Source organism: Nerophis ophidion, linkage group LG15 (assembly GCF_033978795.1).
Source record: "Nerophis ophidion isolate RoL-2023_Sa linkage group LG15, RoL_Noph_v1.0, whole genome shotgun sequence".
Taxonomy (NCBI): Eukaryota; Metazoa; Chordata; class Actinopteri; order Syngnathiformes; family Syngnathidae; genus Nerophis; species Nerophis ophidion.
Genome location: NC_084625.1, coordinates 32,101,929 through 32,174,017, shown reverse-complemented (window position 1 = coordinate 32,174,017; position 72,089 = coordinate 32,101,929). Strand labels below are relative to the sequence as shown.

The 72,089-nt window shown below is 40.7% G+C and overlaps 2 protein-coding genes across 2 annotated transcripts; one reads left to right on the top strand and one right to left on the bottom strand.

The window, feature by feature from the left end:
- The first annotated feature begins 26,513 nt into the window (after nucleotides 1–26,513).
- hgd (homogentisate 1,2-dioxygenase) lies at nucleotides 26,514–55,511 on the top strand. Its single transcript, XM_061922026.1, has 15 exons — nucleotides 26,514–27,148; nucleotides 31,820–31,848; nucleotides 33,123–33,194; nucleotides 33,272–33,360; nucleotides 33,425–33,530; nucleotides 36,188–36,241; nucleotides 36,318–36,409; nucleotides 36,513–36,547; nucleotides 36,644–36,723; nucleotides 38,496–38,595; nucleotides 44,925–45,049; nucleotides 50,047–50,151; nucleotides 50,216–50,342; nucleotides 51,635–51,816; nucleotides 54,243–55,511. Exons 2-15 carry the CDS (start codon nucleotides 31,834–31,836, stop codon nucleotides 54,384–54,386), a joined length of 1,326 nt encoding a protein of 441 aa, XP_061778010.1. The 5' UTR covers nucleotides 26,514–27,148; nucleotides 31,820–31,833; the 3' UTR covers nucleotides 54,387–55,511.
- Nucleotides 54,782–62,996, bottom strand: ndufb4 (NADH:ubiquinone oxidoreductase subunit B4). Its single transcript, XM_061922027.1, has 3 exons — nucleotides 62,781–62,996; nucleotides 55,205–55,348; nucleotides 54,782–54,943 (listed from the first exon to the last, which is right to left on the bottom strand). Exons 1-3 carry the CDS (start codon nucleotides 62,955–62,957, stop codon nucleotides 54,881–54,883), a joined length of 384 nt encoding a protein of 127 aa, XP_061778011.1. The 5' UTR covers nucleotides 62,958–62,996; the 3' UTR covers nucleotides 54,782–54,880.
- Between the last annotated feature and the right edge of the window lie 9,093 nt (nucleotides 62,997–72,089).

The following is a 72,089-nucleotide window of genomic DNA, read 5'->3' as shown; positions in this document are numbered from 1 at the left end:
GTCAAGCAGCATTCAAATAAAACTCGCGGGCCGCACTAATATTACATTTTCATAATAAGGTGCGGGCCGCGTGTCTGAGACCCCTGGTTAATACATAGCACAAAGCAAAAAAAAACTTTGTACGCTGTGTTATTTCATTTTAAATTTCAAAAGAGTCTTGTGGCTCCCACAGTTTTCTTTATTTTGTGAAACGGGTCAAAATGGCTCTTTGAGTGGTAAAGGTTGCAGACCCCTGCTGTAGATTATGGCACATATGTACAAAATAAACCACATGATGTTTGTACATCAATCGAGGAAAATTATCAAACTACATATATGGCATTCTGTAATTTGATTTTGATATTTTTTTTATCTTGATTGATTGAAAATGAAAACCATTGAGTTGACTGATGAACATTATCACTTCATTCAGAAAATCTAAATAACGCCAAATAAAGATAGAATTCTATTAACCGCAACATGTAAGTGTAAAAAAACAACAACATTATGATTCGTACATTTTCAGAATGTGCTTCTTCTATTTTTAAACACAGAAAAAAATGTGAAGGTGTCTGTATTTTTGAGTTATAGTGCAGGGATTTTACCAGTCCGGCCCACTTGGGAGTAGATTTTTCTCCATGTGGTCCCCCATCTAAAATGAGTTTGACACCCCTGGTCTAACTCATCTGAATGTGAATATTAAAATTGTGCATGATAACTGTATTATCTGCATGAGTCATTAGGTCAGCAATAAACTTGTATAAAACACTGATAATGTCTGAATAAGACCTCATAGTCCATTCATTGCGGGGGGCGCTGGTGCCTATCTCAGCTACAATCGGGCAGAAGGCGGTTTACACCACCTCGTCGCAGCAAACCTCATAGTAAAAACCTTAAAGGCCTACTGAAATGAGATTTTCTTATTTAAACGGGGATAGCAGGTCCATTCTATGTGTCATACTTTATCATTTCGCGATATTGCCATATTTTTGCTGAAAGAACATTGACAATAAAGTTTGCAACTTTTGGTCGCTGATAGAAAAGCCCTGCCTTTACCGGAAGTATGTGCGCGTGACGTCACAAGTTGCAGGGCTCCACACATATTCACATTGTTTTTAATGGGAGCCACCAGCAGTAAGAGTAATTGAGACTGAGAAAGCGACAATTTCCCCATTAATTTGAGCGAGGATGAAAGATTCGGGAATTAGGATATTGATAGTGAAGGAGTAGAAAAAAAAAAAAAAAAGCGACGGCTCTGGGCGGCGGCAGTGTGAGCGTTTCGGATTTAATTTGACACATTTACTAGGATAATTCTGGAAGATCCCTTATCTGCTTATTGTTTAAATAGTGTTTTAGTGAGATTTTAAAGATTGTAAAGACATACCTTGAGGTCGGATGGCTGCGGTGAAAACCCAGTGTCTCAGAGAGAAGCCGAGGAGCCAAGCTCACAGCTGCCTTTTAAACAGTTGCTGCAGGACGATGAATAATCCAATGATTTCTCCGGTAAGATATATATCACAATTTCCCCATCCAAAAACATGCTGGTTGACGTAGAGAAACATGTTCGCTTGACCGCTCTGAAAGAAACACCGGCTTTGTCCCGGTCCTAAAGACAGCTGCAATCCACCGCTTTCCATAGATAATAGTCTCCATTATTAAATGAACAAATTGCAAAAGATTCAGCAACACAGATGTCCAAAATACTGTGTAATTATGCCATTAAAGCAGACGACTTTTAGCCGTAACTGGTGCTGAGCTAATATTTCCTGACAGTCAGTGACGTCATGCGTACACGTCATCATTCCGCGACGTTTTCAACAAGAAACTCGCAGGAAATTTAAAATTGCAATTTAGTAAACTAAAAAGGCCGTATTGGCATGTGTTGCAATGTTAATATTTCATCATTGATATACAAACTATCAGACTGCGTGGTCGGTAGTAGTGGGTTTCAGTAGGCCTTTAAATTAATTACATCTGTTACGTAGGCAAGGGCTAAGGTTAAAGTTTGCATTAGAAATTAGTGCAACTCTTCCAACCCTTTTGAAGGGGACGAGCTACATGTGAACTCATACAGTTAGGAAGAGATGCTTCGTTAAGTGGAAAAAAAAATTTGGTTTTAAACCCCATTGTCTTTAATACCGTCATTATCTGACAATGTTTTTGGAGACAATGATCTGGAATTTTTTTTTATAGATGTTTGACTGTTTGGAAGCATTTTTATTAACGGTTCTCATAGAAGTAATATTATTAAGATTACCTCTACCTCGCATAAATATTTGCAAGCATATCTGGGAATGGATTCAGTGGGTATCTGGAAATTACTTGACAGGTCCTGCAGTTGATTTGTCACCTTGTATTCTGCTACCTAAACAGGAGACATGACAGCCCCTAGCATAGCCTCAAAAGAAAAACTAATTGTGTGTTTTATAATGTATTCTACGGGAAATGCCATGTGTGTAACAGGTTTCTGTATGTATATGATTCCACTGGTTCCAACAAGGGTTCACGTGATTGCTCAATAGCGCCCCCCTCAGACATGGGTTATAAATAGGCTGGGCTGGCATTACAACCGCCAGTTCATTCCTGCAATGATTGAAGTGAGTAGGGGAGGGCTGCTCGATATAAGTGAATAGCTAATTTGCTACGATGCAAACATGATTTACTATTCTTCATAGTGTGTTATAAAAAGCCTCACTGTACTGACCCCACATTCCATTCCACATCAGGAAGTAAATGGTGTCCATAACATTACTCAAGTGTCCTCTCCATCACTATTCAACAAACACAACACAGAGCCCAGGAGGCTTGAAATAGTGACGATTCCAGTGTATTCAGCGGGTGTTACATGTGCTGGAATTGTCCAGCCTGGTACTGGTTAGTTCCAGCCAAACTGACTCCTCATCTAGGCTAACGGGCTTGCTAATCGCCTTTGTACCAAACTGCACTAGTGTATCTGGTTAGGTGAGACTCAAACGTTTATCTATGTTCCTAGAGTCATGGCGCCTTCCCCTTCCTCAACAGGTCAGGTCTTCCCCAGAAAGAGGGGTTAATGATCTACAAAACTCTCGCGCTGTTCACTACAAAAGTTAGCCAGCTACATGTCAAGTAAGACTTATCTGTTTTATTGTTCCTCATTGCCTCTTGCAGGCAGGGGACTAGACACAATTCCTCTATGCCGAGCCATCTTTCAAGTGAGATTACAAATCCTAGCTATAGACTTAGACTTAGACAAACTTTATTGATCCACTAGGGAAATTGTCCCACACAGTAGCTCAGTTACAAAGTATGGAAAGGATACATTTTTCTTTATAATCTCAGATTGTCTCATTGTTGTTAGCGCCAACGTGTGAAACTAGTGTTATGATTAGCCTGTCATAAGTGTCTAAACCTCTTGTGAATCAGCTCACTAAGTTTATTTTCAATGCAAAGAACATGCGCGGTAGCCCCTGATGTGTATTTCTGGTCTTGTCATCCTCATCCGGACAGAAGGGTGACATGGCAGTGCAGCTATATTAAAAGAGACGTCGGAGACACTTTACGAAAAGTCACTTTATTACAAGCGAGCATCATTATACTGGACTGCAGTTCCTGGAGGAGGTCGGTCAGAAAAATGACGCACTCCTTACCTGGAGAAGTCAAACCATCAGCTTTTATATTTGTACTTCCTGTCTGAGTGTGTGTGCTGAGTCGGGACAGCGCATCCTGACCATAAAGGGGATGTTTGTATGTAAGTGCCTGAAAAACAACAGATAATGGTCGTAACTTAGATGTTGGCATTAAGCTAAACATTTAGTGTCTTCTCACGGAGAGGGCCTTTGCATACGGAGGTCCAATGTTATTGCCTTTTCTTCTGCGAGAACTAATCCAATTCACACAAATGTTAATAATAAGGGCCCTATGTTATTATATGCCCAAACTGGTGGTTTGCTTTCTCCAAGATGAATATAAACATTCACCATATGCAAAACACAATGAGTTAATGAATTCACTTCACCCCGTCTAGGTTGTTGAATGTGGCCATGCCGGCAGCTGGATGTTGTTGATGAGCACGCTGTGGAGTAAAGTTTAAGAACTCATCTTTAATTATTAGACAAGACAATCTTTAATTATTAGACAAGACAACACATGGGGTCAGAGGTGGCCTTGAGCAGCTTCAAATGGAATGTTTGCCACGAGAGAGCCACAAAAGGCAAGCGGGAAAAAAAAGGAAGTCTGCGGTCGGGTGAGTGAAAATGTGGAGTTTGCTGGGGTGTTTGCTACGATGTATGGCAACTATGAGCGGCGGTAGAGTGAAACAGAGGACAAGGGTCAAATTGAACAAATAGAAGAAGATCTTGTGCCCGAGTTGGAGGACAACCAACACAAAGAGCTGTGGAGTCCCGGTAACTTACCCCAAAATGCAGTCATGGAAAAGCTAAGTCTACCTAGCCCAGTGCTACTGACTGCCAATCTTACAGATAACTAGAGGTGTTTTAAGCAAAGATTGATTATATATTTAGCAGCAAGCGGAGCAGGAGGTGATAATGAACAGCTGAATGAAGCTAATTTGACTTTGGCACAGATAATGACAAAGTTTGCAGAATACTTTGTCAAAACTTGACCTTTGAGAGGTACAAGTTTTTCACACATGACCAAAAGCAAGGAGTGCCTTTTGATCAGTAGGTAGCAGAGCTTCACACATTAAGCAAAACATGTGAAATTAACACTCTGAAAGACTCATTAGTGAGAGACAGGATTTTTGTTGGTAAAATGGATAATGCACTCAGAGAAAGACTACTTCGAGAAACTGGACTTACATTACAAACCCCGTTTCCATATGATTTGGGAATTTTTTTTAGATGTAAATATAAACGGAATACAATGATTTGAAAATCATTTTCAACCCATATTCAGTTGAATGCTTCACAAAGACAATATATTTGATGTTCAAACTGATCAACATTTTTTTTTTTGCAAATAATAATTAACTCAGAATTTCATGGCTGCAACACGTGCCAAAGTAGTTGGGAAAGGGCATGTTCACCACTGTGTTACATCACGTTTTCTTTTAACAACACTCAATAAACGTTTGGGAATTGAGGAAACTAATTGTTGAAGCTTTGAAAATGGAATTCTTTCTCATTCTTGTTTTATGTAGAGCTTCAGTCGTTCAACAGTACGGGGTCTCCACTGTCGTATTTTACGCTTCATAATACGCCACACATTTCCGATGGAAGACAGATCTGGACTGCAGGCGGGCCAGGAAAGTACCTGCACTCTTTTTTTTACGAAGCCACGCTGTTGTAACACGATGCTTGGCATTGTCCTGCTGAAATAAGCAGGGCCGTCCATGATAACGTTGCTTGGATGACAACATATGTTGCTCCAAAACCTGTATGTACCTTTCAGCATTAATGGTGCCTTCACAGATGTGTAAGTTACCCATACCTTGGGCACTAATACACCCCCACACCATCACAGATGCTGGCTTTTGAACTTTGCGCCTATACAATCCGTATGGTTATTTTCCTCTTTGTTCTGGAGGACAACACGTCCTCTGTTTCCAAATATAATTTGAAATGTGGACTCGTCGGACCACAAAACACCTTTCCACTTTGCATCAGTCCATCTTCGATGAGCTCGGGCCCAGCCAAGCCGGCGGCGTTTCAGGATATTAACAGATGTAGCGACCAACTGTAGTTATTGACAGTGGTTTTATGAAGTGTTCCTGAGCCCATGTGGTGATATCTTTTACACACTGATGTCGGTTTTTGATGCAATACCGGCTGAGGGATCAAAAGTCCGTAATATCATCGCTTATGTGCAGTGGTTTCTCCAGATTCTTTGAACTTTTTGATGATTTTACAGACTGTAAATGGTAAAATCCCTAAATTCCTTGCAATAGCACGTTGAGAAATGTTGTTCTAAAACTGTTCGACAATTTGCTTACAAAGTGGTGACCCTCACCCCATCCTTGTTTGTGAATTACTTAGCATTTGATGGAAGTTTCTTTTATACCCAATCATGGCACCCACCTGTTCCCAATTAGCCTGCACACCTGTGGGATGTTCCATATAAGTGTTTGATGAGCATTCCTCAACTTTATCAGTATTTATTGCCACCATTCCCAAGTTCTTTGTCATGTGTTGCTGGCATCAAATTCTAAAGTTAATGATTATTTGCACAAAAAAAATGATTATCAGTTTGAACATCAAATGTGCTGTCTTTGTAGCATATTCAACTGAATATGGGTTGAAAATGATTTGCAAATCATTGTATTACGTTTATATTTACATCTAACACAATTTCCCGACTCATATGGAAACAGGGTTTGTAGATAAGTGTGTCAATATGTGCAGAGCAGCTGAAACCACCAGAGCACAAGCAAAAGAGCTACGGAGAGGTGAAACAACAGTGCATCCCATACATAAAGAACAATGGAAAAAGAAAATGTGTGCCAAACCCAAAAATAAAAAAGACAATTCTACGGAATTTAAATGTGGTAAATGTGGAGGCAGCCACAAGCCAAAATCTTGTACTGCGTATGGAAAATCATGCAACAACTGTGGAAGTAGCAATCACTATGCTAAATGTTGCAAAGCAGCTTCAAGACAGAAAGTTCACACAGTTGAGGAAGATGATGATAATGAGGAGTTCATTGTGAATGTGGTGCAGGGTTGCATAATTGAAAAAGAAGAATCGATTGTTCCAATTACAGTAGATCAGTAGACAATACCATTCAAGTTAGGTACAGGTGCTCATATAAACCTGCTATCTTTGGAAGACTACAAAACACAGACTGTAAAGAGCAAAATCCATCCTGTAAAAACTGAAGTAAGAGGATACACTGGAGAATGCATTCCTCTCAAAGGCAGATGCATTGCAACTTTTAAACACAAAGGTTGACAGATAAGGGCACAGCTACTGACTGTAGATATGAGTGTACAACCAATCCTGGGACTCAGTGAATGCACAAAGCTCAATCTTGTCAAAAGAGTCTTTGTCGTGACATCTTCAGAAACTGCAAACACTCATGGAAGAGTATAAGGACTGTATCCAAGGACTTGGATGTCTACCTGGACTACATAAAATATGTGTTGACTAAAATGTGCCTCCTGTTGTGCACCCTTGCAGGAGAGTCCCATTTGCGCTGCGGACAAAAAACTGAAAGATGAAGTCATTAAGAAAATAGGTGAGCCAACTGAATTGATCAGCTTGCTAGTTGTTGTGCAAAAGAAAACAGGTGCCCTGAGAACATGCTTGGATCAAAGTGACCTAAATAAAGTGTTTAGAAGAGAGCATTTTTAAGTTACCAAGCAGGGAATCAGTAAGTTAGATGCTTCATCAGGTTTCTGGCAGCTGAGGCATGACAAGAGGACTGTGCACATTTAACAACCTGGAGGGCAGGTACAGATTTCTTCGTCTACCATTCGGCATCCTGTCTATCATAAGACCATTCACATGATTTATGAGCACACACCTGCAGTTGAGACAATGATGGATGATATCATAGTGTGGGGCTCAACTCCAAAAGAACACGATGAAAGACTGAGGCAAGTGCTAGACAAGACAAGGGAGGTGAACCTGAAACTTAACAAAGAAAAATGTGAGTTTGGAGTGAAATGACTTACCTTTATTGGAGATGTTGTGAGTGGAGAGGGGGGGAAGCCAGAACCGAGAAAATCTTCAGCAATCAACAACATGGATAGGCCAACCAACAATGAGGTCAGATGTTTCCTAGGGGAGGTCACCTATCTCACCAAGTTTCTCCTACAACTGTCACCACAGTCAGCACCTCTCAGGAGTCTTCTTGAACAAAAGAATAAACGGATCTGGTTCCACGAGCAAAAACAATGTTTTATGAAACTGAAAGACACTCTTGACACAGGAGCCCTTGTTAAAGTTTTATGACCCCGAGAAGACCACCACAATCTCGGCAGATGCATCACGGTACGGCCTGGAAGCAGTTTTACTGCAGCAACATGAAGAGCAGTGGCTACCAGTCGCCTATGCATCCGGAGCCTTGACAAGCGCTGAGTCCAGCTACCATCAAATTGAGAAAAAACTGTTAGCGAGTTTGTATGTGTGGGAGCATTTACATCAATATGTTTAGAGCCAGATGTTTCAAGTGGAAATTGACTAAACCATTGGTGTCCATCAAGAAAAAATACGTTAACTGCCCTGTACAAATACAAACGCATGCTAATCAGACTGCAAAACTATGACGTGCTTATGATATATCCACAAGGAAAATATATCTATACAGCTGACACATTGTCTAGGGCAATGGATAAGCGAGAACTTGAAGACAGTGAGAAAAGCACAGACAAATATATGAAGAGTTCATATGCAAAAGCAGATAAATCCATTTTGACCGATTCTGTATATTAACGATTTTCTGCCTGCTGGTGTTGTACAAGCGTACAATGGTTTATTTAATATCAACATAAGCAAGTCATGAAAGCCTAAACTTTTAAGAAATGCTGATGTAATGAATGGCTTTCAAGTAAGAGTGTTTGATGTGGTTTTACGTCAAAAGCAGATATATCCAAATTATGATATGTCGCAAAAACAGATATCTCCAAAATCGTTTTCTTTGCGGTCGTTATTTCGCATAATATTCAAGATAAAGATAGAGAGAAAAACGGAACATTAAATTTATCGAAAGCCACATTTCAACGTAACAACTGTTCACATTTCTTTACTTCATTATTTAACAGTTTCGATCCCTTGGTACGTATAAATCTAGCTGTCCCTGCGAACATTTTTTTTCGTACTTGCTAACCGGACATGCTTTTTTGGAACTGTGACCTCACATATTTACCTTGTGCTTTTCAGCACAAAATGAAAAAACAAAAAAAACAGTGTTGCAATGAAGACAATGTTTTATTAATAAAACAACCACAAATGCTCAACCTGGTTTGCCTATCAAAAACACTCCTGTGCAGATAACAGCTCACTCATCATCGCTATCGACATTAGCTCCATGCTCGACAACATCGTTTAACGCCGCGGTGTAAAACTCACGGACACGCGTGCTAGCGCCAACATCAAATAATAACTTCAACACGTCAGTTTTTTTCGCTGGCTTAACAGTGTTCACAGGAGAAGCTTCCAAATGATTCATGCGTGGATAACAACACTGAGTGAGTCCGTGCGCGCCGCCATTTTGTTTGTCACATGATCCCGTACTGCAGCGCTGGTTGGGCAAACGGATATATCGGCTTTTGTGGTAGATGAATCATGGCGCTTATCGGCCGTTGCAATAAATCGCTGAACTAAATGACGTTAAAAGCGGCATTTGTCCGCATTTGCAAACAAATTGATTTTGGTATACCACAATAGAAGTGGCGGACTATATATTACCGAGGCTGTGCTAAACTTTATCAAAATGGCGTTTATCGGTTTTTGCATATGAACTCTTCATATATATATATATATATATATATATATATATATATATATATATATATATATATATATATATATATATATATGTATATATATATATATATATATATATATATATATATATATATATATGTATATCTATATATATATATATGTATATCTATATATACCTCACCGACAGGCCACAGTACGTCAGACTGAAGGACATCACGTCTGACACTGTGATCAGCAGCACCGGAGCACCGCAGGGAACGGTGCTGGCCCCTCTTCTCTTCACCCTGTACACCGCTGACTTCTGCTACAACTCAGAGCTGTGTCACATCCAGAAGTACGCGGATGACACAGCCATCGTCGGGTGCATCAGGGACGGCAGAGAGGAGGAGTTTCGGAACCTGGTGAGGGACTTTGTTGTCTGGTGCCACACGAACGTCTTGCAGCTCAATCCGTCAAAGACCAAGGAGCTGGTCATTGACTTTGGGAGGTCGAGTCCACGGTCACAACCTATTGTGATCGAGGGAGTTGAGGTACAGACCGTGGACTCATTCAAGTACCTCGGGTTTTGGGTGGACAATAAGCTGGACTGGACTGTTAACACGGACCACCAGTACAAGAAAGGACAGAGCAGGCTGTACTTCCTCAGGAGACTGCACTCCTTCAACATTTGTAGAAAACTCCTGTGGATGTACTACCAGTCTGTGGTTGCCAGTGTTCTGTTCTACATGGTAGTGCGCTGGGGGGGCAGTACATCTAAGAAGGACAGCTCCAGACTTGTGAAACTGATCAGGCGGGCCGGTTCTACAATCGGAATGAAACTGGACTCACTGGTGACGGTGGCAGAGAAGAGGACTGTGGACAAACTAGTGGGCATCCTGGATGATGCCAGTCACCCTCTGCATAGCGTTATCAGTAGCCAGAGGAGCCTGTTCAGTGCTAGACTGCTTCATCCCAAGTGCAGGACTAATAGACTCAAGAACTCCTTTGTCCCACACGCCATTAGACTGTACAACTCCTCTCTGGGACGGGGAACGGGGGGTATTAGGATGACAGGGGATGCAAAACATTAACAGTGCAATACGTTTTCATAACATGGTCACTACTGCCTACTTTGTCTTGTTATATTCTTATTTTACTGTTATATTGTTATTCCCATTGTTTTTATTCTTGTTGTAATATTTCTCTATTTTGTTTCCTTTTAAACCCCCATTATTTACTTTTTTTTTTTTTTTTTTAAATTGATCTCAACTCTGTACACTGCTGCTGGAATTTTAATTTTCCTGAAGGAACTCTCCTGAAGGAATCAATAAAGTACTATCTATCTATCTATCTATCTATATATATATATATAGATATACATACATGTACCCTGCCTTCCGCCCGATTGCAGCTGAGATAGGCGCCAGCGCCCCCCGCAACCCCGAAAGGGAATAAGCGGTAGAAAAATGAATGGATGGATGGATATCTATATATATATATATATATATATATATATATATATAGAGTATAGACGAGAGAGTACGACAAGCAGGCATTGTCGTCAGGTCAGGCATAAAGTGGTCAGCTAGCGAAGCACTGAGGGAGGCGGAGGATCGACTGCATCACGCGGACATTGTGGGATCAGTAGCCCAGGGAAGACTTGGTCTGGGTTGCTCTTCCAGAACAAATTGGAACAAAGCTGACCCAAAGGAGCGGCGAGGCTTGGTGCAGAGGGAGGTCCGAAAGGCTGAAGAGGAAAGTCGGCATGTCAAGGCAGTAACCATGAACAAGCAATGCAGCTGGACTAGATGGGAGAGTGTAAAAGACAGATCTCTAACCTGGAAGGACATCTGGAGCATGGAAGGCCACCGGATTAAGTTTCTGCTGTGTTCTACATATGATGTCCTGCCCACCCCATCAAACCTCCATACTTGGGGAATGGTAGAGAGTCCCAGCTGTACACTCTGCGGAAAGATAGCCAACCTGGAGCATGTCCTCTCCTCTTGTCACTCAAGTTTAGCAGATGGCAAGTTCCGGTGGCATCATGACCAGATCCTTGCTCAGCTGGCAGAGGGTGTTGAGCAGGCCAGGAAGAGGACAAGGCAGCTCTCTAATGGGCCTCGCTTCATCCACTTCATCAGGGCAGGTGAAAGCGCAGCAGCAGGAGGGAGAAACAAAGGAATCCTGGCCACGGCAAGCGACTGGGAGATGCGGGTCGACCTGAAGAAGCAGCTGAAATTCCCAGAGGAGATAGCCCACACTACCCTGAGACCTGAAATTCCCAGAGGAGATAGCCCACACTACCCTGAGACCTGATATTGTTCTGTGGTCTAAAGGAACCAAACAGGTGGTGCTTATCGAGCTGACAGTACCCCGGGAAGAGAGGATAGAGGAGGCGTATGAACGCAAACTCAAAAAATACCAAACCCTCATCCTCAAGAGCCAGCTAAATGGATGGAAGGCCTGGAACCTACCGGTGGAGGTGGGCTGTAGAGGCTTTGCGGGGCGGTCGCTCTGGAGAGCCCTCGGACTGCTGGGGATCAAGGGGCTGGCTAGGAAGCGGCTGGTAGCCAACACCACTAAAAGGGCAGAAGAAGCATCACGCTGGATTTGGATACAAAGAAAGGTGCGGTGGCAGAGCCGACCTACTGAAGGACTAGGGACATAGAGTTGGGTGGCATTCAGCAGATCCAGGACGCTGGATCTGCCGTCGAGCCCCTCTGTAGCATTATGGGCTTAATTCGACAAAACGTTAATGACCATTTGAGAACCTTCTGATGCCAACCAACTGATGTCCAGTTAAGGTATGTGGTCAAGCTTAGTCTTGGCTCAGGGAGGAGGACGTCCCTGCCATGCAGAGTCCCGACGGTGCCTTGATAGAAGGAGAGATGAAGAGAGTGAGGCCACAGGCTCACAGATGGTGCAGGGGCGAGTACCTGTAAAGGTGAGCCAGTTGCGATACCCTTATTGTATTTTGCATAAATATATATATATAGAGTATAAGGACTGTATATATAAATGCTCCTTTTTAGCACTATGTCATGTAGCACTGTGACCTCATCTCTACAATTCCAACAGTCTTGTATTGTTGCCCGGCCATCCATTCTGTACTGCACTCTTGAGTTCTTTGTTCTGTTCTGTCGGCAGTCACAGGCAAAGATGTCACGACCATGTCTACATACATACATACATATATATATATATATATATATATATATATATATATATATATATATATATATATATATATACACACGCACATAGATATATATATATATATACACATACATATATATATACATACTGTATATATATGTATATATATATATAAATATATATATATATACACACATAGATATATAAATATATATACACATACATATATATATATACTGTATGTATATATATGTATATATATATACTGTGTATATATATATATATATATATATATATATATATATATATATATATATATATAAATATGGAATGGCCTTAGAGAAGCTACCTCAGTAGAAGTATTTAAGTTCCATCTTAAAACTCATTTGTATACTCTAGCCTTTGAATAGACACACCTTTTAGACTAGTTGATTTGCCGTTTCTTTTCTTTTCCACTCTGCCCCTCTCTCCCTCGTTGGGGTGGGGGGCACAGGTTCGGTGGCCGTGTATGAAGTGCTGGCTGTTCAGAGTCTGGACCCGAGGTTGACCGCTCGCCTGTGCATCGGTTGGGGACATCTCCGCGCTGCTGCCCTGTCTCCGCTCTGGATGGTCCCCTGCTGGCCCCACTATGGCCTGGACTCTCACTATTATGTTAGATCCACTATGGACTGGACTTTCACAATATTATGTTAGATCCACTATGGACTGGACTCTCACTATTATGTTGGATCCACTACGGACTGGACTTTCACAATATTATGCTAGAACCACTCGATCCACATCTGCGGTCCTCGTCAAGGTTTCTCATTGTCGTCCCGCTGGGTTGAGTTTTTCCTTGCCCGGATGTGGGATCTGCACCGAGAATGTTGTTGTGGCTTGCGCAGCCCTTTGAGACACTTGTAATTTTGGGCTTGTGGAGGTTTCTCTCCCGTGGGTCCTCCAGACCACCAAGCATGGACATGTCAGCCCGGATCAAGGTTACAACACGGTTTTATTTTTCAATAAAATGTCTCTGTGCTTTTCAGCAATTGTCTTTTTTGCGGCCGTCTCTCTCTCGCTCTCGCTCCAGCTCCACCACCTCTCTCCTCCCTGGCTGCTGCCTTTTAACAAGGCGACAGGTGATTAAATAACCTGGCCCAGGTGGGCCATGTACGCACCTGTCGCTGATATTGAAGCTGGTCCTGGCACACCCCGCTTTGCTGCAGGTTCGCAGGCCACACCCCCTCCACATACCTCCACCGTGGTATGCACTACTAACCCCCTGTGAGTGAGCAGGAGAGGAAGTCGGCCACGGCCATCTGTCCACCCGGTCTGTGGATTACTCTGAAGTTGTAGGGTTGTAAAGCTAGATACCAACGGGTGATTAGGGCGTTGGCATTTTTCTTGTGGTGGAGCCACTGGAGGGGTTTGTGGTCCAAGCAGAGGCTGAAGGAGCGCCCCAGGAGGTAGTACTGGAGGGCCCCGACCACCCACCGGATGGCGAGGCACTCTCTGTGCTATACCTGGCCTCCCCTTCAGACAGCTTCCTGCTGATGTAAAGGATGGGTCGGTCGACACCCTCCACCTGCTGGGACAAAACAGCTCCCAGTCCTTTGCCTGCAGACAAAACGGGAGAGTAAAAATCAGGCATGTGCAGGACCGGCTCCTCGCAGAGGGCTTTTTTAACCCTCTCAACGCCTGCCGGCACTGCTCCGTCCACTGGACCAGATCTGGAGCAGCCTCTCTGTGAGGTCAGGTCCGCAAACCGCGGGATAAACCTCCGGTAGTAACCTCCGGTAGTAACCTGCCAGACTCAAAAACTGTCTCACCTCTTTTTTAATCTTGGGGGTTGGGCAGGCCGCAATTGCCGCTGTTTTGTCTACCTGCGGGCGCACCTGCCCTCCTGCCAAGTGGTACCCCAAATACTGTACTTCCCTCCGGCCAACTGCTCTCTTCGCCGGGTTGGCGGCGAGCCTCTTCCTTTTTGAGGAGGTAATTTCTTAAGATCTCGCAAGGCGTCACAGAAAGAAGGTTTAAAAACACCATCTTTTGTTGTGAGGCATGTTGGTTCAACTTCAAGTTATACCACTTCGTAAGATCCATTGTATTCACCGATGACGCCAAACCAATATTTCATCCAGGCATCAGACATCTGTCCTCCCTTTCATTACTGTCCCACATACATCCTGTCCCTATTATTAGATTGTGCAGCTGTACCCAATGTTGAGGCGATCCAGTATTGTCAAAAAGCGGAGGTTATTCACATATTGTTCACTCTGTTGTTCAATGTAAAGGAGGGACAACAGAGGGACAATGCACAACATCAATAATTGTTAAATTCTGTGATTAACTTGTGACGATCGTTCTTAGAGTGCTCCAGTAATTGCATTGTGTGTGTGTGTGTGTCCTTTTTTTTTTATTGTAAGAACTCCTCTCTCTCTTTAAGGCACATTTTTATAACCAAGCAATTCCAAAGCAATTTTCTCTGTGGGAGGAGAGTGTAATTTTCTATTCTGTGACACTGTGATGTGTAAGGAACTGGGAGCTGGCGCTAAAAGGCGTCTGAGGCGCGCGTCTCGGTGTGGGTGTGTGAGCCCTTTTAATGGCCAACGCGGAGCGTTGGGAGTCGGGGGGCGGGGGACTGCGAGTAGAGGCCATCGTTTAACGACCTCCAAATGGCGCCCTCTTCATTAGAGCTATCGTCGTGGAAACACCAGGCTTTGAACCGAGAGAGCGCCGCAGTGTTTCACCTTCATATTAAGCCATTTGCATAACATCGGGCCACAGATAGGATTCAGGAGGCGCTCTGAGTGGGCCGCATGACACACACACACACTGCGCATCCTTGCAAATCTAATCAGTGTTAAATGGAGCTGTCAAATTTAGCAGTGGATGTCTGGTGTCAGGGCTCATTGAACATTGGGTGTGTAACCCGACTACAATTACAAGATTCGAGCTGTTGCGCCACAGTTAAGACACCGGATGAGGCCAATACTCTCTCACCGGTGAACATCGACGTGTTTATCAATTAAGGAAATCTCACACTAAGGTAATCATTTGCCATTTGAAACATGCATGTACCATCTGTATAGGTTTTATTTGGACACGTGACTTTTGGTTGGAAGTGAACAAAGTGGTGGGCCACCAAACCAACATGGCTACTGTGCAGCAAACAGAGAGTACAGAAGGGGTCTAGATCTTACCAATAAAAGCAGATGCGAGCAAAAAAGGCTAACTATGTAACAGAACAAATCCCTATACTTTATCAAAAAATATGGGTGGCAGCGGCGGTGGCAGCGGCGGCGGCGGCGGCGATGACCAAGAAGAACGCGGAGTTGGAATATAATTACAACACTTTATGTACATATTTATATAATATTTACATATTTATATAATATGTAACTACAAGCTCCATTCACAGACAGAGTCCCATTGTTTTTATGAGCGGTCGAATGAGTCAAAAGCCGGAAAAAAAAAATAAAATAAAATAAAAAAAAATAAATAAATAAATAAATATATATATATATATATATATATATATATATATATACATATATATATATATATATATATATATATATATATATATATATATATATATATACATATATATATATATATATATATATATATATATATTTAGCAGCTTTTATTTGTGGCGGCCGTAATTCTTTCGTGGCGGGCCGCCACAAATAAATGAATGTGTGGGAAACCCTGGTGTGTGTATATATATATATATATATATATATATATATATATATATATATATATATAGTGAAATTATTTTCCATTCTTGCTTGATGTACAGCTTAAGTTGTTCAACAGTCCGGGGCCTCCGTTGTGGTATTTTACACTTCATATTGAGCCACACATTTTCAATGGGAGACAGGTCTGGACTAGAGCCAGGCCAGTCTAGTACCCGCACTCTTACTACGAAACCACGCTGTTGTAACACGTGCAATATGTGGCTTGGCATTGTCTTACTGAAATAGGCAGGGGCGTCCATGATAGCGTTGCTTGGATGGCAAAATATGTTGCTCTAAATCCTGTATGTACCTTTCAGCATTAATGGTGCCTTCACAGATGTGTAAGTTACCTATGTCTTGGGCACTAATACACCCCCATACCATCACAGATTCTGGCTTTTCAACTTTTCGCCTTTAGCAGTCATGATGGTTATTTTCTTCTATGGTCTGGAGGACACAACATCCACAGTTTCCAAAAGCAATTTGAAATGTTGACTCGTCAGACCACCGAACACTTTTCCACTTTGCATCAGTCCATCTTAGATGAGCTCGGGCCCAGCAAAGATAGCGGTATTCCTGGGTGTTGTTGATAAATGGCTTTCGCTTTGCATAGTGGAGTTTTAACTTGCACTTACATATGTAGCGACAAACTGTAGTTACTTATAGTGGTTCTATGAAGTGTTCCTGACAGCTGTGGTGATATTCTTTACACACTGATGTCGGTTTTGATGTAGTACCGCCTGAAGGATCGAAGGTCACGGCATTGCGCTTACATGCGGTGATTTCTCAAGAGTCTCTGAAACCTTTGATGATATTACGGATCGTAGATGGTGAAATCCCTAAATTCTTTGCAATAGCTCATTGAGAAATGCTGTTCTTAAACTGTTCGACAATTTGCTCATGCATTTGTTCACAAAGTGGTGACCCTCGCCCCATCCTTGTTTGAGAATGACTGAGAATTTTCATGGAAGCTGCTTTTATACCCAACCATGGCACCCACCTGTTCCCAATTAGCCTGTTCACCTGTGGGATGTTCCAAATAAGTGTTTGACGACCAGTCTTTTCTGCCACTTGTGGCAGCTTTTCAGAAATATGTTGCAGGCATCAAATTCCAAATGAGCTAATATTTGCAAAAAATAACAAAGTTTACCAGTTCGAACGTTAAGTATTTTGTATTTGCAGTCCGTTCAATTGAATATAGGTTGAAAAGGATTTGCAAATCATTGTATTCTGTTTTTCTTTACCATTTATACAATGTGCTAATTTCACTGGTTTTGCATATATATTTTTGGTATATATATATATATATATATATATATATATATATATATATATATATATATATATATATATAATCATTTTGTGCTGGTTATTCTCTGTGTGGAATGGCAGGGCCCTGGGGTCTACACGTAGGGCAGCAGCGTACACCAATACAACACCTTGCCAAAATATAAAAGATAAATGCATTGATATTATTCTAAAAAAAATACAGGCCTTTGTGAATAAACACCAAAATATTAAGATTGATTTTGAAAACCCATAGACTTTGAAAAATTAAAAAAGAGTGAAAAGAATTTAAAAAATGGTTGTAACTGAACAAAGACAAAAGAGTTTTGCACAGTTCTATATGTTTGAAAGTGTAGTCAAAGTGAAAGCGTGTGCGTGTGTGCGTGTGATTGCTTGTTTCTGGGTATTGCCAGACAGCGCCAAGGAGGTGTACCATTTACCGTGCATCTAATAACAAAGTGTTTATGGGCCACTTATGCATGCATAGATACATGTCTACTTTCCTCGCCTCCCTTTAAAAAGCACACCGCCGCCATCCGGATTGGACCCAAATACTCTAGAATTCTATCATGAGACTCCAGTGTGAAATTAAAATCGCCCATTTTCTTTCTCCATGCAAGCAGCAGATCAATTTCCAGGAATGGCGACATGATATTTTGCTGCCATTTGGGCTTTCTCGTCTCCGGCGCAGCACCCTGACTGCCTGCCAGCGGGGAGGCCCGAGTCTGACAGCACGCCCCGCCGGAGGAAGGGTTACTTCTGCCACGGCGACTTTATTTGCGCCTCGCTAGGAGAATTGCCTTCATTTACGCTTCCCCGACAACACTTGCAAAAGAAAAGAAATAGACAAGCGAGGCGTGAATGTGGAAAAGGGGAAATTGATTCAGTTTGATCCAAGCGCCCGGGGGTAGCCTCTTGTTTTGACCGCCTATTTGGGAAAATACATGGAAAAGATGACTTTATGTATAACCTTGTGTTGCTCTTGTATGGGTTGCAGGGTTCTTAATCCAACTACATATTTATTGTATTCAACGTGACACAATGTTTAGTTCAGTTCTTGTATTGGGAAGGTGTTCCTAAATTAAATAAACCCAAAAAGTGTTTATTCCCGCATGAAAGTATTTTTTGATATATTTTAAAAAGTGAGTACATTGCCCCTAATATACACCTGGTAATATCTGCAAACTCTACTGAATATGCAAATACTGTATGTTGTTTTGAGCCGAATATAAGACAAACCCTCTGTTAAAATTTTTTTTATACATTACAAAGGGACAAGCGGTAGAAAATGGATGGATGGTCAAGAAAATATGAGAACATTTTTGATACAGACCTTTATTTGTGTTGCTTAATTTGTTACATTGTATGTGAAAAAATCTTAACACATACACACATAATAGTTTTATAAATAAAAGCAAATATAACCATCTGAATTGAAGAAGACCTCTGATTTTCATGTTTTTTTTGGTTTGGTTCCTAGCAGAAAGTTTGAAAAAAAAAAATCTCAAATTTGTACTTCACCTCTGTTAAAGGGGAACTGCAAATTAAAAAAAATTCCTATCTTTCACACTCCTTTTGTGAGACAAGATCACATACAGTTTGTTTTTCTTGTTTTTATGCATTCTAAATCGTAAATAAACGCTAGCAGGAGTCAACTAACGATACAGGTGATGGAGATTCGATATCTTTTGCCTAAAAAGGCCTCTAAAAACATCCATAAACGTCCGTCGACGTTTTATATACAAGTAAGTATATATGTAACGTAGTTACCAGCACATTTATGATAACATGTAATATTATAGTATTTTGGTCATTTTAAGCAAGGCTGGAACTTATTTTTTGAGTGCATTGCTTTCACAGAGGACATCAACGATTGATATTTCTTTCAACAACAACACTACTAATAACGGCGGACTTTGTGAGAGCCAACAACAACTACTTTGGGACAAATGATGACTCAGAACCTTATCTTTTTTAACCTGAATATAAGGAAAATGAGCTACAAGTTATGAAAGCTGTGTGCTAAACCGATTAAGCTACAGTGAAACACTATATCATCATGTAGCAGTAATACTAAGTGCTAAACAAGAAATACAAACTATGAACATACAAACCCCGTTTCCATATGAGTTGGGAAATTGTGTTAGATATAAATATAAACGGAATACAATGATTTGCAAATCATTTTCAACCCATATTCAGTTGAATGCACTACAAAGACAACATATTTGATGTTCAAACTGATCAACATTTTTTTTTTGCAAATAATCATTAACTTTAGAATTTGATGCCAGCAACACTTGACAAAGAAGTTGGGAAAGGTGGCAATAAATACTGATAAAGTTGAGGAATGCTCCTTAAACACTTATTTGGAACATCCCACAGGTGTGCAGGCTAATTGGGAACAGGTGGGTGCCATGATTGGGTATAAAAACAGCTTCCCAAAAAATGCTCAGTCTTGCACAAGAGAGGATGGGGCGAGGTACACCCCTTTGTCCACAACTGCGTGAGAAAATAGTCAAACAGTTTAAGAACAACGTTTCTCAAAGTGCAATTGCAAGAAATTTAGGGATTTCAACATCTACGGTCCATAATATCATCAAAAGGTTCAGAGAATCTGGAGAAATCACTCACGTAAGCAGCATGGCCGGAAATCAACATTGAATGACCGTGACTTTCGATCCCTCAGAGGGCACTGTATCAAAAACAGACATCAATCTCTAAAGGATATCACCACATGGGCTCAGGAACACTTCAGAAAACCACTGTCACTAAATACAGTTTGTCGCTACATCTGTAAATGCAAGTTAAAGCTGTACTATGCAAAGCGAAAGCCATTTATCAACAACATCCAGAAACGCAGCCGGCTTCTCTGGGCCCGAGCTCTGTAAGATGGACTGATGCAAAGCAGAAAAGTGTTCTGTGGTCTGACCAGTCCACATTGCAAATTGTTTTTGGAAATATTTGACATCGTGTCATCCGGACCAAAGGGGAAGCGAACCATCCAGACTGTTATTGACGCAAAGTTCAAAAGCCAGCATCTGTGATGGTATGGGGGTGCATTAGTGCCCAAAGCATGGGTAACTTACACATCTGTGAAGGCACCATTAATGTTGAAAGGTATATACAGGTTTTGGAACAAAATATGCTGCCATCTAAGCGCCGTGTTTTTCATGGACGCCCCTGCTTATTTCAGCAAGACAATGCCAAGCCACATTCAGCACGTGTTCCAACAGCGTGGCTACATAAAAAAAGAGTGTGGGTACTTTCCTGGCCCGCCTGCAGTCCACAACTGTCTCCAATCAAAAATGTGTGGCGCGTTATGAAGCGTAAAATACGACAGCGGAGACCCCGGACTGTTGAAATACTGAAGCTCTACATAACACAAGAATGGGAAAGAATTCCACTTTCAAAGCTTCAACAAATAGTTTCCTCAGTTCCCAAACGTTTATTGAGTGTTGTTAAAAGAAAAGGTGATGTAACACAGTGGTGAACATGCCCTTTCCCAACTACTTTGGCACTTGTTGCAGCCATGAAATTCTAAGATAATTATTATTTGCAAAATAGAAATTAAGTTTATAAGTTTTAACATCAAATATCTTGTTTTTGTAGTGCATTCAATTGAATATGAGTTGAAAAGGATTTGCAAATCATTGTATTCTGTTTATATTTACATCTAACACAATTTCCCAACTCATATGGAAACGGGGTTTGTAAAAAAACAATCACTTACTGTACATTGTCGCTCTCACTGGGATGCCAACTGAATCTTTCCGTGTTTAGTTTATGATTTTATCATAATCTTCACTCCACAGGTAAAAATAAGGTTCGGGCAAACGTCATACAAAAAACACATACATTTTGGTCCAAGTTAAATTTCAAAGTTAACCAACTTCTCGTTTTATGGTCATAACCTTCCACTACACAGGTGAGAGGCATTATTTATGACCCAGCACAAACTTTTACAATCTCAGAGGCAATGCTGCAGCACAATATGTTGATAGCTTCAGTAGCTAGTTACCGCCATGATCAAAATTCTGTGTTATTAAAAGTAGTTCCTCAGCATTAGCTGTCAGATTCAGATTTAGGTTTATTGGTCCCCGTTGGGGAAATTCATTTTCACTGCCGTACATTTAAACATATAGACATTACACATCACAAAACAAAAATAACAAAAATATATCATACATGACCGACACATTTACAGGCTTTATCAGACGCTGTTCAGGGCGGCTATAGCTGCAGGGATAAGGCTTTTCCTGAGGCGGGCCCTCCGGAAGTTGATGGTTCTGTACCTGCGGCCTGATGGTAGTGGGATTATGTATTTGTGTAGTGGGTGACTGATATCCTGGACTATTGTTACAATAACAATATTGCTAACACTTGGTTAACGTGCAGGTCACGGCATGTAAACGGACTATTGTTGGCCGTTTTTGAATGTTTTTTTAGAGGTTTTAGTGGCAAAGTAGGTGAATCCCATTAGCAACAACGCTAGCCACCTCTTGCTACTATTATTTTTACAATTTAGAAAGCATAAAAAAAAGAAAAAGACGTCTCACATAAGAATTGTGAATGATAGGTTGTATTTTAAAAAAGTGCAGTTCCCTTTTAACTGTTCAGACACTTAATTTCAAAGTCACTGATGTCTGCGTGAGTGACAGGAAGACAACCTGTAAGTCATCTAAGAAGAAGTCGTTTGGTGCCACCTGCTGGCATGTATGTATCTAGACCCTGATTATAAGGTGACTTCTTTCTTTTTTTTTTTTCTGGGAAAAAAATGTGCATACTGTGGTACCTCGGTTTTTGAGGCGCAGTCATCCCTCGCCACATCACGCTTTGAAGTTTGCAGCTTCTCACTATGCCTGATTTTTCAAAGCATATTCTCCAACATTTTTAACTAAAGGACTACTGAAACCCACAACTACCAACCACGCAGTCTGATAGTTTTTTATATATATATAACATTGCAACACATGCCAATACGGCCGGTTTAGTTTACTAAATTGCAATTTTAAATCTCCCGCGAAGTGTCCTGTTGAAAACTTCTTGGAATTATGACGCTTATGATGACGCGTGCTTGTGACCTCACCGGTTGTAGCGGACATGTTCTTCCAGCACCGCTCATGGCTAAAAGTCGTCTGCTTTAATCGCATAATTACACAGTATTATGGACATCTGTGTTGCTGAATCTTTTGCAATTTGTTCAATTAATATTGGAGAAGACAAAGAAGAAAGATGTAGGTGGGAAGCAGTGTATTGCAGCTGCCTTTAGCAACACAAACACAGCCGGTGTTTCCTTGTTTGGGGGGGGGGTATGATGGGTGGCAGTGTCGGCGGCGGCGATGACCAAGAAGAAAGTGGAGTTGGAATATAATTACAACACTTTATGTACATATTTATATACATATATATATAATATTTACATATTTAAAAAATATTTCACTACAAGCTCCATTCATAGACAGAGTCCCATTGCTTTTATGAGCGGCCGAGCGAGTCAAAAGCCGAAAAAAAAAAAATGCAAATAATTTTTTTTATTTTTATTTGTGGCGGCCATAATTCTTTCGTGGCGGGCCGCCACAAAAAATGAATGTGTGGAAAACCCTCGTGGTAATAAGTCGGCTCTTACCGTAGACATGAGCGGAGCTTACGTCCTCCTGCAGGTGCGGACTCTCTTACCTCCTCCTACCGGGGACACTGGCGGTCACCACACCCGTGGCCAGACCCCTCCGACTTTCAGGTACCATGTAATCTCACTAAAACACTAGTAACACAATACGCAGATAAGGGATTTTACAGAATTATCCTAGTAAATGTGTCTAATAACATCAGAATCGCTCCCACTGACCTCGCCTTTTTTTTTCTTTTTTTTCTAGTCCTTCACTCTCACTATCCTCATCCACAAATCTTTCATCCTCGCTCAAAATAATGGGGGAGTCGTCGCTTTCTCGGTCCGAATCGCTCTTGCTGCTGGTGGCTATGATTGTAAACAATGTGAGGATGTGAGGAGCCCTACAACCCGTGACGTCATGCGCACATCGTCTGCTACTTCCGGTACAGGCAAGGCTTTTTTATTAGCGACCAACAGTTGCGAACTTTATCGTCGATGTTCTGTACTAAATCCTTTCAGCAAAAATATGGCAATATCGCGAAATGATCAAGTATGGCACATAGAATGGACCTGCTATCCCCGTTTAAATAAGAAAATCTCATTTCAGTATTGCTTTAAAATAAGCACTTTCATGGAAAAAAAATAGCTAAATCAACTAAAAATATCAACACTACAGTAGTATTGGCTGCTAGATGAGACCAAACCAATCAGTATCGTGGCCACCGATTGGCTCAGCCTCAGGAAGCATTACTATATTGGATTAAAAGAGGTGACGAAAGGGTGTTATTTTATCAATAAATCAACCAATCAATGTTTACTTATATAGCCTTAAATAACGAGTGTCTCAAAGGGCTGCACAAACCACAACAACATCCTCTGCTCAGATCCCACATCAGGGTAAGGAAAAACTCAACACAATGGGACAATGAGAAATCTTGGAGGGGACCGCAGATGTGGGGATTCCCCCAGGCCCCCGGGCGACCGGTGGAATGGACGTCCAGTGGATCTAGCACAATATTTTGAGAGTCCAGTCCAAAGTAGATCTAACATAAGAGTGAGAGTCCAGTCCATAGTGGATCTAACATAATAGTGAGAGTCCAGTCCATAGTGGATCTAACGTAAGAGTGAGAGTCCAATCCATAGTGGATCTAACATAATAGTGAGAGTCCAGTCCATAGTGGATCTAACATAATAGTGAGAGTCAAGTCCATAGTGGATCTAACATAATAGTGAGAGTCCAGTCCATAGTGGATCTAACATAAGAGTGAGAGTCCAGTCCATAGTGGATCTAACATAATAGTGAGAGTCCAGTCCATAGGGGGGCCAGAGACATTCCCAACTGATGCACTGATGAGTGGTCCACCCTGGGTCCCGAATTTGGACAGCTACCACGTCATCTGTGGTCACCGAATCTGTGCCCCCTACTCCACAAAAGAGAGGGGGGCAGAGCAGAAAAGAAACAGCAGATCAACTGGTCTAAAAAGGGGTCTATTTAAAGGCCAGAGTATCCATCCATCCATTTTCTACTGCTTATTCCCTTTGGAGTCACGGGGGGCGCTGGTGCCTAACTCAGCTACAATTGGGCGGAAGGCGGAGTACACCCTGGACAAGTCGCCACCTCATCGCAGGGCCAACACAGATAGACAGACAACATTCACACTCACATTCACACACTAGGGCAAATTTAGTGTTGCAAATCAACCTATCCCCAGGTGCATGTCTTTGGATTTGTAGGAAGCCGGAGTACCCTGAGGGAACCCACGCAGTCAGGGGGAGAACAAGCAAACTCCACACAGAAAGATCCCGAGCCTGGGATTGAACCCAGGACTACTCAGGACCTTTGTATTGTGAGGCAGACGCACCAACCCCTCTCCCACCGTGAAGACCAGGCTAGAGTATACAAATGAGTTTTGAGATGGGACTTAAATGCTTCTACTGAGGTAGCATCTTGAACTGTTACCGGGAGGGTATTCCAGAGTACTGGAGCCCCAATATATAACACACTTTAAGCCCACAGACTTTTTTTGGGCTCTGGGAATCACTAATAACCCGGTTGTCTTTGAACGCAGATTTCTTGCTAGGACATATGGTACAATACAGTCGGCAAGATAGGATGGAGCTAGACCGTGGAGTATTTTATACGTAAGTAGTAAAACCTTAAAGTCACATCTTAAGTGCACAGGAAGCCAGTGCAGGTGAGCCAGTACAGGCGTAATGTGATCAAACTTTCTTGTTCTTGTCAAAAGTCTAGCAGCCGCATTTTGTACCAACTGTAATCTTTTAATGCTAGACATGGGGAGACTCGCAAATAATACGTTACAGTAATCGAGACGAGACGTAATGAATGCACGAATAATGATTTCAGCGTCGGTGGTCGACAAAATGGAACGAATTTTAGCGATATTACGGAGATGAAAGAAGGCCGTTTTAGTAACACTCTTGATGTTTGACTCAAATGAGAGTTGGGTCGAAGATAATACCCAGATTCTTTACCGAGTCGCTTTGTGTAATTGTTTGGTTGTCAAATGTTAAGGTGGTATTATTAAATAGAGCTTTGACGGCTCTCTTGCAAGCGTTGGGGGATTATAAGGTCGTTGACGACGCCTTTGAGCCGGTAGGGTATCTGGATGCTTCCCCAATCCCACCGGGTCCCCCAAGCGCACCCTCTGGTATCGATTCAATTGTTACGCCCTCAGCGGCTGATCCCCCTACTAAGGGTTTCTAAAAGGGGGTGTCAAAATAAGTAGAAACCCCCCCCTTTAGAGGACCTATTTACCCGCGTTAGGGGTTAGAAGCAAGGCTGGACCGTAGGGCCCCGTGTATAACTAGTTTATAATGAAGGTCAGGAATGTAATCGCTTATGTAAACCATATCTGTGATAGTACTCACAAAAGGTGATGGTGTATGAATAATCAAATGTGTAAATCAACATGTGAAAGGATAGGTGACATTTGACCAACATTCAGGTATGGCAGAGTGGAAGGCTACTCCAGACAACCATCTGCGTTAGTTAAAACCTTCCCAGCACAAGTGTAATGGTTTCATCAACAGGACACTGAGGAGGAACTTGTTATGACAGGACACTGATGAGGAACATGTTTTTTGAGCCATAAACATCACGCAGTTGTGGATGTTGACACAGGACGTGCTGATGTGAGGGAATAACGGGATGTGGGTAAGAATCCGAAAAACTCCGGATGCAGCCGGTTTTAGGATAGCAACAAGTATACTGAGCCAATTGAGAGTTGGTACAAGGGTCACATGTGTAACAACCAATGTATAGTTGAGAATGATGTCATGTGTTGTATCTCCATAGCAATGCTATAGCAACGGGGTAACCACCCCGAAACCGAAGGTATATAGCAATGTTGAATTCGCTATTATACGGGATTTCGTTCTTCAACGTTGCATCGAATGGACAACAGGAAAGACCTCTGAACTGCTTGGACTGAAAATAACATTCGCAGCTCTCCAAACAGAACTCAATTCGACAAAGAAGAGACTTTTCTGCATTTCCGATCTCCCCCTGCGACGAAGGCAAAAGTGGGACAAGACTTTCGCTCTGTCCAGCCGAGGAGTCAGGGCGTTGGCCGCTCGGGCTTTGGCTCTCGGCCACCACCACTTCTCCCTTTTGGCCTCCCCTACTTCTGCCTCGCAGCCGAAATCTGGATGTGATGTGTTTTAGCTTTTTTCCCTTTTTGGAAAGCTCGCTTCGATTCCTTCCCTTATAGGGACACATTTCGGGTTTTTAACTCTTTTGATTAATTGACACCTCAGTATTCCGATTTGTACTTTTTCCCATTTTGGGGTTTTTGTAGTTTTCGGTTTACCCTCCTTTAATACATGATTTTCCCCCATTTTTGGGATAGTCTCTTTTTAGGCTGCATTTGATACAGCCTCCCAATTTAAGTACTTTTTGTAGTTTTCGGTTTACCGACTTGATTTTGATTTTTCCAATTTATGGGAATCGATGCGAGCTCTCCTCTTTTTGGGAACATTTCCGACATCCCCTGAAGAACCTGGCACAGTAAGACCCATCTCAACTTTTATTATGACTGATTTATTGCAATGATTTTAACCATGATTCTTTGATTATTGATGATTATTGTGAATGATTTATTGTAATGATTTTAACCATGATTCTTTGATTATTGATGATTATTTGGAATGATTTGTTGACGCTGTGCAAGGCTTATGCTATCGAACCTGTACTAAAAAGCATCATATAAAACCAGAATAATTTCATGTCCCTGTTCACCACCTCGTCCTAGACGTAATGTTTTAGGGCTTTCACGTGTCCACCACCTAGCTCTGAAGGGTCACTCTAACACAGTCCACTTACAATATGTCCTGTAAGGGCTTTTACATATCCGAGCCCCCGAATTTAACCTAGTCAGTAACAAGAGCCAAGATTCATTAGAGGTGAGCTACCCATAAACGGCGGGATCCGTGATTTAGACCTGGCCTTAGGAGATAGGCTTCTCTGCCGGGGGGACCACGGAAGGAAGAAGGACAGACGCCGGACCACCGGGACCATCCCAGGGTAGTAGAACTAGGCTCATCACCTCGCCATCCAGCTGAGTAGGACCCACGTCGGTGGAGCAGACGGTAAGACCGGTTGACCCGAGGGGACATTACCTGTAGGATGGAGTGCCGGATTTTGACTAGCAATAGGTATTGTGCGTCAATCACCGGAATCTAACAGTGTCTAGCAGGACCGATAATCAGCATTTCCCTTTACTTAGCGTTGAGTTGCAAAAAGTTAGCGGACATCCATTGTTTAATTTCATTAAGACACGCCTCCAGCTGACTACAATCCGGCGTGTTGGTCAGCTTTAGGGGCATGTAGAGTTGGGTGTCATCTGCGTAAAAGTGAAAGCTAACACCGTATTTGCGTATGATGTCACCTAGCGGCAGCATGTAGATGCTGAAGAGTGCAGGGCCAAGAACCGAACCCTGGGGAACTCCAAACGTTACCTTAACGTAGTCCGAGGTCACACTGTTATGGGAGACGCACTGCATTCTGTCAGTAAGATAAGAGTTAAACCAAGACAGGGCTAAGTCCGACATACCAATACGTGTTGTGATACGCTCTAATAAAATATTATGATCGACGGTATCGAAAGCAGCGCTAAGATCAAGAAGCAGCAACATAGATGACGCGTCATCATCCATCGTTAGCAATTAGTCATATTTGCGAAGGCTGTCTCCGTAGAGTGATTTGCCCTGAAACCGGATTGAAAGGTTTCCCATAGATTGTTAGACGCTAAGTGTTCATTTAGCTACTCTGCAACAATTTTTTCGAGGATTTTCAAAATAAAGAGAAGGTGAGACACCCGTCGGTAGTTTACCATGAGGTCAGGATCGAGGTTAGATCTTTTAAGGAGAGGATGAATAACCACTTTTTTGAATGCTAGGGGATCAGTGCCGGAGGAAAGTGATAAGTTTATATAATTTAGTACTGATGGACCTAATAATACAAAAAGCTCCTTGATAAGTTTTTCAGGAAGTGGGTCAATTAAACATGTTCTTTGTTTTATCCCATTTATACGCCGTAATAATTCCTCCAATGTTATTTCATCAAAAAGAGAGAGACTATTTTGGAGGGCATGTCCAGAGAGCTGTCATAATGTTTAAAAAAACATGTTCAGAAAGTCGCTCACAATTTTTTTATGCTCTAGCTATGAATATATGCCATTTATAATAAATAAGTCCCACTTTGCGAAAAAACATTTAACACAATCATGCCCTGAACCAATTAACAACGATAAATGAGGGATTACTATAAATTGACCAATACAAAAAACAAATACATTTTTCCCATAAAAAATGAATGTTAATTCATAAGACTCAAAAATATGAATGTCGCGGATAAATACATACAAACCCCGTTTTCATATGAATTGGGAAATTGTGTTAGATGTAAATATAAACAGAATACAATGATTTGCAAATCCTTTTCAACCCATATTCAATTGAATGCACTACAAAGACAAGATATTTGATGTTCAAACTCATAAACTTGATTCTTTTTGGAAATAATAGTTAACATAGAATTTAATGGTTTCAATACGTGCCAAAGTAGTTGGGAAAGGGCATGTTCACCACTGTGTTACATCACCTTTTCTTTTAACAACACTCAATAAACGTTTGGGAACTGAGGAAACTAATTGTTGAAGCTTTGAAAGTGGATTTTTTTCCCATTTTTGTTTTATGTAGAGCTTCAGTCGTTCAACAGTCCGGGTTCTCCGCTGTCGTATTTTACGCTTCATAATGCACCACACATTTTCAATTGGAGACAGATCTGAACTGCAGGCGGGCCAGGAAACTGCCTGCACTGTGTTCTTGCGAAGCCACGCTGTTGTAACACTTGTCTTGCTGAAATAAGCAGGGGCATCCATGATAATGTTGTTTGGATGGCAACATATGTTGCTCCAAAACCTGTATGGACCATTCAGCATTAATGGTGCCTTCACAGATGTGTAAGTTACCCATGCCTTGGGCACTAATACACCCCCATACCATCACAGATGCTGGCTTTTGAACTTTGCGCCTATAACAATCCGGATGGTTATTTTCCTCTTTGTTCTGGAGGACACCACGTCCTCTGTTTCCAAATATAATTTGAAAGGTGGACTCGTCAGACCACAGAACACCTTTCCACTTTGCATCAGTCCATCTTACGTGAGCTCAGGCCCAGCCAAGCCAGCGGCGTTTCAGGATATTGTTGATAAATGGGTTTGGCTTTGCATAGTAGAGTTTTAACTTGCACTTACAGATGTAGCGACCAACTATGGACAGTGGTTTTATGAAGTGTTCCTGAGCCCATGTGGTGATATCCTTTACACACTGATGTCGGTTTTTGATGCAGTACCGCCTGAAGGATCAAAAGTCCGTAATATCATCGCTTACGTGCAGTGATTTCTCCAGATTCTCTGAACTTTTTGATGATTTTACAGACCGTAGATGGTAAAATCCCTAAATTCCTTGCAACAGCTTGTTGAGAAATGTTGTTCTGAAACTGTTCGACAATTTGCTTACAAAGTCGTGACCCTCGCCCCGGGATGTTCCATATAAGTGTTTGATGAGCATTCCTCAACTTTATCAGTATTTATTGCCACCTTTCCCAACTCCTTTGTCATGTGTTGCTGGCATCAAATTCTAAAAAAAAAGTTTATCAGTTTGAACATCAAATATATTGTCTTTGTAGCATATTCAATTGAATATGGGTTGAAAATGATTTGCAAATCATTGTATTCCGTTTATATTTACATCTAACACAATTTCCCAACCCATATGGAAACGGGGTTTGTATTTAATAGGGCTGCGAATCTTTCAATTCAATATCGATTCTTGGGGTCACGATTCGATTCAAAATCGATTTTTTTTCAATTCAACACGATTCCCGATTAAAAAACGTTTTTTTCCCGATTCAAAAGGATTCTCTATTCATTCAATACATAGGATTTCAGCAGGATCCACCACATTCTGCTGACATGCAAGCAGAGTAGTATATTTTTGTAAAACACTTTTTTAATTGTAAAGGGCAATGTTTTATCAACTGATTGCAATAATGTAAATTTGTTTGAACTATTAAACGAACCAAAAATATGACTTATTTTATCTTTGTAAAAGTATTGGACACAGTCAAGCTTATGAGATGCGATGCAAGTGTAAGCCACTGTGACACTATTGTTCTTTTTTTTATTCTTATAAATGTCTAATGATAATGTCAATGAGGGATTTTTAATCACTGCTATGCTGAAATTATAGCTAATATTGATACTGTTGTTGATAATATTCATTTTGGTTTCACAACTTTATGTTTGTTCTGTGTCGTGTTTGTGTCTCCTCTCAATTGCTCTGTTTACTGCAGTTCTGAGTGTTGCTGGGTCAGGTTTGGTTTTGGAATTGGATTGCATTGTTATAGTATTGCTGTGTAGTGTTTTGTTGGATTGATAAAAATGAAGATATAAAAAAAAATAAAAATAAATAAAAATAAAAACATCGATTTTTTAAACATGAGAATTGGCTCAACATGAGAATCGCGATTCAAATTCTAATCGATTTTTTCCCACACCTCTAATATTTAACATCACTTTTACCATTAATAAAGACTCTTGTTGGCAAAACTGGCAATGAGGCCACCTTCGTTAAATCACGTTACTCACATTCTTTATCGAAGTGCTGGCACTCACAACTTCTTTTGGCCCTATTGTGGCTTATTTTGCAGTCATACTTAATACACAAAGCACAGAGTCCCCAACATGTGGAATCCTCTGTTCGTGCACATACTAGTTTGTTACACGTAATGTTTTGGCTGTGTGATAACTGCAAGGATACAGAGGCACCACCTAAAAAGTGACCTGTCTATTTCAGATTTTTTGTGTTGTGAAAATGACAAGATGTTATTAATTAACAATACATACCAGTTGTGCCTCATTTTCACCTCGTCTCCTGATCTGCCTGTTACTAACGCGTGTAGTTTTTTGTTTGCACACCTCTAACCCGTCCTGTGCAGTTTTCTCTCCATTCTCCCCCCGTCATTGCGTCACACAGCCAGCCCGCCGTGGCCTAATTAAAGCCATATTGAGAAAGATCCAGCCCCCCTCGTCCACTCACTGGCATGCAAGTGTGCAGCGACGTCTGCTTCAGGACTTTTATCTTTGTTCATTTCTAACTTGTGTTACTCTTCCAGCTGCAGACAGCAGAATGGCTGAACTCAAGGTAAGGAGGCATTTTTTTTATCCGCCTTTATTCCAAAATAATTGTCTGGTATCTCACCAGCAAGGTAAATGTTTCAGCTTGATGTTTCATGCTGTGGTAATTAGGGAATGCATGATGATCCAATTCTTATATTTGTGTCCCAAACATGTAAAGTTATGTTTAGTTGACTGCTAGGCGGTGTCGCTCCTGAGCCAATCAGGACGCAGCATTCTGCAGCTGCCCAGATGTGAGCTCAGGACGTGAACCAAAAGTATGAATAGTTGTCCATATCATATTTGTTCTAGAGCGTGTTTTAATGACGCAAAGTCTATGAAAAAGGACTGAAAAATGAGTGTAAAGTTTCTGTAGTGGCACATATGGAACACATTTGCACACTAACAATGACTCAGCAACTATTCTCTTGTTGTAGTGGTGACTTTTCATAAAGCACCGTATTATAAAAGGTGTAGTAATACAAAAACAAAAGATGCAGGTGGATTTGGTCTTGCTGCAACACTAAATAATAAAATAATAATAATGGAAGACTGAGTTTTTTTTTGTTCAAAGTGGTGACTTTTCATAAATCACCGTATTATAAAAGGTGTAGTAAAAACAAAAGATACAGGTGGATTAGGTTTTGCTGCAACACTAAATAATAAAATAATAATAATGGGGTCTGTGTGGAGTTTGCATGTTCTCCCCGTGAATGCGTGAGTTCCCTCCGGGTACTCCGGCTTCCTCCCACTTCCAGAGACATGCACCTGGGGATAGGTTGATTGGCAACACTAAATGGTCCCTGGTGTGTGAATGTGAGTGTGAATGTTGTCTGTATATCTGTGTTGGCCCTGTGATGAGGTGGCGACTTGTCCAGGGTGTACCCTGCCTTCTGCCCGATTGTAGCTGAGATAGGCGCCAGCGCCCCCCGCGATCCCAAAAAAGGGAATAAGCGGTAGAAAATGGATGGATGGATGGAACACTGAGTTTTTTTTTATCAAAATGGTGACTTTTCATAAAGCACCGCATTATAAAAGGTGTAGTAATACAAAAACAAAAGATGCAGGTGGATTAGGTTTTGCTGCAACACTAAATAATAAAATAATAATAATGGAAGACTGAGTTTTTTTTTTAATCACAAATCTAAAGTGAATCTGTGTGACGACAATTAAGAAAGCAGACTTAATGACGAGCCTTGAAATTAAATTATAAGCAGCGTGGACACGGTTATTGCGCATTACAATGATGCCGCATGGTGGGTTTATTTATTCATGTTTTTTGGCCTTTTTTTTTTTTTGCAGTACATGTGTGGTTTTGGGAATGACTTCTCCTCTGAAGACCCTCGCTGCCCTGCTTCGCTACCTGAAGGACAGGTACAGTATACTGAAGAATTCATTTCACCCATTTTTTTCCGGACGACGCCTGAAAGCGCTGGGCTGTGTTTCCGTAGAATAATCCTCAGGTGTGCCCATATGGACTTTATGCTGAGCAGCTCTCTGGCTCCGCCTTCACCTGCCCGCGACCAGCCAATAAGAGAAGGTATTATCGTGTTCATTGTGTTATCATTTTCTTTTAAAAATACTCTTTTTTTTTTTGTTTCCAGCTGGTTGTATCGCATCCTCCCGTCCGTCAAACATAAGCCGATTCGCCCCGTGCCCTGTGGGAACCTGACGGAAAACTGGAGTGAGATGGAGCCTGACCCCAACCAGGTAGCAGAAAAAACATACACATTGATTCAGTTTATTTTTGTTGTCATTTATTCAATATTTAAAAGACAAATCGTGAATGAATAAAAACAACAACAACACAAATATATATATATATATACAATGGGGCAAAAAAGGTTTGTAATTTTCATCATAGGTACACTTCAACTGTGAGAGACAGAATGTGAAAAAAAAAATCCAGGAATTCATATTGTATGAATTTTAAATAAATTATCTGTACATTATGGTGGAAAAAAAGTATTTGGTCAACCATTGAAAGCTCTCACTGATGGAAGGAGGTTTTGGCTCAAAATCTCACGATACATGGCCCCATTCATTCTTTCCTTAACACGGATCAATCGTCCTGTCCCCTTAGCAGAAAAACAGCCCCAAAGTATGATGTTTCAACCCTCATGCTTCACAGTAGGTGTGGTGTTCTTGGGATGCAACTCAGTATTCTTTTTCCTCCAAACACGACGAGTTGAGTTTGTACCAAAATGGATACATGGATGATACGGCAGAGGACTGGGAGAATGTCAGGTAGTCAGATGAAACCAAAATAGAACGTTTTGGTATATGCACACGCACAGTGTATATATAAAGGACACTAACTTTTGTCGCAGTAAAGACTTTCATCACCAAGGTGACCTTAGTTATTTGTGATAGTCTGTAGGTGGACCAGCCAGCACATTGGACTTTGTTGCAACAGAGACCCTCACCTTTATGATATAGGTGGACCACCAGGACACTTATTCTTTGTCACGATGAAGACCTCGGAGCATATTTTAGTGGTTTAGCTGGACCAGCAGGGACACTCACTTTTGTTGCAATGGTGACTTTGGATCATATTTTTTTAGGACTGTGTAATATTGCTGGACCAGCCAGGACACTCCCTTTTGTCACAAATAACTTGGATCCTTTTTTTAGTGTTTTATGATTTAGCTGGACCAACCGGGACACTCCCTTTTGTCACCTTTAATAATCTTTTTTAGTGGTTTGTGTTATACTTTAAGCGGACCAGCGAGGACACTCCCTTTCGTTACAATGGTGACCTTGGATAATCATTTTTAGGACTGTGTAATTTTGGTGGACCAGTCAGAACACTCACTTTTGTCAGGATGAAGATCAAGGATCATTTTTTAGTGGTTTGTGATATAGGTGGACCACCTAGGACAATCATAATGTGTTGGTTTTTTTTACACTTACATGTTGCAGTTAATATTTTTCTATCTTTATTTGTCGTTATTTATACTTTTTGAATGAATTATGTGATAATGTTCATCAGTCAACTCATTGGTGTTAATTTTCAATCTATCAAGATAAAAAAAAAATCAAAATCTAATTACAGGATGTACTGATGTACTAGCATCCATCTATTTTCCATCCATCCATTTTCTACCGCTTATTACCTTTGGGGTCGCTGGTGCCCATCTCAGCTACAATCGGGCGGAAGGCGGGGTACACCCTGGACAAATTGCCACACTCACATTCACACACTAGGGACCATTTAGTGTTGCCAATCAACCTATCCCCTTGTGCATGTCTTTGGAGGTGGGAAGAAGCTGGAGTACCCGGAGAGAACCCACGCAGTCACAGGGTGAACATGCAAACTCCACGCAGAAAGATCCCGAGCCCGGAATTGAACCCAGGTCTACTCAGGACCTTTGTATTGTGAGGCAGATGCACGAACCCCTGTTCCACCGTACTACCCATGTACTAGTATCATGTGGTTTACATGATTTTAACTATATAGCATAAAATACAAAGATACAAAGAATTGCTATTGCGACATCAAGTGGACACATTTAGAACAGCAGTTTCCTTCATTCAAAAATGTTGTCTTATTTTTATACTTTGCAAACTACTGTATTTTTCGGACTATAAGTCGCAGTTTTTTTCATAGTTTGGCCAGGGGTGCGACTTATACTCAGGAGCGACTTATGTGTGAAATTATTAACACATTGCCGTAAATTATCAAATAATATTATTTAGCTCATTCACGTAAGAGACTAGACGTATAAGATTTCATGGGATTTAGCGATTTTGAGTGACAGATTGTTTGGTAAACGTATAGCATGTTCTATATGTTATCGTTATTTGAATGACTCTTACCATAATATGTTACGTTAACACACCAGGCACCTTCTCAGTTGGTTATTTATGCGTCATATAACGTACACTTATTCAGCCTGTTGTTCACTATTCTTTAATTATTTTAAATTGCCTTTCAAATGTCTATTCTTGGTGTTGGGTTTTAGCAAATATATTTCCCCCAAAAATGTGATTTATACTCCAGTGCGACTTATATATGTTTTTTTCCTTCTTTATTATGCATTTTCGGCAGGCGCGATTTATAATCCAGAGCGATTTATACTCCAAAAATACGGTAATCCCGCGGCCGGATTAAACCTGTCCCATGGGTTGTACATTTGACACCTCAGATGTAGGTAGTGTGTTTCTCAATGTAAAGCGTGTTGAGTCTCTAGAGAAAAAGCACTATAAAAATATAATTCACTTCACTTTGGTTACCAGGATGACCCTGAATCACCCGTGTTAGCAGTTTTTGTTATATTGGCGGACCAGCCAGGACACGTTTGTTGGAATGAGGACTTTGAATCATCTGCTGGATTATTAGGACGCTCTTCTTTTTCCTCTCACAGCTGCGATGGCGCCCATTCTCCATCCCCAAATCTACGGAAGTCGACTTTGTGGCGGTGAGTTCAGTTCTGAGCTTCCCCCGGGGAATACAAGTGGAAGGCAGTCGGTGCTATTGTCGTGTGCGCCCTGCAGGGTCTGCACACTCTCTGCGGCGCCGGGGACGCCAGATCTCGCAACGGCATCGGCATCCACGTGTACGCCTGCAATGTGCCCATGCTCGACAAGTGAGAACGATCAAAACACAATAATAAAATATCGCTCCGAGGTGGGCGTTCTTATTTTTAAAACAGGTGTACCTCAAATGTTGTCCTTTTTCCCCTCTTCCAGATGCTTCAACAACTCTGATGGCGACCTTTTGATTGGTGAACAACAACATAATAAAAAAAAAAAAAAAAAAAAGAACAATTTCTATGTCTCTCGTGAATTTCATTTTGTCTGTCTACTGTTTGTTTCTCCAGTGCCCCAGCAGGGAGAGCTCTTGATCACCACAGAGTTTGGCAAGATGAAGGTGGAGCCAAATGAGATATGTGTCCTTCAGGTATGACATCATCAGCAGTGACTAACATAGCCGTGACCAAAAAAAATCATTATTATCAGCATAGGCGCTGATCTACATTTCTGCCTGTGGCTGCTCGGTGTGCGTGTATTAGTGTGGTCCCAATACCAATATCTTGGTAGTTTTCGGTACTTTTTGGTATTTTTCTAAATAAAGGGGACCACAAAAAATGTCATCATTGGCTTTATTTTAACAAAAAAATCTTACGGTACATTAAACATATGTTTCTTATTGTAAGTTTGTTCTTAAATAAAATAGTGAACATACAAGACAACTTGTCTTAGTAGTAAGAAAGCAAACAGAGGCTCCTAATTTAGCTACTGACATATGCAGTAACATATTGTGTCATTTATACACCTATTACTTTGTCAACATTATAAAGGACAAGTCGTAGCAAATTAATTATTGATCTACTTGTTCATTTACTGTTAATATCTGCTTACTTTCTCTTTTAACATGTTCTATCTACACTTCTGTTAAAATGTAATAATCACGTATTCTTCTCTTGTTTGATACTTTATATTAGTTTTGGATGATACCACACATTTGGATATCAATCCGATACCAAGTAGTTACAGGATCATACATTGGTCATATATTTCCTGAGTTTATAAACATGATATACATTTTTTTTAAATGTAAGAAGATTTTGTGATGTTAAAAAATATCTATGTAATCATAGTAGTATTGACTAGATATGCTCTTGTATGTGGTATTATTATAGTGGATGTTAGGTGTAGATCCACCAATGGCGTTTGTTTGTATTGTAGTGTCCCGGAAGAGTTGGTGCTGCAGGGAATTCCGGGAATTTGTTCTGTAGTGATTATGTTGTGTTGCGGTAAAAATATTCTTCCAAAATGTGTTTTTCGTTGTTGTTTAGTGTGGTTTCCCTATTTGGCACATGTTTATGACAGTGTTGGCATTGTTCATACTGCCACTCTTAGTGTGACATGTATGGCTGAGAGTAAGTATGCACTTCATTTGCTTATTGGCAGTGTGTTTAAAGTTCAGATATTTGGTGGAATACACAATAATTTGGTGGGACTTTGTCATTTACAGACATTATAATATCCGGTCACGAATTGTGTAAAACAAACTAAGCTCACAACACAAGCAATAACAAGAAAATATCCATCCATTTTCTGCCGCTTATTCCCGTTCGGGGTCGCGGGGGGCGCTGGCGCCTATCTCAGCTACAATCGGGCGGAAGGCGGGGTACACCCTGGACAAGTCGCCACCTCATCGCAGGGCCAACACAGATAGACAGACAACATTCACACTCACATTCACACACTAGGGCCAATTTAGTGTTGCCAATCAACCTATCCCCAGGTGCATGTCTTTGGAAGTGGGAGGAAGCCGGAGTACCCGGAGGGAACCCACGCATTCATGGGGAGAACATGCAAACTCCACACAGAAAGATCCCGAGCCTGGATTTGAACCCAGGACTGCAGGACCTTCGTATTGTGAGGCAGATGCACTAACCCCTCTGCCACCGTGAAGCCAACAAGAAAATAGATTTTTCAAAAATGATTTTAAAGATGAAAAATTGCTATCCATTCCACTTGATTGCTCGGATACCGAAGCACCCACGAGATCGGTGCCTATTATTATCAGTACATATCCTGGGAGTAAAAACTAGTAATGCCACTGTTTCCAACCTTCATCGAGGGTTCTTGAACGCACCACCGTTATGGGCAATGAGATGCAGAAGTGAAAGCTGGTACATAACTTCCTCCTTCAATGTGCTGCAGCAAGGGATGCGCTTCAGCGTGGACGTGTTCGGGGAAACCAGGGGCTACGTCTTGGAGGTGTATGGCGCTCATTTTGAGTTACCTGACCTGGGACCCATAGGTGAGAGACATTGCGTAACGTCACCTGACAACAATGACACTTTTTTTTATTATCACACAAGTTAGTGTAAGTACTACCGTATATCCTTGAATAGCCGCCGGGGCACTAATTAATTTAAAACCTCTTCTCACTCCTGCACTTATTCAAGGCATGCGGTAAAAGTAAGAAGCGCTAAAAATTTTAAAACCTCTTCTCACCCCTGCGCTTACTAATGGCATGCAGTAAAAAATTGAGTGTGATGTAAGAATACCTCATGAAAAGCACATTTAATTAAAAAAAAACGTTATTATGGTTATTATTTTCAGCACCGAAGGCTTGGAATAACCTACAACTGATTATTCAACTTAAAACCCTTGTTACATTAAATGAGTTTAAAGCTTCTGTGAAAGGGTTGCAGTCTACCTTGTCTGTATACACATGTGTCATATTAGAAAGTTTTAATGTTGTAAATGTGATGTTTTATGTGTTGTTTACTGTTTTTATTGTAACCTTGCTGCTCCCCTCTTGGCCAGGTCTCCCTTGGAAAAGAGATCTTTGATCTCAATGGGATTTTACCTGGTTAATTAAAGGCCAAATAAGAAAAAAAAAAAAAGGTCTTACCTTTACTTATAAATGAAATCCATGCCAGTTCCTTTTGATCAAAAGCATCGATAACTTGTTTATAGAAGTCTTCCTTATCTTTCTTCAGTTTTAAAAAGTCTCTCAGAAAACTGCAATCAGACCGCTGCTATCAGTTAGCTCGGGTGTGGGTGACATCCCCTCTCGTTCTGCTCCGTGGGTGATCTCTTTATCCCAGGACCACCAAAAAAGGACATGGCTTGAGCAGTTTGACTTTGTTTATTTTCCAATAAAACTTCAGTCCAGGTCGTTCTTCCGCTTGCTCGCCAGTATCTTGGGCACGGCTGCTACAGCTAGCTGCTACAGCTAGCGTGCTCTGCCTGTCGGACCGTCGGCTCCACAGGTGGTACCGGTATATTAATAAAACAGAGCTGCTTACTGTTCCTTTTAGCATACCGGTATTCAATAGCTTGGACCTTAAATCCTGCTGAATAGCTCTTAATCTTCTTCCCTTTGTGCGATTTCAAATTGTTGAAATAAGCCTCCTCCATTTTGAAAATGATGACAGGGGAAGTGTCACTCGTGACGTCACAAATTTGAATAGTAAGCATGCGGTAATTATTTTGTGAAGCGAGTTTGACCCGGCAGTAATTCAAGGCAGGAGCATATTACATGCCCGGCGGCTATTCAAGGAAATACGGTATATAGTGAACCCACTGTATCGTCAAACTGGCATCAAGTCAAGCGACTGGCAGACTTTCACGTCATGGGAACAGGAAAGGGTTTCCAGAACAATACCGGCACCTTGTGGCTTTATTGTAGGCATTGCTGTAAGGATACTTTCCTGGAAACGTAATGTAAAATCCCAATCAGTTAAAATTGGAAGAGGTCAGTATAAAAAAAGGTCAACGAATGAAAATGAGCTATTGTGCTAACTACGGTATATTTACATTGTGGCTCTATTTTGATGATATGCATTATCCTGATTCAAATAAATAAATAAATAATAAACACCGTACATGGAAGAACAAACCACACAAAAACAAATACAGTTAGCAAATAGCTCAATTTTGTTGGTATAGACCTTACAGGCAAACATTTTTATTTCATGCATGCTAATATGCTAATGTTAGCTTTTCAGCTAACTTTGTAAGTATACGCTTCAGTGTCAAATATTTACTTATTTCACGCATGCCAACTGTTAGCATGGTAACTTTTTAAAGTTAATTTTATAGCTAAAACCCAACAGTTGAATGGTTTGTTGCTTGAGGCTATCTGGCTCACGTGCTAACTGTTAGCATTTCAGTTCAACTTTTCAGCAGATATAAGACGATGGTTTGACGACAAAGAAAGGTTGTCCTGTATTTGCATCCATTCAACCAGTTGTTACTTCACAGATTTTTTTTTTTTAAACCGAAATTTATGCAGTGTTTTTGGTCCGTCATTTTACATTGTCTTATAGTCGGGTATTTTTTTGTTGATTTTACATGTGGTAATGAGAAGTTTGCTCTTTCCAATGCTCACTAAACTGAAAGCTCACGTGAGATTTATTTAGCTTTTGAAGCATATTTGTAGAGGCAGGGATTTGTTTCTCACCTGTCACCTGTGACAGTGGGTGTGACTACATGCAGGTGTGTGTGTGTGTTTCTCAATTCACCGACCATAAATTAGGGGGTTCCCCAGGGATCCATCTTGGGACCTCTCCTTATCATCCTATACATAAATGATTTTGTAACTCCTCCGAAACTTTTCATAAAATAATTTTTGCTGACAATACAAATTTGTTTACATCACACAGGAGCCTACTCCATCTACAAGAAACTGTCAATTCAGAACTTGTGAAAGTGGATTCCTGGTTCAAATGCAATAAGCTCTCATTTAATGTTAATAAAACAAATTTTATTTATTTAGTTCTAATAAAAAGCTGACAAATACTGAACACTGCCTTGTCAACATCAATGGACAGGAAATACAGAGAGTGAACTCCACAAAATTCCAGAGGGTCATCATTGACGAATAACTCAATTTCAAATGACACATTAGCCATCTGCTAAACAAATTATCCAAATATGTTGGCCTGTTCTTTCACCTTTGTAATTATCTTCCTCGTTATGCTCTACTCACTCTATACAAAACTTTCTTTGAAGCACATCTAAATGACTGTCATGTCATCTGGTGGAACACCTTCCCTACCTACCTTCACAAATTAGAATCCATGCAAAAAAACTTTCACTTGATATCTGGTAAACATGGTCTACTAGCTTGTACTGCTCCAAGTGTTGTATGCAGGGGACCAAAGATTTGGAACAGGCTTGATGAGAGCATCAGGATGCTGTATTAATTCTCCAACTTCAAAAATAAACTGAAATCTTACCAATTAGCCAACTATCTCTAATGCCTCATGTAGGGTAGACTACTATTGGGTTGTGCGTGGTTGAATGTATGTATGTATGTATGTATGTATGTATGTATGTATGTATGTATGTATGTATGTATGTATGTATGCATGTATGCGTATGCTTGCTTTAGTACTCCTATTTTCTGTTTATCATATAGCGTTTTTTTGCTTGCCACCATGTTGCAGCATTCCATGCATATACTGTCCTCTGGACCACCTGCCAAAAGCTTCTTCAAGTTTATCTGGGGGACCCTTTCACTTACTACTAGGGGTGTGGGAAAAATCGATTCGAATTTGAATCAGGATTGTCACGTTGTGCGATTCAGAATCGATTCTCATTTTTAAAATATCGATTTTTTTTTTTTAATCCAACAAAACAATACACAGCAATACCATAACAATCCAATCCAATTTCAAAACCAAACCTGACCCAGCAACACTCAGAACTGCAATAAACAGAGCAATTGAGGAGACACAAACATGACACAGAACAAACATAAAGTAGGGGAACAAAAATGAATATTATCAACAACAGTATCAATATTAGTTATAATTTCAGCATAGCAGTGATTAAAAATCCCTCATTGACATTATCATTAGACATATATATATATAAAAAAAAAAGAACTATAGTGTCACAGTGGCTTACACTTGCATCGCATCTCATAAGCTTGACAACACACTGTGTCCAATGTTTCTACAAAGATAAAATAAGTCATATTTTTGGTTTGTTTAATAGTTAAAACATATTTACATTATTGCAATCAGTTGATAAAACATTGTCCTTTACAATTATAAAAGTTTAAAAAAAAAATCTACTACTCTGCTAGCATGTCAGCAGACTGGGGTAGATCCTGATGAAATCCTATGTATTGATTGAATACAGAATCGTTTTGAATCGGAAAAATATAGTTTTTGAATCGAGAATCGCGTTGAATCGAAAAAATCGATTTACAATCGAATCGCGACCCCAAGAATCGATATTGAATCGAATCGTGGGACACTCAAAGATTCACAGCCCTACTTACTACCATCCTTAAATACAGGCCTGGACAATTATTTTGCCCCAGGGGCCAAATTTAGTGAAAAAAATGTGTCTGGGGGCCAGTATATCCATTTTTATAAACACTAATACAAAACCTCACAATAAAGTCTAATTGAATGCTAAAAACGTTATGACAAACCGCCTTAAAAACGGAATGGAATTTAAAAAGTTTTCTATAAATGATACAACACTGAATATTGAGAACATATGAACGTCACCTTCCCTCTCAACTAACATACAGTGGGGCAAAAAAGTATTTAGACAGCCACCGATTGTGCAAGTTCTCCCACTTAAAATGATGACAGAGGTCTGTAATTTTCATCATAGGTACACTTCAACTGTGAGAGACAGAATGTGAAAAAAAATCCAGGAATTCACATTGTAGGAATTTATCCATCCGTCCATTTCTACCACTTATTCCCTTTCGGGGTTGCGGGGGGCGCTGGCGCCTATCTCAGCTACAATCGGGCAGAAGGCAGGGTACACCCTGGACAAGTCGCCACCTCATCGCAGGGCCAACACAGTTAGACAGACAACATTCACACTCACATTCACACACTAGGGCCAATTTAAAAAAATGTATTTGTAAATTATGGTGGAAAATAAGTAATTGGACAACCTCCTTCCATCTCACTGATGGAAGGAGGTTTTGGCTCAAAATTTCACGATACATGGCCCATTCATTCTTTCCTTAACATGGATCAATCGTCCTGTCCCCTTAGCAGGAAAACAGCCCCAAAGCATGATGTTTCAACCCTCATGCTTCACAGTAGGTATGGTTTTCTTGGAATGCAACTCAGTATTCCTTTTCCTCCAAACACAACGAGTTGAGTTTATACCAAAAAGTTCTATTTTGGTTTCATCTAACCACGACATTCTCCCAATCGTCTGCTGTATCATCCATGTATCCATTTTGGAACAAACTCAACTTGTCGTGTTTGGAGGAAGAAGAATACTGAGTTGCATCCCAAGAACACCATACCTACTGTGAAGCATGAGGGTTGAAACATCATACTTTGCGGCTGTTTTTCTTCAGTTATCCTTCCTCCCACGCCACTTTGGTCTCCTCAGCATAACAGAAGTGTTCAGGATTCTTGACCGCACCATTGATATATATATATATATATATATATATATATATATATATATATATATATATATATATATATATATATATATATATGTATATGTATATATATATATATATATATATATATATATATATATATATATATATATATATATATATATATATATTCGTGTTGCTTTTTTAAACCAAATTTTTATTGGAGTTTTTAGAGCAGTGGTTCTTAACCTGGGTTCGATCGGTGAGTCGGCCACAGGGGTTCGGCGGAGGTCAAAACACTCCCGACTCATCGTGTAAATACAAACTTCTCCCTATCGGCGTATTACTGATACGGCAACAGCAGAAGTCAGACACATTTGCAGGTGTGTAATTTGTAAGTTTATGCACTGTGTTGGTTTTATTGTTTGAACAAGGTGATGTTCATGCACGCTTCCTTTTGTGCACCAGTAAAAAAAACATGGTAACACTTTAGTATGGACATCATATTCACCATTAATTAGTTGCTTATTAACATGCAAAGTAGTAACATATTGGCCCTTAACTAGTCATTAAGTTCTTATTAATGCCTTATTCGGTATGGCCCTATTATAACCCTAACCATTTAACCCTGACCCTAGCAAACAACTCTGAAATAAGTCTTTATTACTTATTATGTTCCCCTAGTGTCCAAATAACGCTAAATTAAGTCTTTGTTACTTAGAATATGTATCCCATACTGAAGTGTTACCAAAAACATAACTTTGTCTTGAATTTGAAAAAAAGAAAAAAAAAATTCACTAAAGAAGGGTTCGGTGAATGCGCATATGTAACTGGTGGGGTTCTGTACCTCCAACAAGGTTAAGAACCACTGTTTTAGAGGGAAGAAATATGCATAAACTACTAGAAAATAAGATATCTCCGTTGAACCAGTGCAAAACTTGAGAAAAATAACAAATACAATACATTTTACCCAACAAAACAAAAGGATAATAATAAAAAAGATATATTTCTAATTTAGTATTAATTAGGAAAAACTCCAATATCAGCACAGCAATTTTACCTAAATTATTTTTTATATGTGTTTATTTCTAAAGTAAAGATTTTGTTGAACAACTTTTTAATAGTGTGCATAACGTCAAAACACGGTGAGCTTAATTGCCACGTGACTACATTTCATATATTTGCTAAAAACTCACTCCTGTTACTTTCCAGTCCTGTCCAGCAGTGCTCATTATGTCTGCTTGTTTTTGACTTTTCAACAGGGGCCAACGGTCTTGCCAACCCGAGAGACTTCCTGTGTCCCGTAGCTTGGTACGAGGACCGAGACGTGTCCACCGGGTACACCGTCATCAATAAGTACCAAGGGAGGCTCTTCGCTTGCCAACAGGTGGTTTTTCCTGTGTGTGTGTGTGTGTGTCCTACGTGGTGACACGTAAGGCCTACATGCAGGCCTATTAGCTCATTGAAGGTTTGCATGTGCTTCAGTAAACAGGCGTTGAAGCGCAACAATGCCTTACAGCGAGGACACTCTCCAAAGGAAGCATTAGCCGCCCCCGCTGTTCCATTTATCATCCCCCGGAACATTTCATATCCAAATGTTTCCGCATCAATTGCGTGTCTTAATCACTTGTAATTAACTAAGGCAGTCCAGTGGTTTTGTGTCACGTGATACGTAGCAAAAAAGCACGCATTTTTTTCTACATTTTGCACTCAAGGGATCCCGCCTACTTCCTGTCGTGCATGTAATTGTATAGACGTATATTGTAAGCCAATGAGAGGTGAGGTCTGTAACCGTGGAAACCATGCAGGGCAGGTAACATTTTCAAGCCTCTGATGCAATGTTTTTTTTTTTTGCAAGGGGTTAAAGGTGTCCTTTTCTGATGTCCATCCGTCCACTAGCATATGGGGTAGAGGTGTGTGTGTGTTGTGTGTGTGCGTTGCGAGTGTGTGTATGAGAGTGGGGTAGGGGGGGATACAATGGATGGTGAGGAGGAACATTCTCCCATCTTGTCCTGCTGTTTTGTTCCCCCTGCTGTGCAACGAAATTGCTCAAATTAACTTATTATTTGCTTGACTGGGCCAATATGTTTGTTTTTGTGTACTGTATGTTTGTGTGTATTTATGGAGGTGTGTGTGTGTAACTCTCCTCCACCTTCTATTCTAACCGAATCGAGGAGAGGTGCCACAAACCATTGTCCTGTGCCAGGTTCACCAAAGATCATATTGTGTGTGTGAAGTTGGTGGTCAAAAATGCATGGCCTACTTTTAAATGTTTTAGGTCAAACTAAATTAATTGATTAAGTAAATTAACAACTGAAAATGTTTTCAGACATACCGTATTTCCTTGAATAGCCGCCGGGCATGTAATATGCGTCTGCCTTGACTTACTGCCGGGTCAAATACGCTCCCCAAATTTATAAGCGCATGCTTACTTTTAACGCAGGGTGAAATTCGTGACGTCACGAGTGACACTTCTCCTGTCGTCATTTCCAAAATGGCGGAGGAGGCTTATTTGGCTTTTACTATGTTTAAACCAGGGGTCTTGTTCCACAGCCATACAGATCACACTGATGGTTGTGATATAATTTTTTTTTAACACTCTTACTAATATGCGCCACACACTGTGAACCCACACCAAACAAGAATGACAAACACATTTCTGGAGAACATTAGATCTGTAACACATTATAAACGCAACATACCACTTACCCAGAATGCAATGCATCCATGACTCTTACTGACTATATTATACACCCCGCTAGCACCAAACCCCCCCCCTCCGTGCGTCGGTTGAGGTGAGCGGGGTTGGGGGCGCGTGTATAATATAGCCAAGAGTCATGGATGCATGGCATTGTGGGTAGTTGTTATGTTGGGTTTATAAGGTGTTACAGAGCCAATGTTCTCCAGAAATGTGTTTGGTGTGGGTTCACAGAGTGTGGCACATATTAGTAGGAGTGTTAAAATGGTTTATATCACAACCATCAGTGTAAAAGGTGTGGCTGTTGACCAAGTATGCATTGCAATCTCGTAGGAGAAGCAGCGATACGCATGTGTCCGGCTGGCACGCAGATAGCATGGTGTAAAGGTGGGCGCGATGACATGTAGAGCAGTGGTCCCCAACCACCGGGCCGCGGCCTGCTGAATAATTTTTTACAATTTTTTTTTTTTTTATCACACTTAATTTTTTACTGCATGCCATTGGTGAGCACAGGGGTGAGAAGAGGTTTTAAAATTATTAGCGCCTGCTTACTTTTACCGCATGCCTTGAATAAGCGCAGGAGTGAGAAGAGGTTTCAAATTAATATACGGTATTTCAAGTTGAGACCCATCCCTTCCATCCATTTTCTACCGCTTATTCCCTTTCGGGGTCGCGGGGGGCGCTGGCGCCTATCTCAGCTACAATCGGGCGGAAGGCAGGGTACACCCTGGACAAGTCGCCACCTCAACACAGGGCCAACATAGATAGACAGACAACATTCACACTCACATTCACACACTAGGGACTATTTAGTTTTGCCAATCAACCTATCCCCAGGTGCATGTCTTTGGAGGTGGGAGGAAGCCGGAGTACCCGGAGGGAACCCACGCAGTCACGGGGAGAACGTGCAAACTCCACACAGAAAGATCCCGAGCACGGGCTTGAACCCTGACTACTCAGGACCTTCGTATTGTGTTGTTAGTGCGTCTGCCTCACAATACGAAGGTCCTGAGTCGTCAGGGTTCAATCCCGTGCTCGGGATCTTTGGACGTTTCATTTATATCCCTGCATTAAAAATATACATACGAGTTCAAAACTAAACTCATTTATAAAGCGAAACAGCCGCAGAAAATTTATTTTTAGGCATACACTAAACAACAATATGGTTTCACTTGCAATAAAACCATAACTATCCTTGCACTCCACATTCCACTGTTATACACCTCAAATCAACTTAAACGGATTTATTTAGTAAAGTAGCAGTGTAAATGTCATTTTCAGACATAATTACAAGTGATGTCGTTATTATGAAACTGTGGAGTAAAGGAAAATGAAGCACATAATAACATAAGGCTGCAAAATTGGACTTTTTACTCAAATCCCTATTATATATTTTTAAGTCAAACTAAACTCACTTATTTATTAGTAAAATAACATTTTAGACACACACCCAACAAAAATATAGTTTCACTGATTTCTTTGCATTCTACATTCCACTTTTATATATTAGGTCAAACACAACTTTTTTTTGTTTTAGGAAATCAACCATTGGAAATATGTTTATTACAAGTGATCACATATTCTAAAACTGACAAAGAAAGTAAAATGATGCACACAATACATACGGCTGCAAAATTAGACTTTTCACTTATATTCCTGCATCTCACTTTTTTACATTTTAGGTCAAACTAATTCCAAATAGCCTCGTAAAATATTTTTTAGGCATACACTACACAATAAACAACAACATAATTTTACTTACAATATAACTATAACCATCCTTGCAGCCCACATTTATATATTTTAGGTCAAATTAACTTTTAAAAAAGTAAAATAACCGTTGAAAATATTTTTCAGACTTCATTTCAAGTGATCACATATTATGAAAATGAGGAAGAAAGTAAGATGATGCACCCAACAGGCAAGGCTGCGAAATTTGACATTTCATATATTCCTGCACTGAATATTCTACTTTTATGCATTATAGGTCAAATTTAGCTCAAAATAGAAATTGAAAATACATTTTTAGGCATACACTCAACAAAAGCATAGTTTCACTGATCTCTTTGCATTCCACGTTCCACTTTTATACATCTTCGGTGGAAGTAAACCTTTTTGATTAGCAGACATCCTTGCAAAATATGTTTTTAGACATATTTAAAAGTGAACCTATCATTAAGAAGCTGAAGAGTAAAGAAACATGATGCAGACCGTTTATAAGGCTACAAAATAGGACATTTTATTTATATCCCTGCAATCACAAATTTCCACTTTTACACCTTTTAAGTCAAACTAAACCACTTTTTTGAGCTCAATAGCCATACAGAACATGTATCTTTTTTAAACAGCCTTTCCAAAGCACATTAAGAAAAGGCAAAGTAAAATAAGGCCACACAAAATTAGACATTTCACTTACATGCCTGCTTTCAACATGCCACTTGTTTACATTTTAGTTAGAACTAAACTTATTGGATTAGCAGACATCCTTGCAAAACTATGTTTTTAGGCATATTTAAAAGTTAGCCTATTGTTAGGAACCTGAGGAGTAAAAATGTTGCATACAGTACACAATGAAACAAAATTATACATTTGTATATCTTTGCATTAACAAAATTCCCCTTTTATACATTTGATGTCCAACTATACTACTTTTGTGAGCTTAATAGCTTTAAAACAAGTATTTTTTTTAACAGCCTTTCCAAAAAACATTAATTAAGAAAATTCAAAGTAAAATACGGCCACAAAAATGAGACATTCTGCTTCTGTACATTTTAGGTCAAACTAAACTCATCTATTTAGCAAAAATAGCTGTGGAAAATAGGCATAGTAACTATACTATAACTGAGGAGTAAAGTAAGAAAAAAAAATGCACACAATATAAAATATACTTCGGACATTTCACTTATTCAAAATTCCACTTATATGTATATGTATATATATATATATATATATATATATATATATAAATAAATAAATAGATAGATAGTGCAAAATAAAATAGGCCACAAAATGTAACATTTCACATATTAGTCAGAGGTTTAGCACGACAATAGCTTTGATAAAAGTCTATAAAAAGCATGTAATGTATGCACTTTGCTTGGTATTGTGTGTGTGTGTGTGTGTGTGTGTGTGTGTGTGCGTACGTGATAATGTGTGCGTTTAAAGAGCACCGAGGTCACTCAGAAGACGGCTCCCGTTGTAATGAACTGTATTGATTTTAGAGCCGCTGCTGTACGTATTTTTTCGCAGTGACATTATCAGAACAGAGAAGCGCAATAAAATTGCAGTGTTTTTTTTTCTTCTTTTTTTTTAACAATCAAGATAAAGAAATATCTCAGCACTCCACTGTTACTCCCCCAACCCCTCTCATCCCACAAGCCCATAACTACACTGCGGCAGACGTCGACATGCTTAAAAGTTTGTGAAAGTTTGATTTTGCGGCCAATTATGGAGTAATACTTGCCACGTTGTCTCACAAAGAACAAGGGGAATGGAAGACGAGCAGAAGCACAAACCTTTTTCCATTACAACCATTTTCCCCTTTATGTCAAGCAGCACTCCTGGGAATTTAAGAGCACAAAGACATGGCTCATTGTTCCTCCTCTCTGTGAAAAGCTCAATTTGAAGTCTTTATGTTATTTGCCGGTGCTCAAATTGTCTTATCGGCTTTGTTGTGTTTTGGTTAGGATTTTTCCCCATTCAACGTGGTCGCCTGGCACGGCAACTACACGCCCTACAAATACAACCTCAACAACTTCATGGCCGTCAACTGCGTGGCCTTTGACCACGCCGTAAGTCACTTTTTCTTCCACGTGAGGGAACACTGAACGCCCTCTCAAGGTATGTTTTTTCTAGGATCCATCCATCTTTACGGTGTTGACCGCCAAATCCACAAGACCGGGCGTGGCCATCGCCGACTTTGTCATCTTCCCCCCGCGCTGGGGCGTGGCCGACCACACCTTCCGGCCACCGTATTATCACCGTAAGGCTGTAGTGCAGGCCTGGGCAATTATTTTGGCTCGGGGGCCACACTTAGAGAAAAAAAATGTGTCTGAGGGCCGGAATATCTATTTTTCGGAGCACTAATACAAAACCTCACAATAATGTCTGATTGTATGCTAAAAACGTTGACAGACCGCCTTTAAAAATGTAATGTAATTTTATTTTTTTCCATGAAGGACAAAACACTAAATATTGACAAAATATGAATGTCAACGCATTTTCCAATCAAGTGAAACGCAAAATAAATGCAACAAACAGTGAAATATGAACGCGAAAGGTACAAAATAAACCCACCTACAATTTGATATATCTGATACATCACTAAGCTTTAGAACAGGGTTCAGGAACCTTTTTGGATGAGAGAGCCATGAAAGCCAAATATTTTAAAATGTATTTTTGCGAGAGCCGTATAATATTTTTCAACACTGAATACAACTAAATGCGTACATTTTTAAGTAGGAAACATTTTTAGAGTATAATATGTCTCTTATTCTTTTTAATAAATAACATTGTTATTCCAAAGCCAACCAATATTAAATAAAATACTTCTTACCATTAATGAGACTTCTTGAACAGGTGCGGTGTAAAACAGATGGATGGATTAAAATGCACGAGAATGTTTTATATTTTTAACTTTATTTTCAACACTGTAATGATTACCAGTGGAATTATTCATTACTTATCGTGTTAAGCAATGTCAGCTAAGATTTAACTGAGAGCCAGGTGCAGTCATCAAAAGAGCCACATCTGGCTCCAGAGCCATAGGTTCCCTACCCCTGCTTTAGAACTTTGTTGTGAAAATCTCCTTCTGCGTCTGTGGAAATGCTTCCCGCCACACTGCTTGTTACCTCGTCTGAGCTATGACCATAGCAACTAATTAGATTACCATAGTAACTGGTATATCATCCAAAAGTGCATATTCCAACCATTAAAATACTTTGTATAGTTGAAGACTTAGAAAACATGACTGCACATCATATTGGCAGCTACACTTTCCATCTTAAAGATCTAAAAAAAAATTATTTGAATTGTCCGGCGGGCTATATTGAAAATCTTAACGGGCCGCATGTGGCCCCCGGCCTTTATTTGCCCAGGTCTGCTGTAGTGTAATGTGTAAAAAAAAGTTCGACTTTTTCCCCACCACCTGTGTAATACTCAAGTTTGTGGACAATAACGACGTCTAGTGGACTTAATTTTTATTACACCCTCGACCTTCAAGGTCGACCGTACTCTATAACTTTGTGTTACAGCGCCCTCTTCTTGTGTTTCAAGGCAACTGCATGAGTGAATTCATGGGCCTCATCAAGGGACACTATGAAGCCAAAGAGGAGGGTTTCCAGCCTGGAGGGGGCAGCCTGCATAGCATGATGACCCCCCACGGCCCCGACGCAGACTGTTTCGAGAAAAACAGCACTACTCAGCTCAAACCTGAGAGGGTGGCTGAAGGAACTATGGTAAAAAAAAATACACAAGTCATTCAAAGCTACAGCAGATCTGCCTTTCTGCAGATTTTTTGTCTGATTTAACTTGCACCGTATTTTCCGAACCATAGTGTGCACCGGATAACAAGGTGCACTGCACTGTCTATTTTTGATCTTTTGTCATGTATTAGGCGCACAGAATTATAGGGTGCGTTAAAGGAGTCATTATTTTTTTCGAAATGGAAAACACTTGTAATGTTGGTTCTGGGGTCAAAATGTTGCATAGATGATGTTTTACACATAATTTTCAAGCCGCTTTCTGACAGTCCCTTCCGGATGCACTGTTTTGTGGGCGGTCTTAGTTACGTGGCTCACCTTCGGCAGCAGCGTTTTCTCCCTGTCATCTTTGTTGTAGCGGTGTAGCGTGCAAGGACGGGAGTGGAAGAAGTGTCAAAAGATGGAGCTAACTGTTTTAATGACATTCAGACTTTACTTATATCAATAACAGAGCAGCATCTCCTCATCTGGAAACAAAAACACCGAAAATGTGTCCCGCGAGAAACCGTCCGACTGGAACTCTAATAACTAAAGTTCCTTGGGTGAATAATGTACACTCACAACACCGGTATGTTTTAGTGCTTTCATGGCGAGTTTACTGACTGATATAAGAACTTTACACTACTTTATATTAGAAATGGCAACAGCGGAGGATGAATATCACATAACAAGAAGATATAGAAAAAGAAGCAGCTTATCGACTATGGCGTTGGCGAAGACGCGTGCAATTTTTCAGGATTAACGCAGATCCCAAATTTAGATCAGCAAGTACCAGAAGGTAAGAAAAGTTGCTTTTGCATCATATTGCAAAACAAAAAACCAGATAGTATGTCTTACATTATACACACACCATAAAAATACTTGTATGTTTAATGCGCCAACAATCCTTCAAGCGGTGCGGCTTCATAGTTTACCAAAGTCGTACTAAAACATTTTGATAGATTTTTGAGCGCCGTGAATAATGTTCTATACTTTCAATGGAACATTTAAAATATTGGTGTTGTTTACTTGAGACCCATCATAGTGCAGTCTACACTTATCTATGTTTGACTGCCATCTACTGGCCACACATAATTCAAACCATGTACCAAATAAGATAGCTTTGAGGTGGGTGAGCTCAACCAAACTTATTCCTTTACACAAGGCACACTCTTGAGTTTTGAGAAAAAAAAAAGATTTTAAGTGTGTCTTATAGTCTGGAAAATACAGTTAATGGCAGGTGTGTCCAACTGTTTTTCATTGAGGGCCACCTGTAACAGTAAATATATTTGATGTGTAAGGAGTCACCTTGTGATATTACAAAATTTCCTATCCATTTGTCTTTTCTACATATACTGTAAATCTGTAGATCGTACGATAAAAAATGGCAGCTCAGTTGCCAGAATTTTACTGTACATAGAAAAACGGTTTCTTGTAGTGACTGAGCTGCCAGTTTTTGTGAATGTAAAATCTTTATATGGTAAATGGGTTATGATTGTATAGCGCTTTTCTACCTTAATGGTCCTGGGCTCTGGCTGTGTGGAGTTTGCATGTTCTCCCTGTAACAGTGAGGGTTCCCTCCGGGTACTCTGGCTTCCTCCCACCTCCAAAGACATGCACCTGGGGATAGGTTGATTGGCAACACTAAATAGTCCCTAGTGTGTGAATGTGAGTGTGAATGTTGTCTATCTGTGTCGGCCCTGTGATGAGGTGGCAACTTGTCCAGGGTGTACCCCGCCAACCGCCCATGTGTAGCTGAGATAGGCTTCAGCACCCACCGAAACCCCGAAAGGGACTAACGGTGGAAAATGGATGGAAGGCACGGCCACTCTAGCCGAGCCATGCAGTCCCCAGATTATATCGTCTGTATACGATAGTCATTTTAAAGTGTACACGTTTGACAACTTGCAATGTAATTACACGTAAACTACTTAAGTTTTTTTATTTTGAAAGATATGCAAATATATGCAGTACATGTATTTTTCTGTCAAAATGGAAAAAAACAATACATAGAGTACTTTATTGAAGCATATTATTTGATATATATAATTAGTTTTATCTCTGTTTATGGTAACTTAGTGGTTTGATGGTATCCAGCAGAGGGCGCCGCCTCACAAGCTAATTCACTCAACATCTTCCAGCTAGAAGAGACTTTGATCATGGATGTGTTATATGCATGTTTTTGTAAGGCACCGTATTTTAATTAAAAAAGTTAATTTAATACAAATATATTCATTTTAGTTGAAAAAGATGTTACCATTTAACCGGACTGGGGTTCAAACCCTGACCCCCTTTTTATCAAACAACAGCAGGAGAAATTATAGGGTTATTAGCGTATCAAAAATTGAAATTTTTAGCAATTAGTGTGTCAATTGTTCACATTTTTCGCCATTCTTGACTTGAGATCCTCTTCTTCTCCTCAGGCGTTCATGTTTGAGTCATCCTTCAGCATGGCTGTGACCAAGTGGGGTCTGGAGACTTGCCAGAAGCTGGACAAGAGCTACTATCAGTGTTGGGAGCCTCTCCGCAGACACTTTAATCCTAACTGGAAGCCCAGCAAACACTAGGAAGAACGACAATGTAGTAACTATAGCAAAGGTAAAAATATCTCAACTTCTAATTAGATTTGTACTTGTGTGTCATGCTACATTGGTACTAAACATTTGAGCATAATTTGTGCAGCTCAGAATTGCATATCAAATGTACTAAATTCAACATAATTATACAGCCTGACACTTAAATTACAAAAAGCTTGGGAGTATTACCCCATAATTGCCACTTGTAGCAGGCAGGAAAAGGTTACGCACTAGCAGTTGTGCATCCCTTTAATTAACGCCCTAAAAAATGTTTGCATTGAGTCTTGCTCTGATTCTTGAATACATGACTGCTCATACACAGCTTGATGTGTATACAATTAAAACATGTGTGATTCCCACCTTTTCCTGAGCACATAAGGGCACAATGAGTGTTTATGACAGCTTAAGTTTATTTTGATATATAAATTACCAGTATGCGCACAAACATGAGAGGACACACACAGCAGGAGGTCTTTGTACAGAACTCAAGATGACAAGCTGAACTTGCGTACCAGAGTTCCATCTCTAATACGCTGCTCTCTATTCTCCTGTAACAAAACAGATGACAGTCATTTTTCCAACAGCGAATCGTCTCAATAAAGGAAAGAATGATAATATGTCTATACAAGCATTGTGCCTATATGAAGTGAACTACAAGTACTGTACTTTTGCACCAAAAGTCCCTTAAAATGCACATCCATTTCAGCCAAAACACACAAAATATGTAACACTATTGTTTGCGTTGTAATTTTACAATTCCCCTCATGACAAGCTACAATTTAATAACGATGCTCACAGAATGCACATACCCGATCTTTCTTGATGATGTAGTAGAAGACGAAGACAGGAGCAATTCCAAAAAATACGCCCAGCAGAGATGTCTTTTTGTTGTTTCTGAAGTGCTTGTAAGGGTTGTTGCGAGCGTACAACCAGCGTTGCAACGCAGGGTCTTCCTGTAAGAAAATATGTATTGACAGGATAGATGATAATGCAAGTAAATGTATATACAGTGGAAACTGTACAGCACAGGTTTGATGTTGTCTTAACCAAAACTAACCTTTGCTTTTATATTTACTTGTAACTTTGAATAAAGACATGAGAATGGACAATGAAAAATGTGTCAACTGCATATTTTTATATCTTTCTATTAATGATATAGTGAAAAGATTACTGTAATGCAGTGACGTTTGCCTGCTAGTTAGAATTGCCAACCCAGGGTGAATTAAAGTGAGGCGTGCCTCTTGTTGTGATGAAATAATTAGGGTTGGGTATCGTTTGAATTTGAACGATTCCGATTCTTTGTTTCGATTCCGATTCCTGACGATTCTCGATTCCGATTCTTTCTTTAAAAAAAAAAAAAAAAAAAAAAAGGGCAGGGTAAAAAAAAAAGTTTAGGATATTTTAAATGAGCTAGCTAACCTACAGTCTTTCTGAATGAAATAGTCTGACATTCTCCATCAATTTTAATTCTATTAACTTTTTATGAACTTTACTATAAATTCCTCACAGGGCTGTTTTCAACTAGAATATAAATATCAAATCTATGAACTTGAATATAAATATTATAAATTATGAATACATTTTCACAGGGGTACACTTTCATCAACAGAGCTTTATTTTTGAAAACCTCATGAAAACACATTTACACACACAAGTGTATGATGCTGCAGGTACTTAAACATGTTACCGTGCTCCCACTGATGGGCTAACCTGGTGCAGAAAAGCGAATAAACAATAAGAAACAACTTGCAAAACCCAGTCCAGATTAGCAGCAGGTACAGTATAAAATCAGAGACAGCCCTTGTTTAGGAAAATGACCATATCCGCCTTCTCAGCGTGAGCGTTCTGGACAGATAGTGTCTCCTGTCAAAGACGAGAAACGCATTTATTTGTACTCCATTAACTCGGAGGTGCTTCATCATGTTCGACGTGCACCCCCCTAAGCACGAAACAGTCCTGTCGCACGTGTAACATTTTGCCGATATTTCATTTTTTTTAGTAAAATAAAGCCACACTTTCGACCGTCAACGCCCGCTATCCATGCATGACTGACTCGCTCGGCTATGCTAACACTTCCGGCTGTGGGCGCTTTTTCGTTGGTGTTCAGCGGCTTCTTCTTAAGGGTCAGCGGACTTATTCTTTTTTTCCGGTCGGCGGACTGGGTATCGAAACTAGGAATCGAAATTTAAACTTTTGAACGATTCCGGGAGAATCGGAAAGTTAGTCCCGGTTCCAATCGATACTCGATACCCAACCCTAGAAATAAGACACTGCTCTTTTGGAAACACCACCTCATTATATCGAACAGAACTGCTGCAGTAATTATATTTTTAAAAACAATGACAATAAAGCTTTCAAACATGCATTTTCTCCATTGGCAAAAAAAATCTTTAATGGGTGAATTTTGCTACTTTTTGAGGTATGATTCAATTTGAAACTACAATACTTGTATTTTGAAGCCTACTTTGCACTCATTATACACATTTTAATGCTGAGTAACTAGCTAGTGGTTACGTTGCTGCTGTTTCACGCTGCCAAACGATGAAGTCGACATAAACTAAAGTTTCATAGAACTGACACATTGTATTTTCAATTTGTGTCAAAATAAAAAAGCGGTTGACTATGTAAGTAACGGCCTTTTAAAGCGGCTGTTTGCAACCTTTACAGTCGGCCCGACTTTGGCTTTCAACTACATAATGAAGAGGGACGCAGTTTCAAGAGCCCAAGGTCTCACCGGCCGGACATCCAGATTTGGATGTCTCTTTAAAAAGTGCCTCTCTATTATATTTACATAGCGCTTTTCCTTAGTGACATTTAAACCAATGTGGGTGGCAGTGGGAGCAGGTGGGTGAACTGTCTTGCTCAAAGACACAACAGCTGTGACTCGAGTGGCAGAAACAGGGATCAAACCTGGAACAATCAAGTTGCTGGCGAGGCTGTCCAGCCTCCGCAGGTTATATTCCTTTGAGACTACGTTTACTTATTTACAAAGAACACACATCAACTTTTACACTGCACTGTCAATAAATTAATTATCTTGCCCTCTCTACTCGTGTCCAGCGTAAGCAGCTTGACAGACAGTTAACAGAATTAAGAAACAGAAGCTAAGTTGTATTGATGTTCCTTCTTTTGAATGATCTTTCTCCCTCAGTTTTTGTTCTTTACACATCTTCCTTTATTCAGGTTTGTAAGACTGAAAATATGAACATTACAATAGTATAATGTCCATTGTGTATTTTCCATAAATAAAATAGGTTTAGTGTTAATACACACAGCAAACATGGTACAAGTGGTTTACCGCAATTAACCAAAGGCGTAGCTTTATTGCTCTCTGCTGGTCAAATTCAGCACTACATGTATTTAACCAGTTTTGATCGCCAGGGTTAAACAGCCAAAAATGACACGACCACATATACAAATACAATAGACATCACAAAGTCAGCAATTTCAATACATTCATACTTTTTTGTCCAGTCGGATTTTTGCGATTTATTTTGATCTTTTTTCAGGGTCGATAGTGCCATCTTCCACTCACCCACTACTGCTGTCATGACGCCAGTCTAGACTCTAGACTGTGGAATTTAAATTTCACAGTCAAAAAACAATAAGGAGTCTGAACATGCAGGTCTGCAGACACATACTATTTGCTCTGTGACCAACGGACGGGCTTCAATCTGACGGCGGCGTGTCCTTAAAGGCCGCTCGCCTTTACGTAACCTTACAGTTTGTGGAAGACATGGCAGAACTTCCAGCAGAGCACCGCAGTGCTAAAGAGAAGAAGCCGGTTGGTTGCTGCCCAGAAAGTTTGGGCGCCTTTCTAATGAGGCGTGCCCAAAATGCAAGTTCTCGCATGCAGGTGGATGCTAGAAAATGTCCCATGCATTCCAACAAGTCAGCCTTAATGAATTGTTGCAGCTCAATTTTTTTGTGCACGTCATGCCATGCGCGTTTGCGAGACAAGCAAGTTAAGAGTCCGGCCGTCCTCTGGGGGTGTGGCCGCGGTGTCAAGAGCAGCGGGATGAGAGGCATGACGGGCTCAAGGGTTAAATTGCGTGTTTGTTGGCCACTTTGTGGTTTGAGGTGTCACTAATGTCATATTAATTAGGGATGCACCGAAATGAAAATTTGTGTCCGAAGCCGAATAAAATTTAAACGCTTGGCCGAAGGCCGAATACTGAATAATGAATGCAGTTTTTCACAATTGTTTTTATATTGCATAAATAGCCTAAAACATTTTTTTAGACATGTTTTTTAAATAAAGAAATTTTTTATTGAATATTGACATTTTTTAAATATTCCAGTAGCCTTTGCTTTTCAAAAAAAAAAAAGCACAAAGTTTTTCATTTATATTAGGCCTTAAACCAAAACATGCATTCCAAAAAAAAAAATAAAGTGCATTGAAGTGGATGAACCCACAACAAATGAATTATTGTCCTTTTGGCAAAAGTCTGCTTAGCCACAGTAGATAGACTACTAATGTTACACATTTCACCTGCACTGGCTTCCTGTGCACCTAAGATGTGACTTTAAGGTTTTACTACTTACGTATAAAATACTACACGGTCTAGCTCCATCCTATCTTGCCGATTGTATTGTACCATATGTCCCGGCAAGAAATCTGCGTTCAAAGGACTCCGGCTTATTAGTGATTCCCAAAGCCCAAAAAAAGTCTGCGGGCTATAGAGCGTTTTCATTTCGGGCTCCAGTACTCTGGAATGCCCTCCCGGTAAAAGTTTGAGATGCCACCTCAGTAGAAGCATTTAAGTCTCACCTTAAAACTCATTTGTATACTCTAGCCTTTAAATAGACTCCCTGTTTAGACCAGTTGATCTGCCGTTTCTTTTCGTTTTCTCCTATGTCCCACTCTCCCTTGTGGAGGGGGTCCGGTCCGATCCGGTGGCCATGTACTGCTCGCCTGTGTATCGGCTGGGGACATCTCTGCGCTGCTGATCCGCCTCCGCTTGGGATGTTTTCCTGCTGGCTCCGCTGTGAACGGGACTCTCGCTGCTGTGCTGGATCCGCTTTGGACTGGATTCTTGCGACTGTGTTGGATCCATTATGGATTGAACTTTCACAGTATCATGTTAGACCCCCTCGACATCCATTGTTTTCCTCCTCTCCAAGGTTCTCATAGTCATCATTGTCACCGAAGTCCCACTGGGTGTGAGTTTTCCTTGCCCTTATGTGGGCATGTCGTAGTGGTTTGTGCAGCCCTTTGAGACACTAGTGATTTAGGGCTATATAAGTAAACATTGATTGATTGATTGATTGATAATGTAAACAGAAGGCTCAAGTAAATCTCAATTAAGTGTATACCTGTAACCTCATACACTTATATAGGTAGCCTACACAACAGGCTAATAATGTAAACACAGGCCCCACTAAATCTCAATAAGTGTCTTCTTTTAACCTCATACACTTATACAGGTAGCCTACACAACATGCTAATAATGTAAACAGCACACACACACAATGTAAAGAGCACACAGAGAAATACTGTCTGCTCGGTATCGTGTAACGGAGCTCAATGTGCTCCATGAGTCTCCGAAAGCCAATGTCCTCCACAACACCAAACGGTTTATCATCCAAAGCCATAAACTCCATTACCTTCTTTGTAATTCCGTTTGCTTTGGCACTGTCAGTCGCAAACTTGTTTGCCCTCTCAAAGACGTCGGCCACGAGGCACCTCCTCGAGACAGTTTGGCTGAACATTCGTTGCAAACTGCAATACTTTTGTCACTTTCCGACACTTTAAAATATCTCCACACTGCTATCTCCGACTATCAGGTACTATTTAATCTCAATAAAACCCTAGCAACACAATAGAAAGATGAGGGATTTCCCAGAATTATCCTAGTAAATGTATCTAAAAATCACCTTTTTTCAATTAATTATTTTTCTTCTAGTCCCTCACTCTAAATTTCCTCATCCACGAATCTTTCATCCTCGCTCAAATTAATGGGGAAATTGTCGCTTTCTCGGTCCAAATAGCTCTTGCTGCTGGAGGCTCACATTATAAACAATGTGAGGATGTGAGGAGCTCTACAACCTGTGATGTCACGCACACAACGTCTGCTACTTCCGGTAAAGGCAAGGCTTTTTTTTAATTAGCGACCAAAAGTTGCGAACTTTATCGTCTGTGTTCTCTACTAAATCATTTCAGCAAAAATATGGCAATATCGTGTAATGATCAAGTATGACACATAGAATGGACGTGCTATCCCCGTTTACATAAGAAAATCTCATTTCAGTAGGCCTTTAATGCAGTGTGAAGAAGAATGTTTTAAAGTAGACACATACAATCATCATACGGGTGTGATTATATGTATCCTCAGGCAAAATATCAAGATATACCGTATTTCCTTGAATTGCCGCAGGGCATATAGTATGCGCCTGCCTTGAATTACTGCCAAGTCAAACTCGCTTCCCAAAATAATTAACGCATGCTTAGTATTACCGCCTGGTCAAATTCGTGACGTCACGAGTGACACTTCCCCTGTCATCATTTTCAAAATGAAGGAGGCTGATTTCAATACCGGTAATTTGAAATCGCATAAAGGTAAGAAGATTAAGAGCTATTCAGTAGGATTTAAGGTCCAAGCTTACATCACACGCAATTTTTTTACTGCATACCTTTGGTAAGTGCCAGAGTGAGAAGAGGTTTTAAAATAATTTGATTCCCTAATAGTCCGTGACGTCACGCGTACACGTCATCATTCCGCGACGTTTTCAACAAGAAACTCCCGGGAAATTAAAAATTGCAATTTAGTAAACTGAAAGGCCGTATTGGCATGTGTTGCAATGTTAATATTTCATCATTGATATTTAAACTATCTGACTGCGTGGCCGGTACTAGTGGGTTTCAGTAGGCCTGTACATCACACTCAAATTTTTACTGCATACCTTTGGTAAGTGCCGGAGTGAGAAGAGGTTTTAAAATAATTAGCGCATGCTTACTTTTACCGCATGCCTTTGGTAAGCGCAGGAGTGACAAGAGGTTTTAAAGGGGAACATTATCACCAGACCGATGTAAGCGTCAAAATATACCTTGATGTTACAGAAAAATAACCATATATTTTTTAAACCGATTTCCGAACTCTAAATGGGTGAATTTTGGCCAAGTAAACGCCTTTCTTTATATCACTGTCGGAGCGGTGCCGTCAGAACGTGACGTCACCTAGGTAGTCAATCGGCCATTTTGTCAAACACATTATACACATAGAGTCAAATCAGCTCTGTTGTTTTCCATTTTTTCGATTGTTTTCCGTACCTTGGAGACATCATGCCTCGTCGGTGTGTTGTCGGAGGGTGTAACAACAAGATCAAGGACGGATTCAAGTTGATTTACGTAGAATGTGCATCGATTAGTACAGCATGCTAATCAATGCTAACATGCTATTTACCGGCGATGCTAAGGCAGACATGACATGGAGATGTATGGATAACCTGCAGATGCATTTCCAACGATAAAGTATAAGAAATCACAAAGGTGAGTTTTGTTGATGTTGTTGACTTATGTGCTAATCAGACATATTTGGTCACGGCATGACTGCCAGCTAATCGATGCTAACATGCTATTTAGGCTAGCTTTATGTACATTTGAAACTATATTTACATCCAGCGTTTCCTTCCACCCACGTTTAATGCCAACAAACACTTACCAATGGAAGGATTTAAGCTGATCTAGTGTCACAAGATCCAAAACTTCAGATCGTTGGTCTGCACATTTTACCGGCGATGCTAAGGCAGACACGGTCGAATAGCGTCTATAGCTATTCGCTCAATAGCTTCAGTTTCTTCTTCAATTTCGTTTTCGCTATCTGCCTCCATACTCCAACCATCCGTTTCAATACATGTGTAATCTGTTGAATCGCTTAAACCCGAGTCTGAATCCGAGCTAATGTCGCTATATCTTGCTGTGCTATCCACCATTTGTTTGTATTGGCATCACTGGATGACATCACAGGAAAATGGACGGTGGCTTCACAGATAGCGAAGATCAGGCACTTTAAAGCTTTTATTAGGGATATTCCGGGATGGATAACATTTTGAAAAAAGCTTCGAAAAATAAAATAAGCCACTGTGAACTGATTTTTATTTGTTTTAACCATTCTGAAATTGTGATAATGGTCCCCTTTAAATTAATTAGCGCCCTGGCGGCAATTCAAGGAAATACGGTATATCGTGTATCGCGATATGGCCTAAAAAATATCAAGGTATTAAAAAAGGCCATATTACTGTCAATATCGGCAACTGAGTTGCATTTTGTTATGTTTCCTGCTAGTATTGTGCCTTTCAATAAAAATAAAAAAGTGCCTTGGCTGATAAAAGGTAGCCGTTTTCTCCAAGGGCAACTTTGTTAGCCTAGCAGTTAGCCACACTTACAATGAGCTCCTTTCGATGCGGGTTGTTCAGCTGCAGCTGGTAATGTCGCTTCATTTGGGCTCGGAGTGCTGCCCGTTCTTCCTGGGCACGTCGGTACTCCGGAGAAAGGTTATAGTACTCATTGGGGTCCAGTGTCTTCGGCCGTGTAGCCAAGGGCGCCTCTCGGTAGTCCGCCATGACAGTTTCGGTCAAGCGGCGAGAACTTACGAAGTCTCGCGTTGTTTGCGCGTCATCGCCATGGAAACGGCAACACTTTAGTTAACTTAAACGATCATCGACGTTTTAAATGTTGTGGTAGTATGCTTTCTACCCCGCTTAGTCGGCATGGAACACGATGATACTTTTAACTATGAGGAGGGTGAAGAGGATGATCTTGGTGATGATTATTTGGCCGAAGAAGAAGATTTAGAAGCCACGGTCCAAACTATCCACGAGCGCGCGAGAAGAGTTCAGACCGCGTCTTCCGGCTTCGAACTTCCGGTCACCGTCGATGACTTCCTGCGCAGTTTTCTCACTCAAATGGGGATGACGGCGACCTTGGACTGTTTCCAGGCGGAGTGGACGGAGATGACGTACGTGGGCTCGGTGGACCCGAAGCGCGTGGGTACGGTCCCGGACATCTACGTGCACAACCAGTGTTTGCACAACGAGCTGAAGAACGCGCTGCGGGAGCGGGAAGAGTACCGGCAGTCTGCGTCTGCCGCGGCCGAGACGCTGGCCACGGCGCGGAAGGCACGGGACGTGCAGCAGATGCAGCACAAGCGCGCCGGCCAGGAGAGGAGCAGGCTGGTGGAGGAGACCAGGAGGGTGAAGGCTCAGTGCAAGGCCTACGAACCCGCCATCAGGAGGATGGATGAGAAATATCAGGCCGTCGTGCAGCAGACCATGAAGCTGGCTTTGGAGAGGGACAAAATTCTCATGCACGTCAACCAGGGTCGACATCAACTTCGTGGCTGCAAGTCCTGCAGGGAGATGAGGTGCAAGGACCTTAATGCTCCATAAATAGTTCATTTAAAGATGGGACATAAATATCATGTTGTTCATCTTAAAGCAATGCCTAATATACAAATGTAGTGAGTAAATACGGATTTGAGCTGCAAGCCTGCAAGTGCCATCCATCCATCCATCCACAAAAATGCACCTTTTGTACTTGTTTCATGTGCAACCACAAGAGGGCGATCTCTACTAATTTAGGTGCTCACCCTAGCATGTAAAGAAGGCAAAAGTTAACATAATAAAAACATTTCCAACCATATTTTCAGTATTATTGACTGGTACTGAAATGTAAAAGATTATGAAGTAATATGTTTTAAACAGCAATCATAATTCTTGAATAATAATTTAAAAAATGGTGTTCTTAAGACCCATGTGTCACCCTGGAGTTATCACAATCAGAATAGTTTTTATTGCCATTGTTAGAGAACGGGTTCACAAACTAGGACTTTTTCTTGGTGCAATCACAAAATAGGTGATAAAATTAGCTGTAACTGAGCTATCAGAGCAATGTGTGTGTGTGCATGTCTCCCGTCCAAAGGCAAAACCCAGTAACTCAATTTTGGTCAAAACTGAGCTGATAATAATTTTGGAGTTCCTAGGTGATATGCTTTACATTAGTGTATGCGATATTGTAATTTGTTCCGTAAGTAAGCTGTTGAGGGCATGGCAGGACCTAGCAACTACCACATAACCGCGTAGATACAACAGAAAAACCTAGTATCTCAAGGGACCAATCGGAGCTTCTCTGTCAGTTGTCTTATTGTCTTTAATGAGACATTTGCACGAATGGGGGCCGACGGTCAACCTGATTATGTGATATTATGGCACGAGGGGATATTTGGAAGATTGGCCCAGGACGATGCAAGCACCTTCATTAAATGTATTGTTCTTGATTCTTCCCCTTGCATACTCTTTTGGGCAGATAACTGTGGAGGTCAAAATAAAAACTGGACGCTGTACACGGCTCTTGCCCAATGTGCAAACGCAGAATGGGGCCCACCCGAGATTGTGATAAAATATCTGGAGAAAGCGCACACGAGCAGATTCAATCCATGGCTCAATCGGCAAGAAAATGAAAGCTCAAGATAACAACTATACGTTTGATGACTTTGTAGATCTTTGTAAGACAGCATCAAGATAGATTGGTTTTCCTTTGTTTTCTCAAAATCAGCTAGAAGTGAGTTACTAGGTTTTACCTTTGTACGGGAGATGTGTGTGTGTGGGTGTGTGATCTTGTGCCCCCTCTCGTAGTTGTGGCCCTTAACAAGTATGTTTTTTCAATAGTTCAATTCTGATATTCTATCCATCCATCCATTCATTTTCTACCGCTTATTCTCTTTGGGGTGGCGGGGGGAGCTGGTGCCTATCTCAGCTACAATTGGGCAGAAGGCGGGGTACACCCTGGACAAGTCGCCAACTCATCGCAGGGACAACACAGATAGACAGACAACATTCACACTCACATTCACACACTAGGGACCATTTAGTGTTGCCAATCAACCTATCCCCAGGTGCATGTCTTTGGAGGTGGGAGGAAGCCGGAGTACCCGGAGGGAACCCACGCATTCACGGGGAGAACATGCAAACTCAACACAGAAAGATGCCGAGCCCGGGATTGAACCCTGACTACTCAGGACCTACGTATTGTGAGGCAGAGGCACTAACCCGTCTTCCACCGTGATGCCCTCTGATATTCTATATTATTTCTTTTAATTTTCCTGAGGGAACTCTCCTGAAGGAATCAATAAACTTCTATTTATCTATTTTGAATTACAGATGTCACGGCCTGCTCTCTTTAAATGATGCGGCTTCACCACGTCGCAGATTTTTCAGGGGTATTATGTAACTTTAAAAGCATGTTTTATTATATTTTAGCCCTAATATAGACATTTTCAGGCGTACAATGGCTAAATAAACCAAAAATATAAATACGACAGTAGTGTTGGCCATTCGAGGAGAACAAACCAATCAGAGCATGCTGTTCAGTATCGTGGCCACTTATTGGCTCAGCCTCAGCCAGAATTACTCTACTAGAAAAAAAATTATAAAAGTGATTAAAATGTGTTTTTTCATGTGCAGAGTTCTCCTAATGTTAAAAATCCATTTAGAAGATAGGTTTATTTGGCCTTTGCTATGAAAATACTGGATTTATAACAAACAAATACTGTTGCCACTGGGGCAAGGGTTGACCCCAGATGCAGAAACGAGAGGCAAGGTGCAGTCAAAAACAAAAAGTCTTTAATTTAGTCCAAAAAGTTTAACAAAATGTGATGGGGCAAAAACGCACACCATACAAAATAGTCCACAAACTGCAACCTTAGAGGTGGGCAAGGGGATGGCCAGGATACACTAGGCATTGGAAAAGTCCACAAAATAAATTCACGCCACCTCAGGGGACGACTGAAAAATACACAGAGATTAAGGCGTTAAAAAAAAAGAATAACGTACCTGGACGAGGAGCTCAAACTATGTGTGCATTATGGGAAACAGGAAACAGTAACCAGCAAAGTACGGGTCTCCATGCCAAACTTAAGTAGCCCATGGACCTAATTCGGTGCAGGTGTGCCCAGATGGTCCGTCCCTCGTCGAGGAATAGTGAACCGCGGAGAGAAAAAAAGCACAAAAGGAAAAATGCAGGGACAAAACGATAGGAAAGGCGGGAGAACAATAAAATACAACAAATTCATTCATTCATGCTCACAACCAATAAACTCAGGACGACTGTATTTCAAGAGTGTATTCATTTCTGCACTGTATGGGCATACATATGTCAATGCATGACTGAGAGGTGCTGCTGGGAGAGCTTTTTGAAAGCTGCAATATCAGGAAGTGTAACAGAATGATTTATTTTCCTTCCTTCCGGAGCCTTTGAAGTGTCAAAATTCACAGGGAGTTCAAACTTCCTTCGGTCAACCAACAAGAATCATACCTGGCACCAAAAATGTCCAGGGAGGTGATTGACCTTATGACTTTCTTCATGTTTTTCGTTGATTTCCAAGCTTACATGGAGGACTGGCTTAACCCTGCAAGATGTGATGTGAGCCTAATACTGTAATCATTAATGTTGCTAGCTTCCTCCTGTGGTCACAACCATAACAAAGAGTGGAGTCCTGGAAGTCGACTTCAGACGGTGACCTCATGCTCTTTGTTGCTTGTAATTCCTCGCCTCAAAGATGTAGGAAACATTCAACATTCCTCCCTTGTTTTCAGCTTGGGTGCACAATTAGGTCAGTGAAAAGAGCTTTTTTTTCCATCAGTCAGAGGTGGTCCTGGGTGGGGAGTAGGTAGGCGGAAGGTACCACTCTAACAGATAACCGCTGTTTGCCTCATCGTCCTTCATCCCTGCTTCCGCTGTGTGGAATAGGAAGTCTTCAACTTTGCGGCTCCATTCGAAATATCTCACGCTCGTTGGATTTCCGCCCTCGCCCCTACATGCTCCATGTGCAGCCCTCCCAGCTCGTCTGTTTTTTTTTTTTGCTGACCCACCCGTTTGCCTCAGATCCCGCGGACACTTCTTTGTGTCTGGCCTTGGTCAGAGTCCTACATCCAAGCTCAACTGGCTTTCTTTTGTGTTATTCAAGAGCCTGCCTGTTAGACTTAGACTTCCTTTTTATTGATATTCCAATTTGAACTTTACAGTACAAATAAAAACAACATTTTTGTTGCATTATCTTTTAGTAGTGCAGGATAAAAAAAGCAATAAGGTGCAGATATAAATAAATAGATTACTGTACAGATAAATATATTGCACTTTTGCATATGCATCCACGTTTATAGATGTATGTTATATTGTCTTTTTATTCCAGCGAGTTAATCCATTTTGGGGGGAATTGAGGGGATAGTTATGATGCGTTAAGAGTCTTACGGCCTGAGGGAAGAAGCTGTTACAGAACCTGGAGGTTGTGCTTTGGAGGCTGCGGAACCTCTTCCTAGAGTCCAGGTAGTGAAAACAGTCCTTGGTGGGGGTGGGAGGAGTCTTTGCAGATTTTCTGATCCCTGGTCAGGCAGCGGCTTTTTGCGATCTCCTGGATAGGAGGAAGAGGAGTCCTGATAATCTTTTCCGCCGTCCTCACCACTCTCTGGAGAAACTTCCAGTCTGAGGCATTGCAGGCACCAGTTCAGACAGAGATGCTGTTGGTCAGCAGGCTCTCTATAGTGCCTCTGTAGAATGTGCTGAGAATGGGGGGAGGGAGCTGTGCTTTTTTCATTCGACGCAAAAAGTGCATGCGCTGCTGAGCTCTTTTTTTTACAAGAGCTCCGGTGTATAGGGTCCAGGTTATATTGTCAGTTATCTGCACCCCCAGGAACTTGGTGCTGCTTACCATATACACAGCTGTGCCGTTGATGAAGAGTGGAGCGTGGCTGGACTGGTGCTTCCTGAAGTCAACAATGATCTCCTTGGTCTTGTCGACGTTCAGGACCAGGTTGTTGGTTCTGCACCAGTCAACCAGATGTTTCACCTCCTCCCTGTAGTCCATGTCGTTGTTGTCACGGATGAGACCCACTACTGTCGTGTCGTCCGCATACTTCAAAATGTGGTTAATAGTGGACCTGGCGCAGCAGTCATGGGTCATCAATGTGAACAGCAGCAGACTCAGGACGCAGCCTTGGGGGAGCCGGTGCTCAGGCACATGGCACTGGAGGTTTTGTTGCCCACTCTCACAGACTGGGGTCTGTCTGTGAGGAAGTCAAGCAGCCAGTTGCATAGGGGGGCACTGAATCCAAGGGAGGCCAGTTTGCTCACCAAATGATGGTGTTGAACGCCGAGCTGAAGTCCAGAAACAACATCCGCACGTGTGTGTCCTTTCCTTCCAGATGTTCTAAGCGCAGGTAAAGTGCAGAGGAGATGGCGTCCTCTGTCGAGCGGTTAGGGCGATAAGTGAACTGGTATGGGTCGAATGTTGGGGGAAGTCAGGAGACAATATATTCCTTTACAAGCCTCTCGAAGCACTTCATTTTGATCGGGGTGAGTGCCACGGGGCGATAATCATTGAGGGAGGAGATTGTGGGTTTTTTAGGCAGTGGAATGATTAAAACATGATGGTTCCACAGCCTGGGTCGGCAAGATGTCTGTGAGAACCCCCGCCAGCTGGTCTGCACATCCCTTAAGCACCTTGCCCGGAATGTCATCAGGTCCCAGTGCTTTCCGGGGATTCACTCTCCTCAGGGTTTTCAGGACATCTGCTGTGTCTAGGTTGAGCGGCTGCTCATCAGGACGAGGGATGAATTTTCTCGCCAGAGTGGTGTTAAGTGCCTCAAACCTTGCAAAGTAGTTGTTTAGGTCATTTAGGAAGCTGATACTGTTGTCACAGGGACGGGGGACAGCTTTATAGTCCGTGATGACCTGTATGCCCTGCCACAATGGTCTAGTGTTCGTGGGGTTCTCGAAGAAGTCCTGCACTTTCTGACTGTGAGCACGCTTTGCAACCTTAATGGCACGCTTCAGGTTAGCTCTGGCTGTTTTTAATGCTACCATGTCGCCAGACTTAAACGCCTTGTTCCGAGGCTTCAACATTGCACGTACCTCACTGTTCATCCAGGGTTTCTCATTGGCCTGTGTGGGGATGTTCTTGATCATACTAACATCCTCCATGCACTTCTGAATGTATGCGGACACAGACTCTGCATACTCATCCACACATGTGTTATGATTATCGGTGGCGGCTGCCTTGAACAAGTCCCAGTCTGTGGTTTCGAAGCAGTCTTGTAATGCTTCCATTGCTCCCTCTGGCCAGGTCCTCACCTGCTTCACTGTGGCTTGCTTCCTGATCATCAGGGGCTTGTATGCAGGAATCAGTATCACAGATAGATGAGCTGAGGAGCCGAGGTAGGGGCGTGGTGCAGATTTAAAAGCGTGTTTAATATTGCTGAACATCATGTCCAATGTGCTTTCACTCCTGGTTGCAAAATTCACATATTGATGGAAATGAGGGAACACAGTTTTCATGTTAGCTTGGTTAAAATCCCCTGCCACGATGAAAACTACCTCAGAATGTGTAGATTACAGTTAATTGGTAGAGCAGTACAAAGCATTCAAAGCTTCTTTGGTGTTAGCACTGGGGGAATGTACACTGCTGTGAAGATCATTGCAGTGAATTCCCGGGGTAAATAAAATGGCCTGCAATTTATAGTCAATATTTCTACATCGGGAGAGCAGTGACATGAGACTATCTTCCTGTTGTTGCACCAGTTGTTATTGATGTATATACAAACTGTTCTTCTGGGCTCACAGCACTGATGTTGCTACTCAAATTTTAGTTTTCAGTTCTCACCGCTTTGCCATTCTTGATGAGATTTCTCCTTAAGAGCCTCGTAAAATTCCAACTGTGAATCCCACTCCCTGGTTAAACGATGATAGTTGTTGCCTTTGTTGCAAATTTAGGAGAGCTGAGTATTGAGGAAGTCAATGAAACTTATTGTCCATTGTTTCCAATGAAAAAGAACGGTTAGTTGAATTCAGTTGTATTGAGTAGTTGAGTTCAGTTCGATTTTGTAAATTCATATTTGGCAGATGGATCTTTATCCGTGGCTGTTGGCACTCATAAGTCAGAACCCGTCTCCTCCATGTGCATGGTGCCCCAGGGTTCATTGCTAGAGCCTATCCTTTTTACCCTATACAAGCTACCACTCAAGGATGTCATTAGGCATTTCGAAAGTATCTCATATGACATGTACGCGGATGACCTTCAGTTATATTTCTCGTTGGATTGAAGTTAAAGACTTGATAGCTCGTAATGCTTTTCAGCAGAATCCTGCTAAAACAGAGGTTTTAATTGTTGCTCCTGACACTACAATTTCAAAAGTAGCCAGCTGCCTAGGGTTCTTAGTGCAAATGTGCCATGATCATAATTAAAGATTTAAAAAAAAATTTTTTTTTATCAATCCAACAAACCACTACACAGCAATACCATATCAATGCAATCCAAACCAAACCTAACCCAGCAAAACTCAGAACTGCAATAAACAATTGAGAGGAGACAAACATGACACAGAACAAACCAAAAGTAATGAAACAAAAATGAATATCATCAACAACAGTATCAATATTAATTATAATTTCTGCATAATAGTGATTAAAAATCCCTCACTGACATTATTATTATTAGACATTTATAAAAAAAATTAAAAAGAACAATAGTGTCACAATGGCTTACACTTGAATCGCATCTCATAAGCTTGACAACACACTGTGTCCAATGTTTTCACAAAGATAAAATAAGTCATATGTTTGGTTCGTTTAATAGTTAAAACAAATTATTGCAATCAGTTTTTTTTTTGATTGATTGATTGATATATTTTTTTTTCAAATATGCAAAAAAACCCCAAAACAAACAAGCATGATCCAATACAGTGCTATAGCCTTAATGGCTATTGTAACAAAATGAAAACAATGGAGAATAAAAAAAACAAAAAAAAACAAATGAGCATTCGACTTTTTTTCTTTTTTTTTTTTTAACATATTTGAAAAGGAGTGAGAAGAAGTATACACTTATTTAATCCCACCCCTTTTCTTTAAATCATAAATTACTCTGAGCTCGAACTTCCTTGTTCACTCTATGTACAAACTTAATGAACTTGTATATAAATAAACGATAAATATATACATACATATGCACACTACACACATACATAGCCACACCGTTACCACAAGTGCTCATGGAAATAGTATCATGAAAAAAAAACCCAGCAATACCAGTGCCTCAATGGGCAGCCCCTAACTCTTTTGTAACACAAGAAACCCAATATCAAAGCCCTTCTTCATGTCTGTACCTCTGGAATACCATGTACCTAAACTTCTTTTTAAACTGGTTTATGTTTGGACTTTGCTTTAACTCCACATTCAAACCATTCTATAGTTTCACTCCACAGATTGAAATACAAAAACTTTTGATGGTAGTTCTACAACTAAGCATTTTGAAATTAAAATTTCCCCTTAAGTTATAATCCCCCTCTCGTGTGCTGAACAATTTTTGAATGCTTCCTGGGAGTTTATTTATTTTGGCTTTATACATTATTTGTGCAGTTTGATACAAAATAATATCATTAAATTTCAATATTTTTGACTGTAAGAATAGTGAATGAGTATGGTCCAGATATCCAACCTTGTTGATGATGCGTACAGCTCTTTTCTGAAGTATAGTTATTGAGTTTAATGAGCTTTTATAATTATTCCCCCAGAGTTCCACACAGTAGGTTAAATATGGTAAAACTAATGAACAGTAGAGAATGTGGAGTGATTTGTGATCTAGAACCTGCTTTGCTTTATTCATTACTGAGATGCTTCTTGACAGCTTAGACTGTACATGTTTTATA

Coding starts and splice junctions, on each gene's coding strand:
- hgd (XM_061922026.1), top strand. Junction 33,361..33,424: donor CGACCAGCCAATAAGAGAAG/GTATTATCGTGT, acceptor TTTTGTTTCCAG/CTGGTTGTATCGCATCCTCC. Junction 50,343..51,634: donor CCGGCCACCGTATTATCACC/GTAAGGCTGTAG, acceptor TTGTGTTTCAAG/GCAACTGCATGAGTGAATTC.
- ndufb4 (XM_061922027.1), bottom strand. CDS start 62,957: ATGGCGGACTACCGAGAGGCGCCCTTGGCTACACGGCCGAAGACACTG. Junction 55,349..62,780: donor CGCATCGAAAGGAGCTCATT/GTAAGTGTGGCT, acceptor ATTTTCTTACAG/GAAGACCCTGCGTTGCAACG. Junction 54,944..55,204: donor ACATCATCAAGAAAGATCGG/GTATGTGCATTC, acceptor GTTTTGTTACAG/GAGAATAGAGAGCAGCGTAT.